Consider the following 72089-nt stretch of genomic DNA (forward strand, 5'->3'; position numbering starts at 1 on the left):
ACCGAGAGAATTCCCATTAGCAGGGCCTAGCCGACCCCAACAGTGGCGGGACCCCCCAACAGCACCCTCGGTTAGGCACCCCCCTGGCGTACATGGACCCCCTTCACTACCCTCAACTGGGCAATCCTTTGTGGCTAGCCTCTTTCCCGTCAGAAACTGGAGGGTTTCGATGGACCTCTTTGCGTCAGGCTCCCTACGTTGGTCAGCCTCTATGGGTTCCTTCCCTTTTTTGGCCTCAGCAGGCCCTCTCCTCTTCTCAGCCCTGGCCCCAACAAGCGCCTTCGGCCAAGGTTCTTTCTTGGCTGGTGCTCCCTTCACCGCTTGCTTCTTCGATGGCCCCTCATTGGAAGTCTTCTTCAGGGACTTAGCCACCTCCAGCAACATCTCTTTGGCATTCCCCTGCATCTCTGCAAAAGCACCGTGAGCATGTTAGTATGAGGTACAAAAGAAGAAAGCTGACGTGTAAAGTCGTTAGCAGGAGTTCCCCTGCCAAGGTGGGTGGGGCTAAGGCCAGCCCACACCAACGCTTCTTCTGACACCAAGGGCTCGGCACGGATCATCCCCAACACCCGAATTCGGGCAACCACGTAGGATTCCTCATCCCATAAATAGGGCGCTATCCACTCGGCTATGAGATCTAGCTCCCCCCAGTCCGACCTAAACGACCAACCCTCCGGACAGGACATGAAGAAGTATTTCTTCTTCTAATTATGAACAAATGATGGGTTGTCCACAACCCTTCCAAGACGGGCCTGGAAATAATACAAACCCTCTCCAGAAGGGTATCTCCTCAGAACAAAATGAACCGAAATATCTTCCCAGTCACACAGACACCTCAGAGTTGTGACATCACCAACACATTAACGATCATCATCATGGCATTGGGGGCAAGTTGACTGATAGAAATGTTATAACACCTCAACAGCTCAGAGACAAGGGGATAAAGGGGGAATCTAAGGCCAAACTGGAGTTAGTGCTCGTGCATGCACACCTCCCCCTCCTTGGGCTGCCAAGGCCTATCACCAGTATTGGGGACTCTAAGCCTATATCCCCTCAGAATATGGTACAACTAAACAAGAGCCTTCTTGTGCTCTATGCTAAGTTCACTACCCATGCCGCAACATGGATAACGCATTATGGTTATACCTCAGGTCGTGGCCTCAGCTATGTACTCAGGGCTCGACTCTTCAGCCTCATCGCCTTCCACCACTTTAGGTGATGCCAAGGCATTTGCTTCTATGCTGCCTCTCGGCCTCGTAGAACCAATACTCTCATTGGGAGAGTCACCGCCCCTCTGGTCACACTCGACACCTCTAGGAGCAGCCCTCTCCCTCTGTACTTAGACCTCGGGCCTCGAAGGCGAGCCCTCGGACTCACTACTAGAGCTCTCAGTGGAAGTGGTAGGATGAGGTGAGTTCACACCCGATAAGTCAAGGAGGTCATAGCATTCAGGATCAGAATTGGAGTAAGACATGGCTAAGGGGGCAGTCCTTTACCTAATAATCGAGGTCTCTATAAGTTAAGGGATTGGCTAAGAAGGTGGACAAGGTCTCTGAAAGCTCAAGATGAAGAAAGCAAATGGTGGTGACTGCCTCAACTAGTGCCCTATTTAAAGAAAAATGAACGGCTCAGATCACGTTGTTCCAACGACCATGGAGCAGTAGACCTGACAGTCTGACACGTGATGTCGACCTCGGGAATGCAAAACGGCGCCGAGCGAGTCACCTGGTTTGCCCATGGCTCTAGGCTAAAAGCAACTAAACCCGACTGACCCAATGCCCGTATCGCGTAAGGTCACGACCCGATGCCCGTTTTGCATACAGTCATGACCAATTGACGCCGAAACCCATAATGCATACAATCATGACCTAATGCCCATCTTGCATACGATCACCACCAATCAATGCCAAGACTCGCCCCACGTACGGCCATTCCAGTCAACACCTACATCCATCTCACACACAACTATAGTAGACCGATCCATCACCTGTCCCATACATGACAATGATCAGCCGATGCTGACGCCTATCTTACATACGGGTCCACCATGACGTCTATGAAGCACAAAACCGAGGGGCACAATCACCTCACAACTTCACAAGGCACGGTACCTAGCCCTTGGCCCTCCATCACACTCCCAGGAGATGGAGTCAACTACAAAGCAGTTGCCACCAAGACGATTACGGGAAGCCCTCAGCAGCCGATGCTAATGCCTCCGCGCTTTTGAATTAATGCTCTCTCCGCCGAAGCTGATGTTCTCACTAGACACGCCATCCAGCGCCAATAATGATGTTGCACTCTCTTCAACTAAAGCCGAGGTCTCCACTCATCCTTCCTCCATGGCCTTGAGAGTGGGGGGAAAATGATGTAGGTGCATGTGGTAGGGCCAGGATGGTGCCACATGGAATCGACCAGATACAATCTTCGCCATCCGCTGCTAACAAGCTCCAAGCGAGCTCAAGTATAAATAGGGGTGTTCCTTATTTGGTAAGAACATCTTGGCTTCTTGGCTTACTCTTGCTCTTAAGCTCTCCATCTCCCTGGTGACCTCGTCTGAGCACTCTCCTCAGGCCTCGTCTGACCCCCTTTGCATACTTGAGAAACTTGACCATCAGAGTCTCCACCCTTGGGATAACACCCAGGGCCTCTAACATGCTTTCTCCTCCTCATGTCGGACACAACAGCCCTCAAACATATCAGCCCTTGGTTACAGAAGCAAATTTACCTTGTTGCCCTTGGCCCATCCTTGGCAGCAAAAGATCCTAATTACTGTTGGCAAAATGTCATAATCCCCTTCCAAAAAAATCAAGTAACTTGAAACCACACTCTATCCCTGATTCAATCAATTCATAAAAGTAGTAATTGATCTCAAGAAGAAAATGAGAAAAATCAAATGAAAAGATTCTTCTTGAAAGTAACTATCAATATCCACTTAAGAAAAGTTCAAAACATAAGCTAGAAAGGGAAATAATTGGAAAGGAAGAAATTCTCTGTTTATGGAATTCCAAGTTTCTTAAGCATAATATTGCATCTAATTCCAAACTGTACCTGATTCCAGTTCGTGACATGTCTATCCAATTGTCAATTGGCATGTACCTTTATCCTAAACAAAGAATTATTACCAGCAAAAGAAATCCATTTTCTCATCTCTAAACACAACCATTTGATGTTTGAAAAATGGACACACTAGAAATTTTGCCCATTTTCATTTAATGGAACATCTCTATCTGAAAGTTGAGGGAAATTGTGGACCATTATCAAGAAAGTGAGGGGATATTTTGGATGATTTCTAACTGTGCAAATTATACAAGTGGTTATTTTCCTGAAGAGACAATTGATATGAATTATCTTAGGGATGGATAGAATGCTCTAAACAATTGGGACCAAAATAATAAGTACTAGTAGATAGGGTACTATGACATAAACAATGGTTCAATGTGGATGGGGCAATGGTGCAATGTGGAAGATCTCTCTCTCTCTCTCTCTCTCTCTTACATTTCTCGATCAAAGCTACAACCAGGTTAGGTCAATGTATACCCAAAAAATCTTTGAGAATTATTCTTTCTTTTTCATGATTGACATAGGGTAGATACGGATCAGGTAATTGCAAAATAAATTTTAAAAGAAATTATAGAAAATTGCAGAAATTGCAGAAATTTTGTAGAAAATGTAAAAAAAAATACAAAAAATTAAACTCTAGTTACACAAAAGCAAGATACAACTAGTTTTACAAGTTACATTTCATGAACAGATACCGATGCAAAATGAGTGCACTTGATAGAAGCTTATCCAGAATCAGTACCTCACTAATACAGGGACTCAATTGTGATATGTTTTGCTTTTTATTTTCCTTGTATCTTGTTGGGGGAGGCTGCAACTCGCGCCTCTCCAAGAGATGTATGAGCTTTCAATCTCAAATCCAATTGTGATATAATGAAATTATCATCATTTATTAAAAAAGGATGGGCCAACTATTAGAAGGATTTGACAGTGTTCATAATCAGACCAAAGATTAGATTCTATTAACACATGTACCTAGTAGATTAAACATGTGTTGAACACAGTGTTTTAAAATCGCAAGGTGCATAAAAGGTGTAGAGGCCAATTTGTGCCCGAGGTGCAAGGCAAGGCATGAAGGGAAGGAAGATCCATCATATGGATGGCCGAACCATGAAGGGTGGTTGGGCGAAATTTCAAAAATTTCTTTCTCCCTTCTGGGAATCCTATTCCCTAATTTAGAAAAACTACATTTTTCAAGGTTCGTTCTTGAAACAAACTAGACCAAATCTAAAACCAAAATTAAGGGAGGATTATACCTGATACATAATCCATGCAAGTAGCTCCCAATGTAGGTGTTCACGCCCAAAGAGGTCACCAAATCCCACCTCCACTAAAGATGACACAGCTTAGGGTGAGGCAAGATCAGCAAAGCAATTCTTCAACAAGAATTATAATCCTTCAGCAAGGATCATGCAAGGGATATGAGCACAACTTCAGATCTGCTTCTTCAAGCAAGAATTAGAATCAAGAAACTTTCTTGATCAGTCCAAGAATGGAGATCAAACTGGGTCAGGAGGCAAGAATAGAGAAGATCTGAATTTGCAAAAAGTGTTTAACAGAAGGATTTCTCCATCTATTTATAATCCTTCTTGGATCAGCTTCCTAATCATATCAGGAGAGGGTTCTTTGATCCAAATCTTTATTTGGATCTAAACTCCTAAGTGGATAAGACATATCTTATCCTCTTGCTGATCTAGAAGCAAATTTGAACTCAAATTTGCACATCTCTTATTAATCTCATTAAGCTAGTTCAAATTGGGCTTTAGGCTCATTAAGTTATCAGGCTTACTTTCCCTTTAATTTGTTGGCTAGCACGGCTCTCTTTGTATAGCGTGGGACCCTAGCATTGATCTCCACAAAAGCCATATGGGTTCAACCTAGCCTTTGTTACAAGGCTTGGCCGAATTCACTGCTGAAGACAGTGAACCCCTGAGCTCATCAGTATGGGTTTACCTTATGAAGGCCCAAGGACTATGGACTTAAGTGAGATTAGCCCATCAGGTAAAAGCCGTAGATGGTCTTACACTTAACCTCTCAATCTATAATGATCAAACACTGCCCAACAAGAGAGGACCTCTCCCTCGGCTGCAAGGTAAAGTGTTGCACTCTCTGCTTACATGGATCTCAGGAATTAAAACATTTTGCAAACATTTTGTGAAACCATAATATATATATATGTATATCTCTATATAAATATATTTTGCAAAACAAATCTTAACAAGTTTGAAATCAACTGTCGGCAGTTTAGGTTTCCATTAGAGAGAGTGCATTCCCCGATCATTTACTTTGTCTGACAAAGGGGCTGATTCTATCACTATGATCACCCACTCAGGTGAATTCTCAAACTGCCCCAACATACCCAGGTTTTGACCCCTTCTAAGGATCTCACTAATTGGCATATCAAACACAACCCAATCCAACACCAAGTGCAGTACCATAATCGAGTCTAGGGGTCAGGTGTAACTTTCCAGTTTTGCCCATTTGTCTTCAAGGTCCAGGGCATAACTAGAAAATGGTCATGTTCAGAGTTTTAAACAAACCAACACTACACGTGCTTCAGGTTTCGCCCTAGTAGCTGAGAAAAGCCACCCCAACCGACTTGGCAACACATTAGTTTCAGCCTTAGCAAGATAAACCTCTCCAGGTCTGTCCAATCACTGTGAAGATTCTAAACTAACACGAGTATCATAAGTGTCTAGTTTAAGGGTATTACACAGAAACACACTATAGATAACATAAATCAATTATGTACTTTATTCATTTACAATAAATGTCAATAATGTACATCATTTTTATTAGAGTTAAGGGCATACACTGTTTAATAGCTTCCACTTACACTTAGGTCCAATTTCGTACAAGCTGGAGTCTTATACTTTCCACATGTTTCTCAAACACTTTTTGTGTGAGTGGCTTAGTCAATGAGTCTGCCACATTCTCCACTGATGCTACCTTCTAAATCTGGATGTCCCCTCTACCAACAATCTCCCACAGTACGTGGTACTTCCTCTCGAAGTGCTTCAACTTCGAGTGGGCTCGTGGCTCCTTAGCCTGAGCAATAGCTCCAATGTTGTCACACAACAATGGAATGGGTGATGTGCTGGACGGAACAACTCCTAATAACTGAATGAACTTTTTCATCCAAACGGATTCCTTGCAGCTTCACTTACGGCAATGTACTCGGCCTCAGTTATGGAATCTGTGGTGGACTCCTGTTTGCTGCTTTTCTAGCTAACTACATAGGACCCCACCATGAAGATATAACCAAATGTAGACTTTCTATCATCTGGGTTTGATTGGAAGTCCGCATCAGTATACCCTAGGATTTGTAGTGAACTACCACCGAATACTAGACAAAACTCTTTTCTCCTTCAAATGTAATTCAGTATGTTTTTCACAGTTGTCCAGTGCTCCTGTCCTATATTTGATTGATATCTACTTACCACACTCACTGTCTGAGCAATGTCAGGCCGAGTGCACAGCATGGCATACATGATGCTCCCTACAGTTGAGGCATAGGGAACCTCTCTTATGCCAATCTCCTCAGGAGTCTTGGGAGACATACCCTTGGAGAGAGTAACTCCGTGCCTGAAAGGAACATTTCCTTTCTTGGAATTCTCCATGCTATATCTCTTGACAATCTTGTTAATGTAAGTAGATTGGGATAATTCAATTATCCTCTTTAATCTATCTCTATAGAGTCAAAGTCCCAAGATGTAGGATGCTTCTCCAAGATCTTTCATGGAGAATTGCTGTGAAAGCCAATGAGTAGGATGTCATCTACATAAAGAACCAAGAACGTAATCTTATCTCCCATTGTCCTCATTTAAACACAGGGCTCATCCAGATTTTGCTCAAAGTCAAACTGTTTGATGGTAGAGTCAAACTGGATGTTCCAGCTCCTAGAAGCTTGCTGAAGTTCCATATATGGATCGATTAAGCTTACACACTATGTGTTCCTGACCTGCAACAATGAATCCTTGTGGTTGCTGCATGTAGATATCTTTAGTAAGATCTCCATTCAAGAACGTGGTTTTAACATCCATTTTCCAAATCACATAATCATAGTGTGTTGCTACATCTAGCAGGATCCAAATGGACTTGAGCATGGCCACTGGAAAAAATGTTTCCTCATAGTCGATTCTCTCTTTCTAAGTGTACCCTTTCACCACAAGACAAGCTTTATAGGTCTCAATCTTATCATCAGGGCCCTTCTTCATCTTATATATCCATTTGCAACCAATTGCTTTCATCTTATATATCCCGTAACCTTGTTGGTCTCCATCGAGTCCATCTCGGCTTTCATGGCATCTACCCATTTCAAGGAATCTATGTCCAACATAGCTTCCGTATAGGTTATGGGATCTTCCTCACTGTTCATGTTTTCCTTCAAGTAACTTTTTTTATCATAGTCATAACGAAGTGGAGGCCTAGATACCCGGGTAGACCTTCTAGGTTGGTTATTTTCTGGAGCCTTTGGACATCTCCCTCTACCCCTAGGCTCTCCTCATCAAGAACTATTTCCTGACAATGATTGTCCAGGATGTAGTCTTCTTCCAAGAAATAGGCATTTCGACTGCAAAACACCTTTTGCTCCTTTGGGTCATAGAATAAATAACTTATAGAGCTTTTGGGGTAACCTACAAATAGGCTACAACTGGTCTTGGATTCCAATTTGTCAACACTTATTCTTTTAACATGTGCTAGACAATCCCAAATCTTCAAATGTCGTACACTTGATTTCTTACCAGTCCATAACTCATATGGAGTCTTAGGAACGAATTTGGTTAGAACCCGGTTTAGCACGTATATTGCAGTCTCTAATGCATAACCCCAAAAGGATATAGGTAATTCCAAGTGGACGAGAAGTGAACGGACCATATCCAATAGAGTTCGATTTCTCCTCTCCGATACACTATTTAATTATGATATATCAGGAGGAGCTAGTTATGATACAATCCCATTTTCCCTTAAGTAGTCCCTGAATTCATCGAAGAGATATTCGCCCCATCTATCTGATCAAAGGACCTTAATTTGTCTCCCCAACTGTTTCTCGACCTCTTGTCTGAACTCCTTGAACTTTTCGAAGGATTCAGACTTATGTCTCATTAGGTACACGTAACCACACCGTGAAAAATCATCGATAAATGTTATAAAGTAAACATGCTGGTTATGTGTCCTAACATTCATGGGACCACATACATCAATATGTATCAAGTCTAGTGTGCCTGTAGATCTTTCAAGCTTTCCTGTAAATGGTTGTTTCGTCATCTTACCCTGAAGGCAAGGTTTACAGGTTGGAAGATCTTCTACAGTTAGAAAATCCAAAAGACCATCCTTTACCAACCTAGTTATACGATCTATGTTAATGTGGCCAAGTCGGAAATGCCATAGCCACGTGGGATTAACTGTATCATGAGTTCTTTTCTTAGGGATAACATCTGACGTAATTTCGGTTAAGTTTGTTTCCAGAAAAGGATGGAGAACATAGAGACCATTCTCAAGTTCTCCATAAGTGAGTAATTTGTTATTCCATTTAATAGTAATCACATTATTGAAAAAAAAAATAGAATAACCATCCATACACAATTTTGAAACAGAAATCAAATTTCTTCTCAAATTAGGTACATAAAGACAATCTTTAAGAGTAATTATTCCTTCTCTGAAATACAAATCTGCAGTTCCTATAGTTGTAGCTACAACTGTTGCAGAAGTCTCCAAGTAAAGAGTCACTTCTCCGTCACTCAGCCTTCTGCTTGTCTTGAACCCCTGCAATGTATTACATGCATGAGTAGAAGCCCCGGAGTCAATACACTAGGACGCAAAAGTATCCAACAAATTGGTTTCTATGAAAAAGGATTCAAAATTACTTTGCTTCTTGGTCTCCAAATACTGAGGACAATTCCTCTTCCAGTGGTTGGCCTACTTACAGAAGTGGCAGGCATCTGATGTCTTATCCTTCTTCTGCTTTTTAGGTTTGTCAACCTTCTTCTGAGGCTTCTTCTTTGCCTTCCTCTTTTTTTTGCTCGATTTGCCACCTTCAACAGGCATGGCAATCGGCCTGTCCCTCTTAATTAGTTCTTCAACCCTCTGCAACATATTGTTAAGTTCATGAAGGCTAACATTTAGCTTATTCATGTTGTAATTCTTGACAAACTAATTGAAAAAGGAGGCAAAGTGTTCAAGACGGCATTAATCTTGGTGTCATCATCAAGCTCAAAGTCGAGAGCTTCTAGTCCACAACCTAAATTGATTCATGTTATTTACATAGAAAAGGCTTTTAACCTATGTTCCATTTCCATTTCTTCATCTCTAAGATTTCCCTCCCATCTCAGTGACGAAGATAAGGTTATATATCTAGAAATGTAGGAAATCACATATGATGCATTGAGCCAAATGTTTCAATTACAAAGCCCCACCACTTTCTATGAAGGATCATATCCACTCATCTTATGAGCTTTCCCTTTGGCCACTATCAAACAAGGTTCATTACCACTTTAGGTTAAAACTTTCTATCCAGTAAGTGCGGACCCGTCATATTCGTGAACGCCAAGGTACCGTGAGAGCGTCTTCCATTTTAGGATAGGCCCCTCCCACATCGGTCTATGATGCCCCTATCATCTTATCAAGCAATCAAACAGACTCACCAGCAAATGGATAGCCCAATTTTATGCATCTCCTCAGTACTGATAAACCTATCCTCATGCCAATGACGGAAGGCCTTTAGAGAATTCATCATATGAATCTCTCTATCACATGCAGTTATATAAATCTGGAGGAAACAAGTTGTTACGTCCCTAGATCTGATTTAGGTCAAACCAAAGTGGCTCCCACCGGCTTTCTTAAAATCATATTCAAATGGGCCCAAAACGGCTAGGGTTCCGCACGGTTACTCTTAGAGAGGAAGTGTTAGACAGTGTATTCCCTTAGCTCCAATCAGCATGATGTACATTATGACATTTATTGTAAAAAGAGACTCATATGATGAACTCCCTAAAGGCCTTCCATCATTAACATGAAGATGGGTTCTTCAGTAATGAGGAAATGCACCATAAAATTGGGCTATCCATTTGCTACTAGATCTCTTGGATTGTTTCATAAGATGATAGGGGCATCATAGACCGATGTGGGAGGGGCCTATCCTAAAATGGAAGACTCTCTCACAGTACCTTGGCGTTCACAAATATGATGGGTAAGCACTCACTGGACAGAAATGTTTAACCTAAAATGGCAATGAACCTTGTTTGACGGAGGTCAAAGGGAAAGCTCAAGAGATAAATCGATGTGATCCTTCACAGAAGGTGCTAGGGTTAGGTAGCTGAAACAGTTGACTCCATGCACCCTATGTGGTTTCCCACATTTTCAGAGACAGTTCACAATCTCCGTCTCTGAGATAGGAGGGAAATCTCAAAGATAAATAAATGGAAATGGAACATAGATTAAAAGCCATATCTATATAGATAACATGAATCAAATCGAGTTGTGGACTAATATTTGCTTTGCCTTTATCAGAAATGGCAAACGGACAATTCGCCAAACTGTTGAACAACAATAAGCTTTAAGGCCCAAATTACGCTGACTGGTATCGTGACCTTATGTTGGTCCTGACGTCCGAGAAATTGGACAAGGTTGCTAAGAACCCTGCTCCAGATCATCCGGGTGATAGGGCTTCTGAGGCCCGCAGGAGGGAATATCAAGAATGGGAGGAAAAGAACTCTCTTGCCTGGTGCTATATCATAGCCTCCTTAGACAATTAGATACAACGACATTTTGATAAATCGAACTATCCAAAGATATCTTGGATAGTCTATGGACAATGTATGAGGAGCATAATCGTTCTACTCGTCAGATGTCCTAAAACAGTTTATGACCGTAGAAATGTCCAAGAACCATCTAGTTCATGACCATTGTCTTAAGATGATGGGGTACATCAATGAACTGGAGGCTCTTGGATCTGGACTAGATCATGTCACCAAAGTTGATGCCATCCTGAACTCTTTGCTTCCTTCCTCCAATCAGTTCATCATGAATTACAATATGAACAAGCTAATTGTTAGCCTCCAAGAACTCAGCAATATGTTGTAGAGAGCCAAGAAACTGATAAAGAAAGATGAGCCCATCGCCATGCTTGTTGAAGGTGGCAAATTGGGCAAGAAGAAGAGGAAGGCAAAGAAGAAACCTCAAAAGAAAACTAGCAAGACTAAAAAGCAGAGGAAGGACAAGGCATCAGACGCTTGTCACTTCTGCAAATAGGTCGGCCACTAGAAGAGGAACTGTCCTTACTACTTGGAGACCAAGAAACAAGGTAATTTCGAATCCTTTGTCATAGAAACCAATATGTTGGTGACTTCTACTTCCTGGTGTATTGACTCCGGGGCTTCAACTCATGCATGTAACACATTGCAGGGGTTTAGGACAAGCAGAAGACTGAGTGGCGGTGAAGTGATTCTTTACTCGGGAACTTCTGCAAATGTTGCAGCTACAGCTATAGGAAATGCAGAATTGTATTTCAGAGAAAGAACAATTACATTAAAAGATTGTCTTTATGTACCAAATTTGAGAAGAAAATTTGATTTTTATTTCAAATGCGGATGGATATTCTTTTCTCTTTAGTAATATGATTACTATCAAAACAAATAACAAATTCCACGCATAAAAAGAACTTAAGAATGGTCTCTATGTTCTCCATCCTTCTCTGGAAACAAATATAACCGAAACTTCGTCGAATAATAACCCCAAGAAAAGAACCTGTGATACAGTTAATCCCACGTGCCTATGGCATTACCGACTTGGCCACATTAATATAGATCATATCACAAGGTTGGTAAAGGATGGTCCTTTGGATTTTCTAACTGTAGAATATCTTCCAACCTATGAACCTTGCCTTCAGGGTAAGATGACGAAACGACTATTTAATGGTAAGCCTGAAAGATCAACGGGCACACTTGACCTTATACATACTGATGTATGTGGTCCCATGAATGTTAGGACACATAACCAGCATGTTTATTTCATAACATTTATCGATGGTCACTCTCGGTATGGTCACGTGTACTTAATGAGACACAAGACGAAATCCTTTAGTTCAGGCAAGAAGTCAAGAAACAGTTGGGGAGACACATTAAGGCCCTTTGATCACATCGAGGAGGCGAATATCTCTTTGTCGAATTCAAGGACTACTTAAAGGAAAAAGGGATAGTATCACAACTAGCTCCTCCTGCTACACCACAATTAAACGGTGTGTTAAAAATGAGGAACAAGACTTTATTGGATATGGTACGATCACTTCTCGTATGCTCAGAATTACCCACATCCTTTTGGGGTTACGCATTAGAGACTGTGATATACGTGCTGAATCGGGTTCCAACCAAATCCATTTCGAAGACTCCCTCTGAGCTTTGAACCAGTAAGAAACCAAGTGTAAGACACTTGAATATTTGGGGTTGTCTGGCACATGTTAAAAGAACAAGTGCTGACAAATTGGAATCTAAGACCAGTCGTTGTCTATTTGTAAGTAACCCAAAAGGTTCTGTAGGGTATTTATTCTATGACCTAGGAGAACAGAAGGCATTCTGTAGTCAAAATGCCCATTTCTTGGAGGAATATTACATCCTGAACAATCATCCTCAAGAAGTTGTTGTGATGAGGAGAGCTCAAGAGTAGTGGGAGATGTCCTACAAGCTCCAGTTAATCTTGAGGGTTATACCTGATGGGCTAATCTTGCATTTGCCCACAGTCCTTTGGGCCTTCATAAGATGGTTGGACCCAAGAACCTTTTAGTGTAAATGTTGGGCCCATTAAGAGCCCATAGTGATGGACTCAGGGGTTCGTTGTATTCCGCGGTGAATTCGGCCAGGCCTTGTAACAGAGGTTAAGCTGAATCCATGTGGCTGATGTGTAGATCAATTATAGAGTCCCATGTCATACAAAGGGAGCCAAGCTAGCTAGCATTAAAGTGGAAGTGAGCCTGAAAGCTTAATGGTCCTAAAAGCCCATTTCGAATAGGGTTTATTAGATTAATTAAATAGGAGCGGATCTGGGATTTGGATCAGCACATAAAATAAATGATTATCCTTATCCACTTAAAGAGTCCAAATCCAAATAAAGATTTGGATCAAAGGAACTCCTAATTTGATTATGAAGGTTGATCTTTATCTACAGATAAGATAAGGGATTATCCTTATCACTTAAAGAGTCCATATCCAAATAAAAGATTTGGATTAGGAAACTCCTAATGGGATTAGGAAATTTTCTCTTTAAGGCTATAAATAAAAGAGCAGGGTGAACCTCCAAACACACATTTGCTGAATACAGAGAAAAGACAACACAGTTAGACTGCTCTTGCCTTCTGCTCTTTTTCTTCCTGCTCTTGCCGCCCAACCCTATTCGATCTCTAGTTCTTGGATTCGATCAAGATTGGATCTTGATATTGTTTTTTGCAAGAAGAAACAATCTAGAAGTTGTGCTCATTGTCCTATTCGATTCTTGCTGAAAAACCACTAGTTCTTGGTGAAGAACTACCTGTTGATCCTGCCTCACCCTAAGCAGTGTCATGTTTTTAAAAGAGTTGTGTACTCAAATGATGGAGCCACGATCGGCCTCACAAAGAATAATACTCTCGGCAGATGTTAGTGCAACTCTCCTAAACCACTTTCCCCAAAAAATGAAAGACCTTAGTGCTCCCCTCATAAGTTGTGTCATCTCTAGAATCACCTTCGATCAGGCCTTATTGGATCTAGGGGTCAGTATAAATATGCTTCCATCCATTCATGACAGGTTCAGGATCGGCGAGTTAGAACTTGGCCCGGTAATTTTGCAACTCGCAAATTGGTCAGTCAAGACTCCTCTAAGTGTTATTGAGGACGTCATTGTCAGGGTTGAGGGTTGTCACTTCCCAGTGGATTTCATCATCCCAGACATGACCCTAACCAAGGAACTAAACCACATCCTAATAATCTTAAGATGTTCATTTCTTGCAACGGTCGATACAAATATCAACTGTAAATCAGGAGAAATGGACATTTCATTAGGGGAGCAGAAAGTCTAGTTAAACATTTTTAGTGCCTCTAAGTATCCAAACCAAGGGGAAGATGAGTGTAAGGTGGATATAGTGGATGATCTTTTAGATGTCCTACCTACCCCGTGGTTAGCCCAATTTGAACCCTATCTGTCGGAAGATGAAAGTGAGTCGGGGAGTATAGATGGGAATAGTGCGTGAATGTGTCCGGTTGAAGATGTTAAACTTAGCATTGGTTGGGAGGCAACCCAACATAGTTTTTAGTGTTTTTGCTCTTAGGATTTGTTTTTCTTTTCTTGATTCGAGACTAGGTGGCAAACCTTGAACCCCTCAGGAAAACCCTATTCATTGCTTCCTTTGGCCCAAATCATCTTTGCATCATTCTAGTCATGCCATTAGAGATGGCATTTAAGTTGGGGGTGAGGAAAGAGAGAGAAAAATTGAAAAAAAAATTGAAAAGTTAAGCCTTTAAATATGTAGAATTAAAATTTCACTGAAATTTTTAAAATTTTCCATTAAAAGAGATTCCCAAATAGAAAAAGTTAAGGAAACTGATAAAAGACTATTGAATTTTGTAGAAATTGGTAGCAAGTGATAGGAGTCAAAAATTGGTCTTGTTTGAATATTGTCGAAACCGTTTAGAAATTACTCCCAAGTTTGCCCCTATCAAGATAGGAAGAGAAAGATTGAGAAATTAGACAAAATTCTTCAAATTGTTAAGAGATAGTGGACTACCCTGAACAGTGTTGCAAAAAAAAATGAATAAAAGGTCAATGGACACTCTAGACTTAGTAACCGGGTCTCTTCACCTAAGTCAAGTGTCGAGATTCGCGTCAAATGAAAAAGAGAATGCCAAAAACACTTACCTAACACTTAGTTATCGGGTCTCTTCACCTAAGGGAAGTGTCGAGATTCCCGTAAAATGGTGAAAAGTAACAATAAAAATAAGTTTAGGGGTAGAAATCCGTTGTCAGAAATAATAAAAAGAATACTTGTTTTATTTTAATATCAATCTCATCTTATCAAGACAGTTTGTAAATGGAAGGGTAAATAAGATTTTTAAGCCATGTTTCGGTAATATTCAAAATAAGACAGTTTTACTCTAAAGCCCAATACCGATCTATACAGAGTTTGAGAATGCTGGAATCAGGATGCTTGATAAATTCTGTTAGGGATGACCATGTAATGGGAAAGATCTATATACTCAGTGTAATTTTAAGGCTGCATTGTTAAGGGACTAGCAATGGTTAAGTTGGGGGGTGTGATAACCCTGCATTTTGATACCTTAAGGGCATCAATTCAGGGGTATTTTTAGCCTTAGATTAGTCAAAGTGTACCCTTTTCCCAGTTAAAATCAATTATGTGACCTCTGAGGGACTTTGTGCAATTTATGTAGAAAACTAGGAAGTTTTTTAGGCTGAAGTACAGTTTTTGGGGAGTTGGTGTGAAGACCAGCTGAGAGAGGGGATGTTTTTGTAAAGAACTAAGAATAGGAGGGCGCCTCCAATCTGCTAAACCCAGTTGGCGCCCATCCTATTGTATTACCATTCCCCTCTCCTTAGCAAACCCTAGGGAGCCTTTTTAACCTAACCTTTTCACTCTTAGCAAACCCTAGCCACCCCTAAGTGTTCAATCTCCACCCTCCACCTCTTTTAATCTCAACCACTCATTTTAGAGCTCTCTTTTATAGCTTTTAAACCCTAGGGCGCCACCTATTCTTTTAATCTTAACCCTTCAACCCTAGATGTTGTAATCTACACCCTCCATTTCTAGGTGCCTAAATCTCAGCCCTACAGAATATTGGGCGCCCTCTCCTTTTATTTTCAGCCATAGGATCACCCCAAAACCATCTTAGCCATCCATTAGAAATCCTAGGGCATCCCTAACTTTGCTAAATCCTAGCTGCCGCCCCCCATCTTTCTCCCTATTTCCAGTTATGTCCACCATTCTCTATAAAAAGGGTCCCAGGGGCCCTGTAGAAGGGGTTGGTCAATTCACCCAGTTAACAAGGCTAAGGTTTCTTGAGGAGTTCAAGAGTTGTAGAAGGGGAGGATGCCCAAATCTTGTCAGGAGGGGCTCCTGCACGTTGTTCAACCATTCTACAACTACCGCCACTGGAACTGATCAACCATTCTTTTAGATTTAATTCTTGTTCGTTTCTTTGTTTTGCAGATTTGAATTCGTTCGGTTCAAGGCTAAGGTGTCTCGAGGGGTTCGAGGGTTGTAGAAAGGACAGACGCCCGGTTCTTGTCAGGAGGGGTTTCTGCAAGCCGTCTGGCCGATCTGCAGCTACCGCCATGGGATTCGGATTGTGGATCATTTTTTTATTTATTTCTTTTATTTCCTTTGTTGATTCCCATACTTTATTAAATTATGATTTTTATTTATTGTCTTGTTTAAATTCAAAACATTTAATTTCAGCAATAATAGATTCTATTTTCTTATTTTCTACAATTCTCGATTGTATTCTCTTGTCTGGATCTAAGTACATATTAATTTTTCCCTCGCTTTCCTGTGGATACGACCCGTTCTCATCCCTTTACTATGTTAGTAATTGTTTGAGAATCAAAAAAGTTTTATAAATAATTAAGCTGGTGTTCCAAAGTGTTTAACGACGTGCTTCCAGACACACCACTTGTCCATAAGGACCTCTAGCTCCTCAATAGCCTTTGAAAAGCTGGCCTCGACCATCCTTTTACGGAAGCGCACGTCTTTTAGTGAACAACCACAAATGGGTTGTGATGCTTTAAGGCCAGCCTTCCAGTATGTGTGAGCCATAAGGATAACCTATTTTTCGATCTGACCCATCTAGAAGCCCATAGTGGAAAAGCACCCATAGGTCTTCAGCCATCGAGCAAAGTCTGACCACGAGAGTTCATTAATAGGTCGGTTCATTATATGGTCCATCATTGTCGCAATTGTGTTTAGAGTTGGCCCTATGACCACTGGGTGAAAGTCTGTAGATGGTAACCATTCACCCTGAATGACGATTGGAGCAAACTTTTCCACCACACAGGAGATGGAGTACTTATCACCTCTGCGATGACCCTGAACCTAGACAGGGTCTACCGCTTCATAGCCTAGGGGGTCGACTTCATTCTTCTGGTAGTACTCTACGAGCTCTTCCCGGATCATTGTGAGCTCCCCCTCATATGATAATTCCTCAACTAGGGATGTTGTTCCCGATTATGCCGCCTCACCCTTGCATTGAATCCCCAAGTCAGTAGGGGCTCCAAACTCCATAGTGACAATAGTACGGGCCTCCTCAGGTCGAGCCTCTGGCATCAATGATGCATGCAACATCTCAACGACGAACGACTATGATTCAGACCGAGCTGGTTTAGGGGCCTTTGCATGAACTTCTTCGCGCACAATGGCAGCCGGGGTAGTGCCATCCGTGCATACGCTTTTAGCAGCCATTTGACCTTGAATGGGGGGTTGCACTGACTATAATTCTTCCACTAGTTGCCTGACAACCGGCATGACCAGCACAGTAGATATAGCTGCTCCACAAGGAATCAGCGATATGGCAAATCACAAAAGGTCAATGTGCTAGACCAACCACATACTCATATTATAGAAAAAAAAACGATTTACACATACCCCTCTACCCTCACCCTTGGAAGGGGCTTCTAGGACCTCTGCACCCGACAAATCATCATGGGTCTCCGCAAGCTTTAAAACAAAGATGAGTACAAGTTAGACATAAACAATACTTTTAACCATAATGAGGCAATAGAGGCAGAAAGGATATGCTCCTTATCGAATCTCCCTCCTTTAGCCCTCTCTTCTAGGGGTGGGGAGCCATCTTCTTTATGCTCCCACTTGAGAAGTGGACATAAGTGATCTTACTAGGGGGCACCACGATCACTAATTTTGTCGATGCCACATTCGTCGCATCCTTGTCTATAGGAGTTCAAGAATGAGGCTCTTGCCTGGCCTTGGTTCGGCATTCCCGAACCTATGGTGAAGCCACAGCTGATATGACAGACCGTGATACAACCGATGGCTGAGCTAGGCAAAACACTCTCACTGACCTTGGCCTCTTCGTCACGGGAGGATGATTGCTCTCCCCCTCCTCTAGAATTGGGTGTTTCCCCACACGCTTCCTACTCACTTTCTTTGAGGAATGCACTAAAGGAGCAACTGACATTTAACCATGGTTGGCAACATGACCTTCAGGAGGAGATAAGACATGGTGGGGGTGAGAGCCTGACCTCATTAGCATCTGAAAACCTCCAAGAAGTGCACAAAGGTATGCAAAGTGGAGGGATTTGCATCCTTGAACCCTAGAATACCCTGCAACAAGGAACCTCGAGGCCCCAGGAAAGGCAAGTTCATGATGACGGACCTAGAATACATCTTCCCCCAATGACCGTAAAAATTGGGCATTCATATCATCATAGCCAAATTGGCGCAGCACACGGTCTGGATGGTAACTAGCGAGCTGAGCCTCGCTTGTGCGATCAAGATAAGCAACGACGCCAGGCCATGTAATCAATCGCAGTATACTTGCAATAGAACTCTCGATCCCCACAACACATTGTTGGGACCAAAACGGTACGCACCCCATAATCAGGGAGTCCTGGGAGCAGAAACCAGGAGGCAACATAGAGAATGAAAGCGGCAAGATGGCACTGATTGTCTGTGCCGTGCACCATCATGTTTCCCCTGTTGCGAGACTCAAACCATTAATCCAGCCATTAGTCTAGTGGCAATTTTTCCCTGGCAGAAGATTTGTCCACCTGGACCTTGAATGCAGCAACCTTTGCGACGAGCTCATCACAAAGCCCTCTTAAATCAAATGGGATTGAATCAACGTGTTGGAGATGTTGAGCCGACACAAACCCCCCAATAGGCAACGCCAATAATGCAACCACGTCCTCCACAGTAACGGTAAATTCCCCGAACACACCCGCAAACGTGTGAGTATGATAACACCAATGATTTAAGAGGGGATTTACATACTTCACCCCTTCTCTACTAGAGAGATTTTTGTAACAATCCACAAATCAGAGAAGACCAGCACACAAAGACACATCAATTCTGTGTCGTTGATGGCATCGAAAATACCCTCCACACCCCTTGGCACAGGCATAGGGGGCCAAAAACCCCATTCCCCGTTGGCCACTATGGTTGTTTCCCTTTCCAGTAACAACTCGGCAGTATCCACTTCCCTGGCAAAGTCAACAAATGGACACTCAGGATTCTTTTGGTGAGGATCCATGACAAACAGACAATGATTAAGATAGGAAACAAGAATGAAAATACTAAGAGGGATGCAGAGCAAGCAAAGAAGATAAAGAGAATAATCGAGAAACAAATAGCGAGAAGATGAAGTAGAGATATGATACTGACCGCTATTGTTTTAAAAGCATCACTCACGCATCGGGAATGATAAACGATGCCGGAGAAGATGAACGGGCACGAATACAAGACGTCAGTCGATGCTTAACGAAAAAGTAATCTCAAGAAATTTACAAACATACCCTTCAAAAGGTGGGATGAAACGACACATAAATTTAAATAAAGCGCCATATCGGCAACCACCAATTTAAATATCGGGTATGGGAACCATGCCACACACGCGAACAGACCCGCATTCATTATGGAATGACAGACAAGGAATTGCTAATAACAGCTGCCACGTTGCCATCACCCAATGATTTCTTGACCTCCATCAGTAGCTGAGTTCGATACGCCATCGAGTCGTGTATCATCAGCCAATACCTTACATCGAGCGCAAGCTTTTGTCCTGACACATAGGGGGCTTTACCCATACTGAAACATCAACATCAGTGTCTTTCGCTAATTCCCTTTCTGTCAATGGGCAGGGGGCTGAAACTCGCAAACCTGATGCAAAACTTCCCATTGACAAAAAAGAAATCATCAAAAGATAGGGGGGATAAACCACAGAAGATAGGGAACCTCATTGAAGAACAAACATTTAACGCATGCCCAAAACCACTAACATGCAAAGATGCACAATCAATCGAGTAGTTGACCGTTAACAGGCAGGGGGCTGACAAAAAAACTGAAATTAAGTTTATACCATCCACACAAATTTGCAAAATAAGGCAAATCCCCAAACCTAATGCATGCAAATATCCATTAATCCATCGTAAGACCTAAAAACAAATGCGAAAGCAAAGTGCTTATCGATAAGCTTCCACTTACCAATAAGTAGGGGGGCTAATGTAGGTACATAGTGCTCGCACAGTCCCTCAGAGAACAGTAAACACCAGATTGATACCACATGGACACTTGCGATTAGCCAACAGCTCGTCTTTCCAATGCGATGAACCTATAGTACATCACAGGTCTGTGATGAACCAATGGTTCACCACATGCTTGCGATGAACCTACACTTAATGTAAGCCCAAAACGAACTCAGTATGAACCTGCGATGAGGCTTTACATGTACTCGGCCCCGCGATGAACCTTAAACTGCCATGGGATCCCGGCTCGTTAAGAACTGGACTCGAGTATTAGCTGCGCGTGTAATGTCGAAGTGACGAATGTGACAAGGTGCCACGTAGGTCTAATAAAACATTGCCCACCAGGCAATGACGTCACTAGCGCCATGTCAGTTAAGTAAGGTGCAAAAGGGTAGTAGAACACATGGGCTATGAGGATCTCCGAGTGAAAAGAAAGCCAATCCTCAAGAAAATTGATGAGAGTAGAAGTTATCATATTTTTATCCCCAATTATTATGTCTTTCATACCAAATTAGCATCTCATTGGACTCATATTTCTGTTCAGGGCATGAAAGAAGGCATCAGGAGCAAAGAAAAACAAATCGGATGATTTTTCACAGTTTTGACATCGTTCAGTAATCTGGGTCTAACTCGCATATCCGAACTCCGAATGGGTTGATTCAAGATCCATTGGAAAGATAAGAGAAAAAGCCACAACTTTCATGTTTTGGGATTTCGCATATTCGGCCGACATCGAAGTCAAATTCGGGCCCAAAGCCGGGGCAAATTCGTAGGAAGGCCCAATCCGCAGCTGAATCCCAACTTGCAGAAAAGCCTGGCTGAAGCCCAATTCGCAGAGGAGGTCTAATACGAATCCAAGAACAAGAAACTGAGAAGAGTCCTTCCAGATCTAAATTCTTGATGTAATCTTAGAAAGATAAAGGGATTGAGTTCATTAGATAAAAAGATAATATTAGAATTAGGATAGGACTTTCTACTCTTGTAAAATTCAACTTCAAGAGGAAGTAGGAGACCACCCCCTCCCCTTTAAGCTATATAAGGAGGGGGCGGACCAGCTTTAGGCATCACACAATCACTCAATCTTGGGGGATTGAATCAAGAAGCAAGGAACAATCAGTCAAGAAAGGAGCAGGGATTCAAGAAATTGCAAGAAGAAGGTAGCGGCAAGAGGAGGAGATCTCAGCACCATGGGCGATTCCAATAGTTCTTTCTTTCCCTTTGTTTGCTTTAATTCTTCTATCATGAACTGATTTGTTTCTTGCTAGGGCTGAGGAAAGCCTAATCATGTTAATGAATATATTTTGATCTTTATGATTTATCCAAGATTGTGATTTTCATATAGTCTATGAATTATTGCGCTTAATGCAATTAAGAGCTTGGCCACCTCTTAATTGATTTGAATTATGTGAATGAATCGAGAGAGGATTTCACATAATCGACTGAATAATTCATAGTGTGAATTGAATGGTATATAGAGATATATATACATGATTCATCTGATTTTCATGATTTTCTTGGACTTAGTGCACTTCCATCTTGAGAGTTCTACTCGAGAGATCGAAGGGCTACCTGATGGGCGTAGGTTTAGTATATCTCGAGAGAGAATATTAAATAAATTTGGGAAGTCCTCAGCTTATGGGAATGACAAATAATCTTGGTTAATCAAACCCTTCAATATTCATTGCATTGGTTAGGTGGACCAAAAGCCCTAGCGATTCCATCCATTGCAGATTCGATTAGTGATCACCTTCGCTTTTATTTTCTTATGCTAATTTTTATTTTCAATAGTTCTTGCTCAAATCTGAATTTCGGTTGTCCAGATAATTAGGGAAGATTGTGGTTCTAATACTTATTTTGTTAAATCCCCGTGGGAACGATATTTTATACTACTTGATAACTAGTACACTTGCTAGAGTTATATATTCATAGCTATCAAAGATCCTCATAGGGATACGTGGTGAAACCCCAACAATGCCCTTAATGGTTGGTGGCGAATTCAATATTCACTTTCCTAGTAGAAGACAAACGCCTTTAGTTCCTTCTTTTCAGGATCTCGGGAACTTCCCCATAAATAGAGATCCTTTCCATAACAAGATTCATTCGTTCAATCACTGATTACCCTTATCATTGGTTTTCCCATTTGACTGTCTCATTACTCCCTTTTTACCCTAACCTCCCAATTGATTCTCAATTCTCGGCCTTTCTCTGTCTTTCAAAGAGACCACCTCCCTAGCCTAGCCACCACCTTACCTACACCTCTTTGCCTCACTAGTTGTCGAAGTTTCTTACAGCACCTTTCGCCTTTCTTGATGGACATTGTTTTCATTTTTAAGGTTTCCGTTCCTTAATAAATTTCCTTGGTTAAAGACTTAAACCTCCCTTAATATTTCTTCTAAATATTGAAACTTTCCCTCCTTTTTTAAATTGGACTAAGATCTCCCTTATTGAATGACATCATTGGACAAAAACATCCCCTCCTTAAGAATTCCTTCTAGATCTGCCAATTTATTTTAAAACCGAATTTGACCTTCATTGTCACCCCTTTATTTGTTGTTCTAGATAGGTTTTTGAAGGGATGAGAGATCCATCATATGGATGGCCAAACTCTGTAGGAAGGTAGGGCGAAATTTCAAAAATTTCCTCTCTCCCATCTAGGAATCACACTCCCTGTTTTAGAAAAACTGCATTTTTCAATGATCAATCTTGAACCAAGAACCGAACTAGATCTGAACCAAAACTGTAGGAGAGGAATATACCTGATACGAAGATGCAATATCTCCCAATGAAAGTGTTCACGCTCAAAGAAGGACTCCAAAGACTGCTTCCATTGAATATGACACAGTGAACGGTGGAGCAGAAATAGCAGCGTCCATCCAACGAACCGAATTCTTCAGCAAGAATTCGATGGAGGCAATGAGCACAACTTCTGATCTGCCTTTTTCCAAAGACTGATATCAAGATGCCTCTTGATCGTTCCTACAAAGAAAGGAGATCGAACTAGCAGTATGGCAGCAACTGGAGGAAACGTAGGGAAAAGATGGCGCAGTCACACTGTTGCTGTCTTCTCTCTGGGTGCTCTGAGATCTGATTTCTGAGAAGCTTGGGATGCTAAGGATGAACTGAATGGTTTGCCCCCTCCTCCTTTTATAGCCTTAAAGAGAGCTCCTAATCTCATTAGGAGTTTTCTAATCCAAATCTGTATTTGGATAAGGAGTTCTCTTTAAGAGATAAGGATAAACCCTTATCCTATCTGCAGATTAGATCAACTCTCTCCTAATCTCATTAGGAGGTTTCCAGATCTGAATTCAGATCCGAAATCTCTGAGTGGATAGGGTAAGACCCTATCCTATCTACTGATTTAATCTTAGATCCACCCCCTTATTTAACTAGTCAAACTAGGCCAGTTTGAAATGGGCTTTAGGCCCAATAAGTCTAAGTGCTCAAACTGCTTTTGACTTACTGCCCAGTTGGGCTTCTTTGTATGGCGTGGGACCCAAACATTGATGTACACATCAGCCACATGGGTTCAGCCCTGCCTCTGTTACGAGGTCTGGCCAAATTCACTGAAAAGACAGTGAACCCCCTGAAGCCCATCACATGGACTCCTAATGGGCCCAACACTTACACTAAGTGGTCCCTGGGCCAAGCCACCTTATAAAAACCCAGGGACTGTGGGCAGATGCATGATTAGCCCATTAGGTATTACCCTTAATGGTCTTACACTTAACCTCTCAGCCCATAATGATCATACACTGCTCGACAAGAGAGGACCTCTCCCTCGGCTACAAGGAACAATGCTGCACTCTCTACTCACATGTCCGACAAAGGGGCTGATCCCGTCACTATGATCACCCACTCAGATGAATTCTCGGACTGTCCTAACATACCCAGGTTTTGACCCCCGCTAAGGATCTCACTGATTGGCATATCAAAGACAGTCCAATTCGACACCTAGTGCAGTATTATAATCGAGCCTAGGGGTCAAGTGTAACTTTCCAGTTTTGCCCACTAATCACTAAGGTCCAGGGCAATACTGGAAATCTGGTCCGGTTCCGGGTTACAAGTAAACCTACACTGCATGTACCTCAGGTCTCACCCTGGCAGCTGAGACAGACCACCCCAACACTTGGTGGCACATCAGTGTCAGCCTTAACAGGATAAATCTCCCCAGACTTATCCAACGGCTGCGAACATTCTAAACTAATACGAGTCTCATAAGTGTCCAGTTTAAGGGTATTACACAAAAACACACCACAATAACATGAATCAAATACGTACTTTATTCATTTACAATAAATGTCATAAGTACATCAATCTGATTGGAGCTAAGGGCATACAATGTCTAACAGTTTTTGCTACCAAGCAAAGAAATGTTATAAAAAACTCTTATACTGGCATGGTATTCTCACTAGGAATCATGAAACTAAAGATCTCTAAATCATATGAAAGACATAAGAAACCCAATGAAGATAAACAAGAGCACATCGATCTCCAAGTTTCCATTTGAATGTTTCTGGGAAGAGAATGCAATAGATTGCTAAAAATAAAATGATTTTAATCTGTCGTGTTCTCATTTGAATATGACACTTGACCATCAAAACACCATTAGAGATCACTTATAGATGTCGAACTCAAACAAAAGAGGTAGCAATGGGATGGAAAGATATGAGAGATTTGTTTCTTAGTAAAGTGAGTTTGAGCAAAAAACAAGAAGACTATGCTTTAAGTTTGATCCACAAAGCCATGACGATACAAATTCAAACCAAAAAGTGGATATACCCTTTCTTCCCTTCACTATTCTTTCTTTTGGGCCAGAGAGCTGTTGGAGGCTTAAACCTCCTATGGTTTTGTACTAGCACCTTTGATTTCAATTCACAGTTATAGATGGATGAGAGAGAGAGAGAGAGAGAGAGAGAACAAGGGAGAAAAATTTAAACAATTATACAATTTCCTCTCCAACAAGCCTACTATTCATCAAATGTATACCGAATTTGACAATGAGTCTTTAGATTCTACTTCCCTTTGTTTGCCATGACATCATTCTTTATATAAGTCATATATTACTTTGGGTTATATTCCTGTGGTTTTCTTTGTAAATTTAAAGAATATTGAAGGGTATAAAGGTCTTTTCATCAATTATGTCAAGTCTGTATTATACAGGTAGGAATGGCAATGGGGCAGGGCGGGGTCGGGTTTTGCCTGCCCTGTACCTGACCCCGAATTCAAATTTCCCGCCCCGAACCTCAACGGGCTAAAAATCCTAACCCCGGTGATTCTTACTTCTATACTTATTAATTATTTTTTTTAAACCTATCTAGAACTATTTTATATTATGTAATATAATATAATATAGTATATATTATGTTATACAATATAGTCGGGGTGGGGTCAGGGTTGGGGTTGGGGTGGGGTGGATAAATACCGTCCCTACCCTGTCCCCGACCCTAGAGTTTCAAGTTTTCCCCTAAACCCGCCCAAACCGTGACTAGTGGTCAAAAAACCCGCCCCCAAACCCAAATTAGTGGTCAAATTGCCATCTCTAGCGTACAGGGAGGTTTAAGTCCTAGAAGAAACTAAAGGAGGATATAAGTATTTATCTTAAAACTTAGGGGAGGTTTAACTATTTTACCTAATTTTCTTGCATTTCTTACCTAAAGATAGATCATTTCCCCACATAAGATGCTTCTTTTGACTCCTCTTTGATCAAGTCATCAAGGCATATTTTGCTCTTCAAACTTTACAATCATCGACTTTTTTTTGAAAAACCAGCTACCTAACTAATATACAGTGCTCTAAAAAAACCTAATATGCGGTGGAAATGTGGAATGCCAAAATAAAAAGAAAAAGAAAACCAACATGCTGTTCTCCTTAACCGTGTAAACCACTTGCCCAAGGTCAATGGTTAGTAACCGCTGGGCCAGACCAAACCCACTTGGTTGACCATACTTGCCCACCAATCGGACGTCCCACATTGATTCCACACTGCAACATCCTTTCATGAAAAGATGATGCATTTATTCCATCTTTACTAGTTGACCAACAATAGTTATCAAAACAAAGTTGACCAACAATTAATCAAGAGAGGCAATTCAATTATACCTACCTATCACAGTTTTATAATCCGGAGGATCTGAACCGTTCAATCCATTTGGTGGGGCCAAACCGACGAGTGAAGTTGATGTACGTCTCTTGAGTCCAAGTCATCGCCATCCCTGGTGGCCCTCGGAGGAGACCGCCGGCTTGAGGTGGCGTGTGAATGGTATAAGAGTCTGTTAGAATATTAAAGATTGATCAATAGTTAATTATTTGGTAGATTTTAATAAAACAAGTGTGTTTTGTCTGTGTTCTTATTTCTTAAGACTTGTGAGAGGTTAGAACGTAACCATGGTTAGATTTGGTGAAGAGGAAAGGGTTTGACCAGCTCCCCCTCCACCTCCTGGTCCTCCTCTGAGGAGCCCTCCGTGAGCAAATGCGAATTCCTTCTGTCAGTGGGGTTGGATTCTTTATTTTCATTTTTTAAATTTATTTTTGGTGGGTGTGGACTTCCTTCTGCTGCAGCACTCTCGCTGTCCAAGACCTATACTCTTTCTTCTTCGTCTTCATCATCATCATCATCATCATCATCATCTCTCTTTCTCTCTCTTATTGAAATGAAGCAGAACTAGAGACCAGAATAGCTGTATTTTCTTACTAGGTTCTTAGTTCTTTTACCGATCCACCTCTGTTGTGCTTTCCTGGTGAGACTTTTCCGTCTTTATGTGCTTATTATTTTCTTTTCCATTCACTTTTATTTCTGCATATCTTCAATTTTTTACTTAATCTATTTCGTGGATGTATGCATGTGGGTACGTGTTTACATGTATGGTACTGTGCTTGTGCTTTGGTTTTCAGTGACTGATCTTAAGTTCTGAGGGTGGTTTTGTTTATTTTTGGTCTCTTTGTTGTTACCCGTTTCGGTTTCCCTTGTTTCTCTAAATAGTTTTTAGTTTGGAAGGTATGCTGTTTCTGTCATGGTTAATTGGGTTTCGGTTCATATCTTCCCTTCATTCTTATTGTTCCTACTATTATTTATTTCTTTTCTTCATCGATTCGAATGGGTAGGGATTTGAGGGAGTCTATGAAGTTATTAAATTATAATATGTGCTGTTTTTAGTTTGCAGTTTGATTTTGATGGACTGGAGATACAATAGTGACCAAAATAGAAATTGTGGAGCTTTCTGGTGGAACACGGGATCAAATTTCTGGAGCTGGGCAGGGTATTATTGACACCCAGAACTTATATTTGCATGGTTTTTTAATTCACCAATTGAGGAAAGCTTGGCTTTCATTTGTTATCTTTTTTGGGTAGAATTCATTTCCTGTCAATAACTCAGTCTAAGTGCTAGGAAGTCCTTTTGGTTTTAGTTACTGTTATTGATATATAATTTTATGTTTCTTTTGTATGGGAAGCTAGACGAAGAAGTGAGCTACTATTTTTTGTCATCGATACCATGGGAGGGCTTTGTTCGAGAAGATCAACTGTTGATAATGCCTCCAGTGGAAGTTTCCCAAATGTCAATGGTCATGGTGATCATAAGTCTGGTGTTTATCAATCTCCTGGATTGTCATCAAATATGGGTACTGATTTGACTCCCCCTCCGGGGAGGGAAAACATGGATAAGCAATTAAGGGAACCTTTTTCATTTCCTGACATGAAGACTGCATATGGAAGCAATGAAGAAGTATATGATGGGATTCCACGCTTCTCTAGAACTTTGTCACATAAATCTATATCAACAAAATCTAAGCAGATGGCAGTCACAAAGGTAGGGACAACCAAGAAAGGCCTTTTGCGTTTTCTTCCTTCTCTTTTCCTTTATTGTTTTTTCCTTTTCTTTTTCTCATACTTCTCATATTTTAAGTCAGAGTAGTACTGAGATTTGTGGTATATTTGTTCTACGGCCAGGTCATTTGTAATTCATTAGCTTGTTTCTCAATTTTCGGTAATGCTGAACATGGATTTGCTAAATTATCTACTTCTGTATATATTGAAGCTTTCCAAGATAATACTATTTATTCAATTTGACAAAATAACGATGCTAGTGAAGATCTGAAATTAATATTAGTTTCTTAAAAATTGGAGTTTGCAAAGAGCAGAGAATTGTGTTCAAATCAATAACACCAAGGTTGGTGGTCTTTATTTGGGAACTGATTGAGATTGATCCAGGTTGAAAAGACTTTTGAAGTCATTGGTAGGAGCATCTGCACTTTTCTATCCTGGATTGCAGGGTTGTGTGAAACCCTAGAACTAGCACTCTGTTTGATTGGAGTTAAGTGCTTTAGGTCTTGTTTGACTTTTGTTTGACAACAGAGTACTGTTTATTGGAGTTTTTTTGATCAAGGGAACAAATTGGAACTGAATTGGAGCAGAACATAGAATCCGTAGTTGGTCCAGCAGGGTTTGTAAATCCTCTGTTGAATGCTGTGACCACAATTTAGTTGGATGAGACCAACTATCTGGCTTGGTCAAAGTCAGTTTGAATACATGTTTGTAGTAGAGGAAAATTTGATTATCTTAGAAGCAGTAAGAAAAAGTCACAAGAGACTAATCCTAATGAAGTTATGAGAAATGGATGTAGGAAAATTACACAGTTATTGGGTGGCTGGTGAATTCTATGCAACCAACATCGGTGATCAGTTAGCATTACTTATGGATGGGTTCAGCTCAGGAGATATGGGACAATGCAGTTGAAACAAATTCCTAGAAGTTGAATGTGGATAGTGCATACAAACTAAAGACTGATGTGAATAGTGTAAGATAGGGGAGAAGCTTTTAGTCATGTATTACTCTATGCTGAAGTTTCTATTACAGGAAATTAATCTGATGGTGATTGTTGTGTGGGAAAGCATAAATAATGTCGAGACTTACAAGAAGCTGGTAGAAAGGAATAGGGTCTTTAAGTTCTTAATTGGGTTCACCCTTGAGTATGACATCACTAGACAAAACATATTGGTGAAGGATGAGGTAACATTATCTCAGGTATGTGCTTGTTAGTAGTGAAGAAAGTAGGAGGCAAGTACAATTTTAGGGAGCACCTATTGACCATTTTTTGCATGCTGGGGTAAAGTCAAAGACTACTAATAAGGACATTGTATGCGAGTATTGGAAACTACATCCACACCTCGTACCAGTAAGGTTTAGAAATAATAATAACAATAGATAATTGGGAATGGGAAGAGTGGAAATACCAATGTGGCTACTGTTCCAAAAGGAGATAAGCGGTCTAGTGATGAGAAATCATCTATGGAGTAGCTTATATAGTGAAAGTAGAGTTTGAGAAATATGGCTGACTCATAAAACATTTGGAGACCATTGTTGCAGCATTCAACTCTTTAGGCAATGCTTCTTCATTTGCTTTTGCCCACTTAGGTATTTGTGCTTCTATCAATCATGCAACTATTTCCAATAATCATAGGATTCCTTGGATTATTGATTTTGGTGCTTTTATCACATGACCAGAATTTCTAACCTTTTTTTTTACCAACTCTTCTCTAGTTGTGACAAAATATCCCTTGCTGTGGCTCTCTTGTTCCCACCTCTAGCAAGGGAAACATTAGAACCTTAGATTCCCTTACTCTATCCTTTGTTTTTCATGCCACCAAACTTCAATAACCTTCTCTCTATTGGTAGTTTGACTAAATCTTTGAACTGTTGTATAGCCTTCTTTTTCTCATATAGTGTTTTTTAGGACCTAAAGTCTCGGAAGGTGATTGGAAGTAGCTATGATGTGAATGAGATATACTTGTTTGATATGCTTGAGAAAATTCATGTACAATCTTGAAGAGTTGCGTTGGATTCTATTTCATCAAAGTCCATTAATCATGCCATGTTATGTCATTTTCTTTTGGGTCATCTTCCTTTTTCTTTTTTGAGTCTTTTGCTCCCATAATTGTTTAAAGGGATAAACGAATAAGTTTGTCAAGTCTTCATTGTGAGTCTTGTGAACTCTCAAGCTTTATTTGGCACTACAACTCGAGCTTTCTTTGGCACTTCCAGCTCACCCGTGTAGCCATTTGATATCACACTCCTCTTTCGACCTAGATTAACTCCCAACCTGCCAACAACAACTTTTGCTTTTGAAAATAGTGCATGTTACACAAATCTTTTCAAGGTTGAAAGAGGGTCTGGTCCAACAAACAAATTCAAAAATGTCTACAACAAAAAGGGAAAGAAAAGGAAAAGTGAGGACAAAATTCAAGGTTCTGATCAAGGACATAGTCAAGGTTTGGAAGAAAAGAAACCTGATGAGGCTATTCTAGTCACCAAGGGAGAAAAAGGAGATTACGTGGAGATCAAGAGTTTAGCTGCTAGAGATGTCAAAGTAGGCAAGAGTTCTGGTTTGTTCTTTTGGGGAGGTGAGGAGTTTGCTTCTTTCCTATTCTTTCCCAGTTAAGGAAGTCTGGTGTTCTCCCATTCCCTCTAAAATTAGCGCCTTCTGCTGGGAAGTGTTTCATGAAAGCATTAATACCTCTGATTTACTTCAAAGGAAGAGACCAAACTGGTGTTTGTCCCCCGACTGGCATGTTCTTTGCAAGTTGAATGGTGAGACTGTGATTTATCTTCTTATCTCTTGCCCGTTTATTAGCTTTCTTTGGGATTGGTTTACTTCTCTCTTTGGATGCAGGTGGTCTTCTCCTGATAGGTTGGAGGGTTTGTTTAGCCCTACCAGCATTAGCTGTACAAAAAAGAGAGGTAAGACATTGTGGAGATGCACTAGAGCAGCACTAATTTGGACTGTGTGGGAGGAATGAAATGCAAGAATATTTGAAGAGAAGGAATGAAGCAAGAAAGCTTTGGTTGAAACTATAACATTGAGGGTAGCTCATTGGGCAAAAGGTTTGAAGCTGTTTTCGGATTTCAAGATTGAAGATTTCTTCAGAGCTTGGGGTACCATCGTTGCATCCTCAACTACAAGACAAGGATTTGTTGAGGTTTGGTCTCCTCCAATAAATGATTGGAAGAAACTGAATTTTCATGGGAGCTGTTTGGGTAACCCAGGGCCCTCAGGTTTTGGGGGAGTCATTAGGGATGAAGAGGGGAACATAATTGCTTTATACTCTGGCCTTGTGGAGCAGACTGATGTGGCAAGATTGGAGTTTTTGGCTGCAGTTTTTGGGGTTGAGAAAGCAAAAGAACTGGGTATTAGAAGGCTGATTATTGAGGGAGATTCTAAAACTGTGATTAAGTGGTTGGTTAAAGGGGAGGGGGTGGCATGGCATTTGAGGAATGAATTCAGAAAACTCAAATGGCTGTCACAGGACATGTTAATCCAAGTGAAATGGGTGAGGAGAACTGCTAATAGCTTGGCAGATAGCTTAGCCAAGCAAGGGGTACATAGAACACATGCTTTGGGCTCAAATGTAGTACTGATTTGGGACAGTTTTTATAGTTGGTTCCTTTCACAACTTGTTGTAATCATGTTTCTCACATAATGAATTTTTTTCTGTGTTGCTGATAAAAAAAAAAGGTGAGGAGTTTGCTAAACATGCATTTGAAGCTTTCGAAAAGGAGTAAGGAGGAGGAGGGGCTAAAGAAGCTCATAATAGGGGAAGGAGGAAAGGCATGGAATGAGGAAGGAGACGGTTGAGATTTTACCATTACACCAAATAATGGCTCCTATCACTATAATAATGAGAATCTTAGGAATTACAAAAAATCCCTTTTACACTCTTTTACTTTCTTTTTACACTACCATCACTTTCTCTACATTCCCCCTCAAGTGGAGCACATATTTAATCGTGCTCAACTTGCAAAGAATATCAACTAGTTTTGCCTTTATAATTCCTTTTGTTAAAAAATCTGCTAGCTGGTTGTTTAAAGAGACAAAAGGTAGACAAATCTATTGTGCTTCAATATTCTTCTTGATGAAATGACTATTGTTTAACTAGGTCTCAAACAAACGGTCACTCATTCCATTCGATGAAAAGAAAGCTGTGTTAGATGTGGGGAATGAAACAGTGGGGTTCATTATTGTAGAAACAAAGGAGGGAACGATAGTGGTAAAAAACTGGTGTCCCTCTTGCAACTCGAAGACCTTTGGTGATGGCTGCTTTCATCTGAAGTTATTGGGATTGCCATTTAACCTGTGGTAGAAACTTAGCTTTGAGAAGGTAGCTTTTGCCATGGGAGGTGTTCTCATCTCCTTAAAGAAGATGGACTTAAGAGTAGTAAGTTTGAGGATAGTTGGTGGTGTCAAGCTTTGAAGCGGTTCCACGTTCTCTCGACATCTTGGCTAAAGGTGTTTGGAACAAGATCTAAGTTGTGTCGGAAGTGGAAGCGATGCTCTGGAGTGGGAATTCAAAGGTTGAAGAAGGTGATGGCATGGTTGGGTGGGTGACACGTGGAGGAGAAAGAAAAAGGGATCGTGGACATGCATGTAAACGAGTGGAGAGTGCGGTGGCATCGGAAAAGTTGTTACCAAATGCTATGGTGGTTCATATTCCAAAGAAAGAAATTTTTTTAAATAATGGCGCCTGTAGTGCGGGGTTTCTCTTATGGGGAAGCATTAAAAAAGGGAATAAGGTCGATGGGTGAGCGGAGCTCACATGAAAATGATGTGCAGAAATTGAAGGCTTGCAATAAACTAGCTGGGCAAGCCAAGGGCTGTTTTAGTAGACCGGGTTGTGATGAGGAGGGTGAAGCGGCATGAGGACCACTTAATAATCATGTGTCTTATTTGTGGGTTGTTAATAGACAACAAAAACTGTCTATCATCATCTCCAGCTTCAGAATTGGCTAAAGGTCAGAAAGGGACGGATGGTCATTTTAAATCAATTTATAGAAGGCCAATGTTAAGGAGATGGATTTTAGAGGGTTTGACTTGGCCAGCCTTGGAATGTACCTTAATTAGAGAGTTGAAGAGAAAATTTGAGATGGATGAAGTGAAGGAAGCAATCTTTTCTATGGCTTTTTACCAAGATTGTTGGTAGTGGTTAAAGGGAGATTTAATGAAAGTCTTTGAGGAATTTTTTCATAGGGGGATTATTAGTAGGGGTGTTAATGCTACTTCCAATGCCTTGTTCCCTAAGAAATCCAAAGCTTGCCACCCCAAGGATTTTAGACCAATTAGGCCTAGTGACGAGTCAATACAAAATCCTAGCCAAGGTTCTCTCCCTCATAAAAAAGTCCTCCCCTCAATTATTTCTCAGTTTCAAGGGGCTTTTATTCAAGAGTGACAAATTTCAGGTCAACTACTCATTGCTAATGAATGTGTAGAGGAGTTTAAGAAATTTGTGAGGAAGGATTTCATTTATATGTTGGATTTGGAGGGAGGTTACGATCTTGTGGACTGCGGGTTCTTGATTGAAGCTTTGAGTAAATGTGGCTTTGGTGCAAGATGGTGTGAATGGATTAGAGGTTGCTTGCAATCTTGCCATTTTTCAGTCTTGGTAAATGGGATGATTAAAGATTTTTTTGGTGCTTTTAGAGGTGTGAGACAAGGGGATCCACTATCACCATTCTTTTTTGATGAATCACTATCACTATTCTTGTTCACTATCAAGGTAGAGGTGTTTAGTAGACTGATCTTGAGAGCTGATGAGATGGGCTCATTAAGGGGTTGGAGAGTGGGAAGAGATAGTGTAGTGGTCTCCCATCTTTAATTTGCGAATGACATCATTATTTTTTGTGAGGACGAGGGTGAGGCAGGGGCTAGGAATTTGAGGATGTTAGTGAGTTTGTTTGAGAAGATAATGAATTTAAAGGTTAATCTTAATGAAAGTGTAGGGGCTGGGGTCAATTTGGCGCAAAAAGACATTGATTTATGGGCTAGGGAATTAAGGTGTATCCAAGTGATTGGCTTATGAAATATTTAGGTCTCCCTCTAGGTGCAAAACCTAGATCATTGGCTTTCTGGAACCTGGTAGTAGAGAGATTTGAAAAGAAGTTGGTAGTGTGGAAGAGAAATTATGTTTCACTAGGAGGTAGGATAACTTTAATCAAATCTACCCATAGTTGTCAAGGCGACGCCTAGGTGACAAGGAGCCCTTGGAGGCTCACCTCGCCTAGTCGCCAAGCAGTTTTGTGCACTGGGTAATAAAATACTTTTATATTTTTAATTTTTGACATTATAATTATAAAATAGACATTATTAAACTAGAATATTCATTTTATGTGTTTATATACTAATTTCTTTTTATTATTTTCTTATTTTGTTAGGGTTTAATCAACACAAACATTGCTAACTGCTGTATTGAACCCATGGTTCAAAGTATCAATACACCTCTGCCACCTCTGTGTATTGGCAGAGGTGCATCGGTACTTATAACGATACTCCCCCTATTTTTTTATTTCTTTGGTTTTCAATTTCATTTTTAAATGTATATTATTTAAAAAATGGGTCCCCAAAAATACCTGTAAACAGGTATTGAGACCCCAAAGATACAATACAATACACCCGATACGGGGCGTATTGTATCAAAATTTTGATCCTTGATTGAACCCTCAAAAATTTCAAAACCTGAACCAATAAGCAAGGGAAGAACTTAAAATTTTGTCTAATCAACACATTTTCTTCTTCCACATCTTCTTCTTCTTCCACCTTTTCTTTTCTTCTTTCCTATAACAAAAGTAGGGGTTCAGCCCCTATATTTTTTGAATTTTCTTTCCTTTGTTCTTTTTCTTCTCATAAAATGTTGATTTTCTAGACTTAAACATGAAATTTATACTTCCCTTATGAAAATTATGAATAATTATTAAGGAAAGATGGTTATGGAACCTAGGGAACTACCCTAGGACGTATGGTTTTACATAAAAAAAAATCCATCGCCTAGGCGACAAGGCGCCCCCTGTCGCCTAGCCTTGCCTTGGTGCCTTGAAAACTATGAATCTACCTTAGCTTATCTTCCTGTTTGCCACCTCTCGGTGTTTAGCATGTCTCAATCTGTTGTTAAAAAATTAAAGAAAATAACGAGACTTTCTATGGAAACCGGGTGAGGCAAAGAAGGACTATTTGATTAGGTGGGAAGTAGTGAGTAGAAGCAAGGAGTGTGGAGGACTGGGCTTAGGAAGGCTGAAAGAAAAGAATGTGGCTCTTTTAGGGAAATGACTTTGGAGATTCTCGAGTTAAACGGATAGACTGTGGCACAAAGTGATTGTTAGCATTCATGGGCTCTTAGAGAATGGTTGGGATGCTGGAATTTCTAGCCGGGCTTCTTGTTCTTCACCTTGGAAAGCGACCTGGAAGTGTCTTCCACTTAATCATATCAAGCTTGATCTTAACTCAGGTAACAAAATTAAATTTTGGGAAGGCTTGTGGGTGGGTGAAGCTCCTTTAAAGGATTCTTTTCCTTCTCTGTTTTCCCTCTCTTCTTTTATGGGCAAACCAATCTCTGAGTTTTTGTTCCCTTCTTCTGTTTTTTGGGTTTGGGTGGAGCCTATGTTTTCACAGAAATGTGAGGGATTCAGAGTTGGGTCTTGTCTCAAACCTCCTACATATTCTTGATGGGGTTTTCCTTGATACTAGCAAAGTGGATAGTAAACTATGGACCTTACATCCTTTTGGGGTTTTCACTTGTGCTTCTTTCTTCATGTCTTTGTCTTCTTCTTGCTAGCCAATTGTGCCCTTTCTATTAAACGAAGTTTGGTGTTGCCCGATCCCCCCTCCCAAAGTGAGTGCTTTTTGTTGGGAGGTTTTCCATGGTGCAATTAATACCTGCAATGAGCTTCAGAGGAAGAGACCTAGCTGGTGCTTTTCCCCAAATTGGTGTTATCTGTGTGATTCTAATGATGAATCTTCTCATCACATTTTCATTTCCTGTTCCTTTTCTTGCTGTATATGGGATTGGTTTTTATCCTTCTTTGGGTGTAGGTGGAACACCCGAGACAGTTTAGACAGGTTGTTTGACACTTCTACTTTTAGTTGGCCAAAAGAAGGGGAAGGCTATTGTGGAGATGTACGAGGGCAGCAGTGGTTTGGACATTATGGGAAGAAAGAAATAAGCGAATCTTTGAGGAGAAGAAAAGAAGGAAGCTCTAATAGAAGGGATCATGGAAAAAGTGGCTCTCTGAGTTAAGTCATTGAGTTTATTTTCAGAGTTTACTTTTGATGACATAGTAAAGAAGTAGGGAACAATTGCAGCTTTATCCTCAGCTAAGAAGAAATCTTTAAGGAATTGGGACCCCCCCGAGTTAGACTTCCTTAAGCTAAACTTTGATGGGAGCAATTTTGGGAATCCGGGTCCGTCTGGAATTGGACGGGTTTTAAGAAATGAAAATGGAGATATTGTGGGTTTGTATTCAGGCCCTATTGGATTGAGTGATTTCGTAACAGTGGAGCTAGCTGCAGTGATTTTTGGAACACAAAAGGCTATGGAGTTGGGGGTGAGAAAGCTGGTAGTTGAAGGAGATTTCAAAGTAGTGATAAGCTGGCTGAGACAGAATGAAAAGATCCTTGGTATTTCAGAAATGAAATTAAAAAGTTTAGAAGATTTTCAAGGGATATGCATTTTGGATTGAGTGATTTCGTAACAGTGGAGCTAGCTGCAGTGATTTTTGGAACACAAAAGGCTATGGAGTTGGGGGTGAGAAAGCTGGTAGTTGAAGGAGATTTCAAAGTAGTGATAAGTTGGCTAATGGTCTAGTAGACCAGTTAGCAAAACAAGGGGTTAACAGGGCACATTGTTTCTGGGATCAGTTGTAAGACTAAAGATTTAAAGGCTCTTAGTTCTCTTTTTGATAGTCTTGTTTTTCAGGGGGACAGCCGAAGCTACCCATGATTTGTACATGCTCTAATTTGTTTATGTAATAAATTTTGCTTCTGTTACTGATAAAAGAAGTCTATGTTTAACTAGATCATGTGGAATGTTAATTGCTGCCTTGTTATCTAATCTTGTAGGCTGATAAACTAGAACACCAAAATCTCCAAGAATCTTTTTATTTTGATGAATAAAATCTCCAAGAATCTTGTTGATGCCCAAAAGCTCAGAGATGCCATGAGCCATTGCCTTATATTCTTCTTATGCACTGAATCTGGCTACCAATGTCTTTCTTTTTTGCTTTTCCAAGTAACTGGATTCCCCCCTGCAACAACCAAGCCTGCCTAGTCTGCATCTGTGTAGGTTACCATATCTAAATGGCCTTGATTAGTGAATTAGCCCCTTGCCTGGTCTGGACTTGATGTACACTAAAATTCTTTCAACAGCTTCAAGATGTGAGACTCGAAGTGAAATATATCTAGTCTTGTTAGAGACATCTGAAACTTCCAACATCATCAAGCAATTCACCATCCAAACCATAGTTTTCAAGGTGTCTAGGCGATTCTAGGTGACACTGGGGCGCCTAGTCTCCTAGTCGCCTAGGCAATAAAAATTTTATAATATAAAAAACTAACTTTTGGCTAGTTACATAGTTTTATATACCATTCAGCATGTATATTAATTGAAAAAATAGCAATTCTCTTTATTAAGAACATTAAATTTCCTCTAAAAATGTGGCAAATTATCACATCTAAAAGATAAAAATCTATTACATACTATTAATTTCATTATTTTCAAAAATAGTACTACTATAATAAGTATTTAACTGAGCAATTTCATATCAATTAGCAGCTAAAGAAGATTATTAACTTCTTATATAAATATTTAAGATGGAAAGTAAAATAGATAAAACAAGGATGGAGTTTCTTTTTTATTTAATTAGAGAAAGAGAATAGAAGAAAAAAAAAACTTCTTTGTAATTCTATTATTTCTTTCCTCTTTCTTTCTTTCTTTCTTTCTTTTACTCTCCTCAAAACCCTTTGATCTTTTAAATTTCAATGGTAAAACATTAAAACAAGGTATAATATATATATATATATATCTATATATATGTAATAAAATCTTTTAACGCATACATTAATAAGACACAGCAATATAACTGATATTATAAAAGGCGCTCACCTTGTCATTTTTGCGCCTAAGCGACGCCTTGACAACTATGATCCAAACCACTTAATTTGTGGTTTTGAAAATTAGATCAATAGGTGTATTAGAGGCTTGGCTCCTAATTTTCCTGTTTCATGTTGTAGCTCTAATATATATTTCTGTTAAGATAGATATCCCCTTAGACTGTGCCGCTTCAATCCCAAGAAAGTACTTCAGATTTCCCAGATCTTTAATCTCAAATTCTTCAGCTAGGAACTTCTTGCATTTGTAGACTTCTTCTTACGAACCTATAAGAACTATGTCATCCACATAAACAATCAATTCTGTAGTGTCTTGTCCTTCTTTCTTTACAAAAAAAGGTATACTCTTCACAGATCACCTAAAAAAGGAAAAAAATGGATTGATTTCATGTATATGTTCTTTGGATTCTCTTAATAGTTTCCTGCTGTCTTAACAGGTTTCAGAGGTGAGCTCACTTTTGGGTAGAGCTGGTACTGCTGGGCTTGGGAAGGCAGTGGAGGTCTTGGACACACTTGGAAGTAGCATGACAAATTTGAATAATAGTGGATTTGTGTCTGGGGTGACAACAAAAGGCAACAAAATTTCAATTTTAGCATTTGAGGTTGCAAACACAATTGTTAAGGGAGCCAATCTTATGCAGTCCCTTTCAGAGGAAAATATAAAGCATCTGAAAGAAGTGGTACTTCCTTCAGAAGGTGTGCAACATTTAGTATCAAAAGACATGGATCAACTACTGAGGATTGCTGCTGCTGACAAGAGGTGGTGTACAGAAATGTTAAATTTTGACTATATATTTTTTGAAGATAAATAAAGAAGAAAATTTATTAAACTAAAGAAAAAGGATTACAAAAAGGTGACAAGGCATCACCCAACCCCAAACAACCAAACCACCCCTAAAAGCTAACAAAACAACCAACCACAAACCACACCCAACAAGACTCTCACAGCCAGACAGCCAGCCACAAACAAAGCCCAAAAGAAGACACCTGAAGCCTCTGACTTACCCCCCCCCATCTCAACTTTCCTTTGAACAAATCTGAACAGTCCCCCTAATACATGAAACAAAACCCATTCACTTCCTCTTCCCAGATACAGAAAACAAAATCCATTCACTTTAGTCTTTCATCAATTGAAAAACTAACCCCTTTTTTTCTCTTCACGACTCTTTTTGTCTTCTTCACCCCTTCTCAATTCCAACCCCAAAGGGGATGGAGAAATTTTTACTATATTTCATATTAATGTTAATTTGTTTAACTGAAAATTTGTCTGCAATGTGTACCTTTATTTATTGAAGAGTGACCTTGTTGGTTTGTTATACAATGTATGCACTATGCAGGGAAGAGTTAAAGGTTTTCTCTGGAGAAGTTGTCCGTTTTGGAAATCGCTGTAAAGATCCTCAATGGCACAATCTAGATCGTTACTTTGAGAAGTATAGTTAATTTATGTTATTTTCACTAGCTATTCTGCTTTAGTAAATTTTAAATGTGTTTCTGACATGGCATTGTTTTGATTCCTTTTGTGATATTTTAGGCTGGGAACAGAACTTATCCCTCAAAGACAATTGAAAAAAGAAGCACCAGGAGTGGTGCAGCAGTTAATGACCTTGGTTCAATACACAGCTGTGAGTATTTCATCTATCAGTGGGATAAGAAGCAACAAGCATTTTTTTTTATTCTGACTTGTTTATGCTAATCAATGGGAAACTTATCTGCAATTCAAAGTTAATTTTTTTATCAATAATATTTCTTTTTGATCAATAAATTCAAAGTTAATTTGGAAGCATGAGTTTTGAGCCCGTTGCTTACACTATGCTGAAATAAATCAATCTTTTAATTTTCTGTTAGTTTATGTAGAAACTCTGGATCAATGTAATCAGACTTGAACAGAACAGGAACTGATTTGGTTCAAATGGTTTAACTGTTACATTTAACTATTGAACTCATAAAACTAAAAAGTGAAAAAATAAAAAAGTTGAAGAAATAGCTAAGGGTTTGTTGAGCACTTAAAGCAATTATTTGGGATGTCAGATCATGGATTGGATCTTGATAGCTAATGAACGTGTATAGGAATTGAAAAACTTATGTTCAAACTTTATTAATTAATGGCAAGAGAAGAGAGCTTCACTCATGCTGGAGGAGAAGAGAGCTTTGTTCAGGCTGCTTGGTGGAGAAGAAAGTTTCAAGTGGAGGCTAAGAAATTTGTGCTGGAGGAAATGAGAAAAAGAAAAGGTGCAGTTGTGAAAGTCATTGAAGTTTCGAAGGCAACAGTGCTGCTGAAAGGGAAATCAGTCCTTTGGTTCAAAGGGTTCCTCAAAGGAACCATTCACTCATGGAGACAGATTTACCAGAGGGTTTCAAACAAGAAAACACCAGTTATTCTGATGAAGTGAAAGAAAATAAAAAAAAGAGTATGTGTAACTCTAATTGAATCTTTTGGAGTAGGCAAAAGACGAATGGTATGCTTTCCATAAGGAAAAAATTGCTCCGGTTGGAAGCTAGTTGCTGATGCTCTACAACAGTTCTTGGAAAAAACAGGAGACCTCAGACAGGTGAAGGAAAACGTTACAATCAGAGAAATTGTGCAAGAGAAAATGTTGGGGGAGGAAAAAGCAGAGAAAGAAACTCTTGTAAAAGATGCTGAAGCAGAGATGAAGTTGACTGAACAAAAGATAAAAGAGCTTGACGATCCTGTAGATTTGCTGTAGTTCTTGTCTGTGATTCCAAGCCTTTCTCTGGAAAGTATTAGAGAAGCTTGGAATAAAAAAATTGTTGTTACCACAAATAAGAGAGATTCAGATTGGAACTTGATCCCGATAGAACAGTGAAGGCATTGACCATTAAAGAAATGATTATACAAGACCGTATGAGGAGGGTAAAGCTATCCTGGATATAGGGGACGAGAAAATGGAGTTTACTACAGTGGAGGTGAGTGAAGGACGGGTGACGATTGGACGCTGGTGTCCCTTGTTGAATAGTACCTCAGCAAAGGAGGGAGCTACTATAATCAAGTTATTGAGGTTGCCGTTTCACCTCTGGACAGAAATCACATTAACCGGAATAGAAAAAATTTTAGGTGAAGCATTGTAACCTGTTAATCTAAGCAAACTTCATGCTGCTAAACTCCAATTAGTTGGAGTAAAGCCAAAATTGATTTCAAGAACCTTGCAACTGCTCACAGAAGGTTATAAGTACTACGTCTGGGTAGCTTTGGTAGCCAAAGCAACGTTATGGAGAGGTAGGAGAAAGGAGGAAGACAAGGATGATGTGGAGGGGTGGGTGATGTGTGACAGTGAGATAAAAGAGGATTGGCACCACGTGGCTAAAGGAGTAGGAGCTCTTGGGTGGTCAAAAAAAGGAAGGAGGGAGACTCCAAGCTGATCATTTCTTGGGCCAGGAGTAAGCAGTTCGTTCCATGGATCTATAGGCATGAGTTTAGGGAAATAGAGAGCATCACACAGGAGCTGAACATACCTTTCAACTGGGCTAGACGGACAGCAAATGGGATGGCCAATACTCTAGCAAAACAAGTGTATATAGGCAACAGTTGTTGTAGGCACTATTGTAATATCCAGATTCATATTTTAATATAATTTTCAATTTTCTTGCTGATAAAAAAAAGTTGAGAATGGTTCTGTATTTTCTTTTAAAGCTATTTTACATCAAAATAAGCTCAAGAAAATAAATATTGAAGGGTATGATGCATATTAATACATGTAAATAAAGTTTATTTCACCAAGTCAACATTTCTAAGAACCAGGCAAGTTCCCAGTTCTGGTGGTCTGACCATCAGGTCTGGTCTTAGTCTGACACCATTGCTCTGGATAATCTATGGCTGTAATGTGATAATTGGCTTTTATATGTGATGAATTAAAGCTTGTGGAATTCCAATGGTGTTTTCTCATTTCCTTCTGCATTAACTTTTCTGATTTGATGCCCTTTTAATCCTTATCTTTACCAGTATATTCAACCCAGTTGTAGAAGGTTCTAGCTCAATCATGATTATCTTTTTCTACCGGTTAGTAAAGTTCAAACTGGTTGGGATGATCCCACCCTGTATTGTACCCAATTCATGACTTTATTGCCTCTGCCTTTTTGGAATATTACTGCAAGGTAGTATGGGCAAAGTACTAGGTAGATCCATTTTCAAATTTGAGTTTGTGTAGAGATCTTAGTTTGTACTTTTTCCCTTTTTGATGTGAAAATGTCTAATCTTACATGGCCTGGTGTTAAATTTCAGAATTCATTTGTTGGATTTTTCTTTTGTTTTTTTTCTGTTTCTTTGGTCTCAGGAATTATACCATGAGTTACATGCCTTGGACAGATTTCAACAAGATTATAGACGTAAGCTTCAGGAAGAAGATAATTCAAGTATTGCTCAAAGAGGTAAATTTCTATTGCGTCTCTAATATGTGAATTGGAATGCTGCAGAGTGACTTCAGTAGTGAAGTAAATATATAAATTTATAACAATGTTGGTGGAAGTTGTGATGCATCATTCTTCTGGGTCACTAATTATTGTGTTTTTCTAAATACTTTTGAAAGTAGATTCTTTTTGGATAACGATTGTAATTACTTAAAAACAATGGAACTTCTTTTCTTGTGGGAAGTGTTCCCAGTTTAAAGTTAACAAATAAGATGTTTTACTTGTTACAAACAGTGAGGGGGAAAAATAGGAGGGGAAAAGGATTGACAAATTTTCTGAATGAGAAAGTGAAATGGTTTGAAGTTTCTTAGAACTACTTAATTATCTGGAATGTTGAGCATCTCTTAAATTTGATATCTCTTTCTTCTTTAATGATGTTTCTGTCTGTAACTGAAAATTTACCCCTTTGATATGTAGGAGACAGCCTAGCTATCTTAAGAACAGAATTGAAAAGCCAAAAGAAGCATGTAAGAAGTTTAAAGAAAAAATCACTCTGGTCCAAGATTTTAGAAGAGGTACCTATATTCTTTTTTTTTTTTTGATAAATAGTAGAGGTACCTATTATTCTTGTTCCCAATTTTCAAAAACATTTGATTAGAACACATTTATCATCAATTGCTTTTGTATATATTATAGACCAAGGAACTAACTAATGAAGTTTTTTTTTTTTTCTTTTTTCTTTAGAGCCTAACTAATGAAGTTTCTTGGGCTAGTCATTTCCGAGAAAATAATGTTCCTAAACAATCTAATCCCATGTTATGCAGGTGATGGAGAAACTTGTTGATATTGTTCACCTCTTACATCTTGAGATTCATGAAGCCTTTGGTAGTGCGGGTCTGTATTTGGGACTAAACTAAGTTCCCGCTTGTATTCCTAAATGCATGCTAACTTTATCCATTGTTTTTCTTATTGTCAATAAAAGCTTATTAAAAGAGAAATGGGAAAATGGATACAATCTAATAAGCAACCCAAAAGTCAAAAACACCTACTACTCACCCCCATCAGACATCATGATGTCACTATCAATTAAGTCGATAAAACAAAAAGTTGATCCTAATAAATACCCTATATATCAAAGCCCCTACCAAATTTCTCAGCCGATATACATCTGGGCAAAATAAGAAAAAAAGTTTCAAAAAACCCCTGACCACCCTGTAAATAGCTCCGGAAATATGCCCTAAACAATGGTCCGTTCTTTCATTTGACCATCAGCACCTCATCCTTGATCCTCCAGGACCTTCACAGCACCCCTTTCATTTCCATTTTCTATTCCTTCACTTGCTTAAGATTTCCTTTATTGGCTCGCTTGATTAACTAGATGCTGGATTCTCTGCCAATATGGAGCTAATATTTTGCTATCTCTCCTGTTCCAACTCCATAAACACTTTTCTTTCATTCTCCTCACTTTCTAGGAAGAACAACCCCATTCCCCTAGCAACCTCTATTTCTTTGTCCACATCCCTCCCCCAATTCCAATGCCTTACCATCTTCATTTGTTTCGCAATCTCTAACTACATAGTCAACATCAGGACATGTACTATGGTTCCTAGATTACCAACCTCAAAGCTGAGCTCCTAGACTGTCAAAACATGCAAAAGATTTTTTGGTGCTAAATTATACTCTTTACCGCCAACCCCAAACTCACGTTTTAACATGCTTTCTACTACCAAAGTTTCACTTCCAAGGCTCCAACACTATCATTCAAAGTGGAGACACTACAAGAGACATTTGGTCCTCTGCAGCTATAGCACATATAGTATTACCCTTCAAAATCTTCCTCTTGTAGATTCTCTTTAATTTTTTATAAGTGCCAACCCCATAAAGTCCTCTTCAATGAGAAAAGATCTTAGTGATATGAACCAATCTTGGGTTCTACCCCTTCAAATGCTTTTCACATCTAAGATTCCTTTTCCAAACTAATTGAGCCTTTAGAATCAGAAACCTGTAGCATAGAATTATCACTCTCAGCAGCAGCCCCTTGAATGTTGGAATTGATAAGGCCCCATGATCTACATTCCTTCTACCACCCAACTCAACCCCTAGTCTACTGGCAGGAAGCTCATAGAAGGTCTCCAAGTTGGATTTTCCATCTCTGCCATGGGCCCAACATTGTCCCGACCAGTGAACATTGGTATCATGAACACCTACCAAACCCTCATTTAAGGCAGCCTAATGCATTGAAAGACCCGATCTGCCACCACCCAAGCCACCATTTGAGCCGACCACCTTACTGTCTTTAGAGGGAATAACTCTTTCAATCTTTTTACTGTAACGTGAAACTCCACTGTATACTGTATACAACACCATCATTTGATGGGAACCCACCTCCACCGCCAGCAGCTTGATGATTCTTGCCTGATAAACTAGATTCACCCTGTTCAGCAATCTTACCTCCCTCCAAAGACTGAGAAACCATCTTGTTTTTCTCAGAGCTATCTTTGATCCTTGTCCCCCTAGGAGATCCCACCCAACTCCTGAGCACCACCATTCTCCTTCAATAATGGAACTGCCCGCTGCGATACACCCCTTGCCAAACTATTATCACAACGTTAACCTTGGAAAGCCCCTTGTCAATTTTGTTCATTGTTAGAACAACTGAAGTTTAAAATAAATTCTCAAGCAATACCATAATAACATTTATTTGATGCTAGCATACGTATAAGGACTGTTACTAGCATCTGAAAGAAAAAAATAGCAAGAAAAGGTCTACGAGATGTTTTTAGTAGTTAAATGGATCAACTCTCTCTTTTGCACCTCCCCCACCCCACAAAAAAAAAAAAGAACAAGAAAAAGAAAAAAAAAAGAAAAACAAACACTCTGAATGTGTATGCATGTTGCTATAGCTGTTAAGGGGAGTTTGAGCCTGAGCCTAATGAGTTATGTGTGTTGATACATCTTTTTACGTACTTTATGTATTATTCATGTTTGAAGATGCCAACTAACTAGCTTGATTTATCAAGAAAAACAGATGCCAACTAGCTTGCTAGTAAAGCATCCTGCTGGTTGTAGCTGAGACTGGGAACAAATCCTGCCTTCACCATGGTTGGGGTGCTGTGGAGTTTGGATGATGCACTACATCCTGTTGTGTGGCCCGTTTTAAGGAAAAAAAATCTATTGTCTATGTTTCATAATAGGGTTTTACTATTGAAAGACAAAGGACCCAGAGGTTTTGAGGAGAGAGAAAGAGGGCCCCACGCCTTTTTTTTTCTCTTTTTATTTTTTTATAATCACTCATTCTTTCTCCCTCATTAAAAATAGCAAGGGTTCTGTTCCATAGATTTTGTGTTTTTTCTCTTTTTTTATCATTCTGTTAACTATTTTGTTAGTAAAAATTATAGCAATTTTTAGTTTATAATTTTTGACTTGTAGACGTTTCATTAGGTGCTTAACTTTTGTGATATTATGTTTGAAATGTTGAAATTAATAGACTTACAATATTATTATCCTTTTGGTGTGATGATTTACCGTGCTTTATTATAAAGTTCATTGTAATTTAGTAAAAAAAATTGCTATTTTTCAAATTTTGTGTTTTCTGGTTGCTAATTGCTATATAGAATTGGGAAACTAACATATAATTTAGGTTTTTTATTTGTCAAATTCTACAGCCTGTGTGAAACTTAGGTGTGTGCTAGGCAATTTGGCACTCCGGTAGCACCTAGAATTGCCTATATGTTGTGATAACTATGATTTGTGCATGTGCATATGTACATACATCTGATCATGTATGTATTTTTGTATGTCAAATTGGTCCCATATTGTTAGCTTTCCCATCCATTGCCATGGTTTAATGTTAATTTTCAGAGTTTTATATTTATAGCATTCACTTTGTGTATTACATTATCATCATTCATTTCCATGGTTGTCCCCACTGCATGGTTTATCATGAGTTTACTTTACTTGCTGATTTTAAGCTAATATTCTTGGTCTACTTGCAGATGGTGATAAACCAGTAAAGGGATCCAATAATAACCAGCGATTGGGGTCTGCTGGTCTTGCATTGCATTATGCAAACATTATAACTCAAATTGATACTCTTGTATGTTCATGATCCCTTTTCATGTCTGATGTTGCATTATGCATCTTGTTTTCATATTTCATATTGGTTCTGCTATCTTGGGTAATAATACAGTTGTAAATTTATATGGATAGAGTTCTTCAATAACAAGTGAGGCCAAGTTCCCTCCTTTTTCTTTATTTTCTCCCTTGAGAATACAATTATCCTCCAATCTCTCCAAATCTTGAAAGTGCTGCATGCCCTTACAGAATGAACCCATTTGGCATGATTGCTTGTTTAGGTCCTGTCCCTGCTTGTGCATTCTTTTTATGTCTATATTTATGAGCTGATCTATTGATAAATTACATGTATGCCCTTGGGTTATATGAGTGAACAATATTTTCTAATGAACTTAGTCATTTTTCTGAAAAATGATGTGACTGATCAAATAGTGATGTGAATATAGTTCACTGGATTTTATTTTATTGAAGAAGACAAATAATAATAATAATTAAATTTATTTAAATTAAAAATAATATTATTTATTATTTAATTAATAATAAATATTTAATAGTAATATTAATATATTATTATTAAACAATAAATATTATTTTGACTATTATTGTTAAATAATTTTTATTATTTATTGAAACAAAACAATAATAATATTATTTATTATTAAATAGATGATGGCAATGAGGGCATTAATGTCACTTCATCACCTTTGAAATGTGTCTGATTATGGTAAGACACGAGACTAGGTCTTACCATTTCAGACATCTTTTCTCTTATTAGACAATAGAAGTAGACGTGAGTGGCCCTTACCTCTGATAAGCAAGTTTTTCAGAGGTTAGACATCTGAAAAGTGTTATCAAATGCAACCTCACTTGGAATCTAGATTTTAAGAAGAGGTTTGAAGGATCTAAGCAAGTTGATTCTCTTCTGCGTCTTTTGGGTGGGGTCTTCTTCAATGCCTCCATGTTTCCATGTCTAACTCTAGAGTTTGTATGCTGACTCCTTCAGGTTTGTTTTCTTGTGCTTCTTTCTGGATTTTTTTGGCATACCAAAATGCTCCCATTACCATTTTTCCCTATTAGATCTATCTGGTTTCACTAAAAATTAGGGCTTTTTGTTGGGAGATATTCTATTTGAAGATCAATACTTGTGAGTTACTACAAAGAAAAAATTCTAATTGGTCTCTCTAATCACATATGCTTTCAGTGTGATGCAAGTATGGAAAATGCAATCTATTTGCTAATCTCCTGTCCAATTACTTGGCATTAGGACTGATTTCTAGCTCCTTTTGGTAGCAGGTAATCCCCACCTTGTGATGTGAGTACTGATTTTTCAACCCAACCAAGAAAAGGGGAATGATCATGTGGAGATATAGAAGAGCTTCTATTCTTTCGACTATCTAGGAAGAAAGAAATGCAAGGATATTTGAATAGAAGAAGCTATCTAAGGAAGCAATCATAGAAATGATCTCTGTAAGAGTGATCTACTGGATCAAAACTTTGGATATATTTGTGTCATTCTTGAAGGGTGACATTCTCCTAGGATGGAAGGTTGTGGCTCACTCCACTTGCACAAGGACTATCACATGAAGAGAGTGGATTCCACCATATTTGGATATGATTTGGCTAAACTTTAATGGATGTAGCATGAGGAACCCAGGTATCTCAGGTATTGATTGTGTCTGCAGAGATGGTTTTGGGCTGTAGTAGCACTGTTTTCAGGACCTATTGGAATGGAGTACTCTACAACAGCTGAGTTGTAGGCTGTTTTATCTGAACTAAGGATGGGAAGAATGAATATAAAAATGATAGTTGTAGAAGGAGATTCAAAAGTAATAACTGGCTGGATACAAGACAAAAGCCATGGAACATTGCAGCATAGACACATTATGAGAGAAAACAAACAAATAATAGGGAAAGGGTTATTTCAAGCACGTGGCTTCATAGATCCGAAAATTGCATGGGTAACTCACTTGCCAAGCAAGGGCAAACAGAGTTCAAATGTATTGGGGGTAGAAAATGAAGGATATTTGGAAGAAGCAATGTAATGTAAAGAAATAACGGTTAGGTGGTGAAAGGCCAGCCTATTTCCTAATCAATAAAGACATTGTTAACACATTAAAAGAATGTCACTTTATTTTAGGTCTGTATCAAGTCCACCCCTCCCAATACCCTTGGAGCGTGAGTGTCTGACACAAAACAGCATTGCTGTTCTGAAAATTATTAAGTATTAACTCATATAGAAGGTTGAACAGAATCAAGTCATGGATTTGATAATAAATTGTAAGATTATTTGTTTTAAAGAGATCAGTCAAGTCTATATGTTTTTTTCTTTTGATAATTTCTGTCAAGTCTATATGTCTAAACATAAAAAATGATGTTTTACCAATTGCACAAAATATAATCAAGTTCAGCTTCAATATTGGTTAGCGAACACATAGTATTCTTTAACCCACACATTGATCAGTGATTTGAATGCAGTGAGGAAACAATTAGTTGTGTTGCCTCAAAAGACAACTTGGGGTTGGTGGCTAGTTGGTGCCTAGGTGCTCACTAGTTGTCCAGAAAATAATATATCCTAAACTTAAGGAATTGATACACAATATTATATATGAATCAATGCAGAATGCAGAATGCAGATATGCAATAAAAGAGTATAGAACATTTAATTTACAATTGCTTTTGAAAATATAACAAGGCTGGATGGGTTGAGAATTGAGATAGGGAGTGGTAATCTTTGTTTTTCAAAGGAGGACAGCAACTTTGACTGTTAGGTATGGACCAAAATATTTGTGAGAACCTTTAGGGGGGGGGGGGGGGGTTCTATCCAGTGAACTCACCAATTGAACCACCATCAGTTGGTTGTTGTAACATTTGGAAGTGTCCATGCAACATAGCTTTGAAGTTTCTTGCTTGACATTGAGAAGCCTCTTTTGCTGGGAGAAAGTATTCTCTTTGACAGAAACATATTCATATGCTTCTAGGTAATTGGACTAGTTAAAATAAAATTATTAAATGGAGAAAAAAGAAGATACAAGAAAGATGACCAGAAGTCCCAGAAAGATGAAAAAGAAACCCCCAACCCAAGAAACAACCCAACACCAATCCTCAACAACCATAATCCTAAAAACAAGAGGCAACAAACAGTCAAACATCAAACCCCAACAAACGGAACAAAACAAACAATGAAAAAACAAAAAAAAATTTCAACAGATCACCTCCCAAAGACAATCCTCCCTTAACTACTTTGCACCGTTGACAGGTTGAAGATGATCTACTTTGCTTTTCCTGTTGGTTTTCTTTACTTTCTTCACCTTCTTGACAGGACCAACCCCAAACACTTTTGAAACTTGAACATTTCTATATAATTTCCAATTTCTAAAATATCTTACTGCACTAGTAGTCTTCTCGAAATCCTTCTAAATATTGTAGCTAGTATTGATCCTCTCTAATTCTAACACTGCATTCCTAAAAGTCAGGATCTGCAACTTCCACTCCACCCTCTAAATCAACTTCCCTCAGAGTCAAATGGATTCAGTCTATCCATATCAACATCATTTGTTAATTTTGAATCAGCAGAATCCAAATTCAAAGTAACTTTCTCCCTAACCAATGGAGGTTTACCAAACTTTTTTTTTTTCTACTACTTAAAAAAGTTTTGATTGCAAATTCCTTCCCTCCAAGGAAAAACAAACTAGAGATTTGCTCACCTACACTTCAGTATTTACCTGTCTCCACAACACTTGACCTTCCATTTTCATGCATCTTGTCAATAGTAATCTCTTCCTCATCTGAATCATCACTCTCAACTAATTCATCTTCCATCTCAACAGCTTCTTGCAAAGACTCAGTTCTGTACTTCATCTTCTGTAGACTTTGGAGCACATACACTTGCTATCTTCTTCCTCTACTCAACCCTTCCCTACTTCATAACTAACAACTTACTCAGATAACCAACTCCCTTGTCTAAGTGAATTGTCACAAAGACTAACCCTTTCTTCTACATCCATAAAATTATTAACTTCCATCCCCCTCCACCTTTTGATCCCCTTTACGGATTCCCTCCCTCTCTGATGCACTCCTCCCTTTTCACTTAAAACCTCCTCCGCTTTAGGACATCCCGATTTCAAACCCCCTCTTGTAACTCCCTTCCCTTCTGGTACTTCTTGAGATCCACCACTTAAACTAGCCCCCTTCATATATATCGCTTCCTTCTCTTCTCCCTCTAAATGGATCATCCACTTTGATTTTTTTTTTTGGTTCCACTACAATACCTCCTGCTTTTCCCCTCTTGAAAATTAATACAAACCTCCTGAATGTGGCAGCACCCGTCTTTGTATTCCTTCTAGAGGTTTAAAAGTGAGCCAGTATCTACTTTTCTAACCCTTTCTAATTTTGCTTTTGGTTGGAACTTAGGTTTTCTGAGTTGAGCATTATTTCTGATTTGCTTAAAATCCTCAACGAGGTGGTTATTGATCCCTCTAGGGGGGATAGCAGGTTTTGGGTCTCCCTCGGGTGTTTTCTCTTGCTCTTCCATTTTCAAAGAGTTAGCTCAATGCCCACCTGTTTTTGGACACCCCTTTTCAGTCTTGGAAGTTTGGGGTAGACCAATCCCTCCCAGAATAGGTGATTTTTGTTGGGAAGCTTTCCTAGAAAAGTGTAACACGTGATTTACTTCAAAGGAAAAGGCGTTATTGGTGTTTATCCCCACACTGGTGCATCCTATGTAAGGACAATGGTGAGAACTGCTATCACTTATTGATTTCCTCCCCTTTTGTTTCAGAGATCTGGTGTTGGTTTTTCTCTCTTTTTGGTTGCAGGTGGACCTCCCCTCCAAATGTGCAGAGCTTGTTAACTCTACTTCAGTTAGGGGGTTAAAGAGGAGAGGTAAAATCATGTGGAAATGCGTAAGAGCAGCTATCTGTTGGACACAAGTTGGGAGGAAAGGAATCAAAGAACCTTCCATGAAAAAGAAAGAAATAAGGATGTCATCATTGAATCAATTTCTATTGGGGTGGCTCATTAGGTTAAGACTATGAAGCTATTTGAAGACTACTCAACAGGAGATATTGTCAGGAATTGGAAAGAAGTGGCATGGTCAGCTCCATTGATAACTGCCCCTAATCCAGTTTGGTCTCCTCCAGCTATGGGGTTCACTAAATTGAACTTTGATGGTAGCAGCGAAGGAAATGCAGGCCCTTCAAGTATAGGAGTGTTCAGGGATGAAGAAGGTTGAATTATTGCCATGTATTCTGGTCCTATTGAATGGGGGGATTCTCTAAGAGCTGAAATTTTGGCAGTCTTGAAAAGGGTAAAAAGAGTCCAGCAGCTGAATATCAGAAAGCTGATGGTGGAAGGTGATTTTAGGCTGGCTATTAGTTGGCTGCAGGAGGAAGTGTTCAGTTTGTGGAAATACTTAAATGAGAAAAAGAAAGTTAAACAGTTATCTCAAAACATGGAAATCAAGTTTCAGTGGACTAAGGAGTGCCAATTCTTTGACAGACTCACTGGCCAAACAAGGGGTGGGAAGAGTTTATCTTTTTTGGGCAATGTTGTAATTTGAAGTTTACTCTTAGGGAGGGTTAAGAGATTTTACCCCTCCTTCCTCTTGTATCTTATTCTCATACTCTTATTCTTAATAAAACTTTCTGTTAATTATCAAAAAGAAATATCTTTACCTCTTTTGCAAGCTGTACCTCTTCTGGATAGACAAATTCCTAAAGATCAATGGAGCAATAGACCTTCTTGTCCTTACTAGCTTGATCTGGAATCGATTCTAAACAATTATCCCTTAATACAACCCAGATCCAATCCTCCACTAGATTGTGCTTCAGCTGATAAACTTGATCAGTACAAAGTCTCCGCTTCACTCTCTTCTCTGATTCCAGATTTTCCAAAACCAAAACAGAACTCTCCTCGACAACCCCCTTGAATTTTGAAAATCATATTGACATACCTCTCCTAATGTTCTTTCAATAATCCCGTTTTCAAACCTTCAACTCCACCTTTCAGTTTTTTCCTTTAACGTCTCCTCTGTTAACCCCACTTTGATCTCTCTCCTGTTTCAAGTTTATTGTGATCTTTGTTTTCACTTGCTTTCGCCTGCTTATCTGCAACAAATTGGACTCCTAGGATTTCCTCATCCTCAGTCTCTAGTGTTATTTCATCTCTTCTCCAGTGAACAAACTTGTGTCAACTCTTACTCTAATTTCATCACCTCCTTAAGATGAGCTAGCAGGTTCTCTCCCTTCTCAGTTGCAGCCTCACTTACAGAAATCTCTACCATTTCAGATCTACCCTTTCTCTTAAGGTTATGTTTGGTTTGAAGGAAAAAGTAAGGAAAGGAAAGGAAAGGTGGGGAAATCTTTACAAAGGGTTTCCCTACCTTTTCCTTCAAACCAAACATAGCCTAAAATCTCACCTCCAATGACTTTGAATGGGTCAAGTATTGGCTTAGAACAGATCAATTGACCTGACCCACTCACCCACTTGCAATTCCAACCTAAACCAGGTTGAACCCTCATTTTTATACTCTCTGGTTCATGACCCTTCAACTTACCTGACTTAAAATCACACCTTGTGTCTCTCAACTAAGGCTCCCACCTGATTGCCCAAGTTATTTTTTTCTTTCCAGAAATACTCTCTTCAACCTCTCATCTTTTTCCTTTTTGACTCACCATCAAGTGACATTTCTCTATCCTTCAACCAACAACAATCATCAACAACTACTCATGAACCAGCCATTTTAGTGGAATGTTTCCTTCCACCACTATTCTTAAATCAAGCCATTCTCCAGCAAAGTTCAATGCCAGAGACAATGGAATCATACTCACCTTCAACCAAGATTCTTGCTGCGACTTTTTTCAAGCTTGAGTACTAGAGTCTATTTTCCTGAATCTTCAATACACATCTCCTACAGCGTGGAACGATTGCATGCACCATGCATGGATAGGAATCTCAAAAATATTTACCCAAACGAGACTTCCAACTATCACTCCAACATCTCTTATTGCTCCAACAAGAGGATTCCATCTGCCCAATCCATGATCTGGCAATCTTACTCTATTTGATTCCCTCCAAAGCCTCATCTGCCTCCTCTTTGCTACTTAGCAAGAAGGTAAAAAAAAACGAGCATTAAGTTTTTTTACCCGGACTTCTCCATTTCTTTGTCATTCGGAACAAACCCACTTTGCAACCTCATCCACATCAACAAAACGACCAATTAAGCAAGCCTCCAGTGATTTTAATTGATCCAAAAGTTTCCCCATTTACAAATACCTGCTTCATCGTTCATGATCATGCACCTTTAGGATCCAAAAGTTTTTCCACTTTGATAGTTGACCCGTTATTAGCTAATTGATATTACTTTGTTGATGGTAACCTTTGTAGTTGTATCGGTAATCTTTAGTTTTTGATTAAAAGTAAAAATACTCTCTTTTGATGTTATGATTTAGTATGATCCCAAGGTTTCTGTGGACTTTATGGAATGAAGTATATGCTTTATGTGCTTTGTGTAAAATTAAGTGGTAGGTTCTTTCTGAGAAGAATTTCAATATGGTATTGTGATTAGGTATCCCGATCAAGTTCTGTGCCTCCAAATACGAGGGATTCATTATACCAGGGACTGCCACCTAGTATAAAGTCAGCTTTGCGATCCAAGTTATTGTCATTTCAGCTCAAAGAAGAGGTATTGGTTTGTTGGGGATTTGATCTACTATTGTGGCAACAAATAAGTTATTTGGGTTGTTAAATGACCTTCCATTTAGTATATCTGAGACCGTATTCATTACTTATCACTCTCTTTCTTACCCCATTTGCAGCTGACTGTTCCACAAATAAAAGCTGAGATGGAGAAAACTTTACAGTGGCTTGTTCCGATTGCTACTAATACAACCAAGTAAATTTCCAATTATTGGAAACAGCTCTCTTTTGTTAGCTTCTTTTATGTGATGTTCTCATTTAGTTACCATAATTTTATTTGATTTTAAATTTCTAATCATTCTACATTATTGTCGTTGCTGCAACAGAGCCCATCATGGTTTTGGATGGGTTGGTGAATGGGCAAATACAGGGTGAGTCAAGTCTGTGTGTGTGTGTGTGTCTGCGTTCGTTAATATTTCATTCTTCAGCTCTGAGATGAACCTCTGAGAACAGGATTCTGCAGATCAATCAAATATACCAATGCAAGGGGTTATTGCGTGCATGTTTTCAGGTCTGAGGTGAACAGGAAGCCTACTGGTCAGTCTGACTTGTTAAGGATAGAGACACTCCATCATGCAGATAAAGAGAAGACGGATGCCTACATACTTGAATTAGTAGTGTGGCTTAACCATCTCATCAGCCAATCAAGGTCTGGCATCAATGGTGGCCTTAGGTCTCCCATTAAATCCCCAATTCGTTCACCTACACAGAAGACAGTTCTATCCATGCACAAGCCCAGTTCCCCATCATCCATGCTAACTGTTGAAGACCAGGAGATGCTGCGGGATGTCAATAAAAGGAAACTGACCCCCGGGATAAGCAAAAGTCAGGAATTTGACAGGGTAAAAACCAGGCTGAGGCACAATAAGCTGACCAAGAGCAACAGCCACTCACCAACAAGTGGAAATAAAACGGAATTCGTCCCTGTCAGGAGGCCGTCTGTTGCTGTTCCTGTTATTGATTTCGACATAGACAGAATTAAAGCCTTGGATGTCATTGATAGAGTTGACACACTTAAAAGTTTATAATAGCCGCTGATACACGTGGATCAGCAGGGTCTACCTGCTGAGTAATGTCTGAGTCCTTCAATGCCATAGGTATGGAGTGTAAGATAATTAGGAAATCATGGTTTATTAAAATCAATCACTTTGTATGTGATGATAAGAGTTGAATCATGGGTGAGTTGTGTTGTAGAAGGGGTGTTGATTGCTATTATCGTCCCAAAATGGAATGAGTTGCAAATGGTTGGCTCAATCATCAGAGACTTTATGTACAGAATATGTGATCTTCCTAATAATTCAAGTCCATTTTGTTTGTTCTTTATACTGTAAACCCATCTTCCTTTTTCCTATTTGTCACTGAATCACTTGTCTTGAGCATTAAAATGTACATCACGAAAGAAGCCCATATGACTTGCAGCAGAGAACAAGGATCAGCTTGTCTAATATTGACAATAATTATGTTGCACACTTGCACAGTTCACAGTTTCCATTTTCGTTTTCAGCAAATGATATATTGATATGTGGTATAATATGATCAATCGCTGAAGTTAACCGTCTTATTTAAACTAGAATTGGGACTTCCCCTCAAAATAAATAGATAGTACTTAGCCCAAATAAATCATTGATCTTAGGCAATGTTTGACTAACAAGTGATTTAGCAAACAAGTACTACATAACAAATAAATACTTATTAGTGTTTGGGAGGTCTTTTCTTAAACCACTTATACTTATTTTAAGTATTTATTTGTGGTGTTAGTATTTCGAGAGCTGCTTATTTCACAAGTATTTGTATTTGCAAAAATGATAATTATAGCCTTAACTTAATATAGCTATTAGACCTGTTAACGAGCCGGGCTTTGGGCTCAACTTTACATTGTTTAGTCTCGGACTTCATGCCAGACCCATTCAAATTTTGGCAAAAGGCAAGTTTGAGTGTACCCCATGAACAGGTCAAATAGCCATATTGGATAAATACGAAAACAAAAAAATAAACAGACATTTTTCCCATAGTTGAACATATTTCCACATTCACTATAGCAGAGGTGTGAGGAAGAGAGGAGGCAAGGAGAGAGGGAGGAAAGAAAGAAAAAATAAGAAAGAGGTGATGGTGATTAGGGAAAAACTCAATTATGATGGTGGAAGAAGAAGGAGAGAGAGAGAGAGAGGTTTTGTGGAAGGGTGCTAGGGGTGCAAATGGATCGGACCCAAAGTCCAATCCTATAATCTCAGATTCAGATAGCCCCATTTTGGATCTTCAGATCAGATAATAGGACCAGATCAGAAATTGGATCAAATTCGGATCACCCCCTATCCGGTCTGATATATATGTTATTTATTTGTTTATATAAATATATAACACATATACATGTTATTTATTTATTTATAAATATATTGTTTATATTGTATTTTTTTAAAATTTGTTATATTATTTATTTTTTTATAAAAAAAATATATATGATGAAAATGGTTGAAAAGATACTTAGAGTTTTTGTTTTCTTTATTTAAATTGCTATATTTTATTTTTCTTTTAATAATTAATTTTTTTAAATAAAATTGGATCGGATTAGATCCGAAAATCCAACTTCCTCATTGGATTTTGATTTAGATCCATGTTTATTAGATCCAATTGGATCTTCGGATCTGCAATTAACAATGTTGGGTCAAATTTGGATATATCTTGATTCGAATCCGACCTGGCCCGTTTGCATCCCTAAAGGGTGCTTGACCATCGCCATTCCATTGGTTCGGGTCTTCCATTGGAGGAAAAGGAAATGAGTAGTGATATTCCTTTGAAGATGGGGGAATTCCTTAGAAAATGAACAAAGCATTGAGGATAGTCTTGTCTCAAAAAAAGAAAAGAAATAAGTACTTATTGTTGAATAAGCACTTTAAAAAATGACATCTAGTTTTGGCTTACTTTTAAAATAAACACTTGTTGTGGGCTTATTTTCTAAATACAAATAAGTATTTATTCCTCATTGTGTGCTCTCAGCACTTAAAAATACTTTTTCGAATAAAAACTTATTTTAAGTGTTCCCAAATAAGGGCTAAGCAAGAGAACATGTATAAAACAAAATCAATGAAAGCATGGGAACTGATTTCATAAGATTTCTAATTAATCATATTTTATAAAATGACATGCACTAGGCAAGGCATAAGAAACTCACATCCTATGAACCCTTTTGTCCATCATTTACATGGACCCTCCAATACAAATACACTACGTTATTGATGGTGTTGGGATTAATGACCTTACCTAAGACGGGGTGAAAGAATGGTAGGATCCATTGTATGGACGCCAAAAAGGTTGCGGAATGGGTGGGCGAGTTTCAAAAATTTCCTACCTTTCTTCCAACTGGGAATCGTATTCTCTGATTTTAGAATCAAGATTCAAGGATCCTACTCGAACCAAATCATACCAGATCTGAACCAAGATCAAAGGGAAGGGTTATACCTGATACGGAGAGTCAAGATCCCCCAACGTCGGTGTTCACGCCCAAAGAAAGATCCAAGATCTGCTCTGGCTAAAAATGACACAGTGACGATGGGGCAGAACCAACAGTGTACGTCCTATGTACAAAACTCTTAACAAGAATCCGTTCGAGGCTTAGAGCACCGAAGAAAAGACTGATTTCAAAAACCAGCTTCTTGATCGCCCCTTCAGAGGAGTTCGAACCAAGCAGTAAGGCGGCGGCGGCTAGAGGAGAACCCTAAAGTTGAAAGTGGCGTGAATGTTGATTTAACTCTAGGGAAGGTGAGATCCTATCTAAGATTGCAAAAGTTGTTACTACAAAACCCTAGGTCGAATTCTTGTAATTCAAGATTAGGGTTTCCTCCTTTCGTAGTGATTAAGAAACCTCCTAATCCTATTAGGAGTTATCCCAATCCAAATCTGTATTTGGATAGGGGATAATCTTAATCCTATCTGCAGATTAAGTCAGCCCACTCCTGATCTTATCAGGAGGTTACCAGATTCAAATCACATTTGAATTTGGGCTCCAAGAGTGGATAGGGTTAAAACCCTAATCCTTTAGCTAACCCTAATCCCAGATATGCCCCCTTAAGTGGGTGATCAAATTAGCCCAGGTCGAAATGGGCTTTTAGGCCCAATAAGTAATCAATGCTCAATAAGTTTCCAAACTACTGTCCAGTTGGTATTCTTTGTTTGGCGTGGGACCTAAGCATTGATCTACACATCAGCCACATAGGTTCGGCCCAACCTTTGTTACAAGGCCTAGCCAAATTCACTGGAAAGCCTAGTGAACCCCTTGAGCCCATCACATGGACTCTATGGGCCCAACACTTACACTAAGTGGTCTTTGGGCCAAGCCATCTTATAAAAACCCAGGGACTGCGGGCAGATGCAAGATTAGCCCATCAGGTATTACCCTAAATGGCCTTACACTTAACCTCTCAGCCCATAATGATCAAACACTGCCCGACAAGAGAGGACCTCTCCCTCGGCTGCAAGGAACAGTGTTGCACTCTCTACTCACATGGATCCCAGGAATTAAAACCATTTGCAAACAATTTGAAACCATACATATCTATATATCATATATATAAATTTTGCAAAACAAAATTCCAACGATTGAAATCAACTGTCGGCAGTTTGGTTTTCATCAAAGAGAGTGCATCCCCGATCATTACCTTTGTCCGACAAAGGGGCTGATCCTGTCGCTATGATCACCCACTGAGATGAATTCTCAAACTGTCCCAACATACCCAGATTTTGACCCCCACTAAGGATCTCACTGATTGGCATATCAAAGACAACCCAATCCGACACCTAGTGTAGTATCATAATCGAGTCTAGGGGTCAGGTGTAACTTTCTAGTTTTGCCCATCAATCTCCAAGGTCCAGGCAATACTGAAAATCTAGTCCTGTTCAAGAATTCAAGTAATCCTACACTGCGTGTGCCTTGGGTCTCACCTTGACGGCTGAGACAAGCCACCCCAACACTTGGCAGCACACCAATGTTATCCTTGGCAGGATAAATCTCCCCAAACTTATCCAACGGCTGTGAATGCTCTAAACTAACATGAGTCTCATTAAGTGTTCAGTTTAAGGGTCTTACACAGAAATATACCACACAACATGAATCAAACATGTACTTTATTTATTTACACTAAATGTCAAAAGTACATCAAAACAGATTGGAGCTAAGGGCATACAAAACTGTCTAACAACTCCCACTTGCACTTAGGTCGAATCTGGTACAAGTCGGAGTCCCATATTTTCCATGTGTTTCTCAAACACCTTATCTGTGAGTGGCTTAGTTAATGGGTCTCCCACATTATCCGCTGATGCTACCTTTTGAATCAGGACGTCTCCTCTACCAACGATCTCCCGCAGTACATGGTACTTCCTCTCGATGTGCTTTGACTTCGAGTGGGCCCGAGGCTCCTTAGCCTGGGTGATCGCTCCATTGTTGTCACACAACAACGGGATGGGTGATGTGCTGGACGGAACCACTCTTAATTCGTGAACGAACTTCTTCATCCACACGGCTTCCTTGGTAGCTTCACTTGCGGCAATGTACTCGGCTTCGGTTGTGGAGTCTGCCGTTGACCCCTGTTTGCTGCTTTTCCAGCAAACAGCACACGATCCTATCGTGAAAACGTACCCAGACGTAGACTTTCTATCATTTGGATCTGACTGGAAATTGGCATCAGTATACCCCATAATTTGTAGTGAACTACCATCGAATACCAGACAAAACTCTTTTGTCCTTCGAAGGTATTTGAGTATGTTTTCACAGCAGTCCAATGCTCCTGCCCTGGGTTGGCCTGGAATCTACTTACCACACTCACTGCTTGAGCAATGTCAGGGCGAGTGCATAGCATGGCATACATGATGCTCCCTACTGCTGAGGCATAGGGAACGTCTTTCATGCCCTCAATCTCCTCAGAAGTCTTGCTAGACATCTTCTTGGAGAGAGTGACTCCGTGCCTGAAAGGAACGTTTCCTTTCTTGGAGTTCTCCATGTTGTACCTTTTGACAATTTTGTCAATATAAGCAGCCTGGGATAATCCAATTATCCGCTTCGATCTATCTCTATAGAGTCGAAGACCCAGTATATAGGAGGCTTCTCCAAGATCTTTCATGGAGAATTGTTGCGAAAGCCACACCTTGACCAAAGTCAACATTCCTACATCATTCCCAATGAGTAGGATATCGTCCACATACAACACCAAGAAGGTGACCTTATCCCCACTGGACTTCCTGTATACACAAGGCTCATCCGGATTCTACTCAAAGTCAAACGATTTGACGACAGAGTCAAAACGGATGTTCCAACTCCTAGAAGCTTGCTTAAGTCCATATATGGATCTATTAAGTTTACATACCATGTGTTCCTAACCAGCAGCAATGAAGCCTTGCGGCTGCTGCATGTAGATATCTTCACTATGATCTCCATTCAGGAACGCGGTTTTGACATCCATTTGCCAAATCTCGTAGTCATGGTATGCTGCTACAGCTAGTAGGATCCTAATGAATTTAAGCATGGCCATGGGCGAAAAGGTTTCCTCATAGTCGATGCCTTCTTTCTGAGTATACCCTTTCGCCACCAAACGAGCTTTGTAGGTCTCAATCTTGTCATCGGGGTCCTTCTTCCTCTTATAGATCCATTTGCAACCAATTGCTTTTACCTCGGAGGGCGGATCTACTAGAGTTCAGACTCCATTGGCCTCCATTGAGTCCATCTCGGCTCTCATGGCCTCCACCCACTTCTGGGAATCTATGTCCAACATAGCTTCCTCGTATGTCACGGGATCCTCCTCACTAGTCAAGGCTTCCACCAGGTAACTATCCTGGTCATAACCATAACGGACCAGTGGCCTGGATACCCAGGTGGATCTTCTAGGTTGGTCACTACCTAGAACTTGTGGGACATTTCCCACTGCTTCTGAGCTCTCCTCATCAAGAACAATTTCCTGACGATGGGTGTCCAGGATGTAATCATTCTCTAAGAATTGGACATTTCGATTGTAGAACACTTTCTGCTCACTTGGGTCATAGAAAAGATAACCCATCGAATCCTTTGGGTAGCTTATAAATAGGTAATGGCTGGTCTTGGATTCCAACTTGTCCGCCCTCATTCTTTTAACGTGTGCAGGACAACCCCAAATCTTCAAGTGTCTGACACTTGGTTTCTTTCCGGTCCAGAGTTCGTATGGAGTTTCCGGAATCGATTTGGTTGGAACCCGATTCAGCATGTAAATAGTAGTCTCTAATGTATGTCCCCAAAATGATGTGGGTAATTCCGAGTGTATGAGAAGTGACCGGACCATGTCTAACAAGGTCATATTCCTCCTCTCTGAAACACCGTTAAGTTGTTGTATAGCAGGAGGAGCCAATTGTGATACTATTCCGTTGGCCTTCAAGTAGTCCCTAAATTTGTCAGAGAGATACTCGCCACCTCGATCCGACCGAAGGGCCTTAATTTCTCTCCCTAATTGTTTTTCAACTTCTTGTCTGAACTCTTTGATTCTTTCAAAGAATTCAGACTTATGTCTCATTAGGTACACGTAACCATACCGGGAATAATCATCTATAAATGTAATGAAGTACACGTGTTGGTTACGAGTCCTAATACTCAGGGGACCACATACATCAGTATGTATAAGGTCAAGTGTGCTTGTACATCTTTCAGGCTTACCGTTAAATGGCTGTTTTGTCATCTTGCCTCGGAGGCAAGGCTTACAAGTGGGAAGATCTTCTACGGTTAGAAAATCCAAAGGACCATCCTTTACCAGCCTTGTGATTCGGTCAATACCGATATGGTGAAGTCGGTAATGCCACAGGCACGTGGGACTAACTGTATCACGAGTTCTTTTCTTGGAGTTATCGACCGACGTAGTTTTGGTTAAGTTAGTTTCTAGAGAAGGACGTAGAACATAGAGACCGTTCTCCAATTCCCTGCATGCGATGAATTTATTGTTCCGTTTAACAGTAATCATATTACTAAAATAAGTACGGTCCTACGGGGTTCAGGGATGGGGGTGTATTCCTTGAGATGGCCATGCGGAGATTGGTACGGTAGATAAGCTACCTGCAGGATATCGGGCTGCTCGGTAGTGAGCTAATGAGTAGCGAACTTCTCGAGCTCGTGCTTTGGTCTGTCCTTGCGAACGCCGAAGTGTCCTTGGGCCGAGGTGATCCCAGTTCGGGGTACTAGCATACCCAAGCTCGCTTTATACTGAGCTGGTTTGTGCCAAATTGTCAATTGCATCGAGTCACGTACACACGTTGTCTGTCTGTGAGGTCGGGCCAAATCACCCTTCATTAATTGCCCCCCACTCCTCGAACTAGGGGTACTGACCTAGTGCGGGGAGTTCATGATGTGACAAGTGGATTTCGTTCGAAGTTTAGGCTGATGTGGGATGGGCCACGTGCGATTCACGCGCAGACGTCAGGTGAACTTATAGGCTCTACGGACGCCAAAAAATGTGCTAAATTGATTTTGGTCACGATGGTCGTGCAGCCGATTTTCTTAGGAGCTGTCAGATTGCTTTAATCTTGACCGTTGCTTTCTCGGCACAGTGGCTATAAATAGTGTCACCCGGGACCCATTTTCCTTTGCCACAAATCCATCAGCTCTTGTCTTGAGGTCGCGCTTGCTTCTTTAGCTTGGGTTTTTCCAGTTAGTCGTTCCTTCCTAGTCAGGTCGTCCACCTTTGGTGAGTCTCCCTTCGTTTCTTCTTTTCTTTCGGTTTTATCTCTATGTCGCCTTCTAGTTCCGATGGCCCTCTCGAGGAGGCCGAGGTGGGTGCCTTGGCCCTAGTCGGTGGCCAGGATGGGGCCATTGTGAGTTCGGGGGCAGCTCGTGGCCCTTCTAAAGCACAGGCTTCTCGAGAGGCCCGAGAGGCCTCGAGTGGTTAGACCTCCACCTCCGACCGAGGTCAGGAGCCAGACAACTTCAGTCCTTCAACCATGACCTCGGACCAACTTCAAGCCCTAGTTCACCAGTACCACCTCCCGAGGGAGTTCTCCTATAGCCTTCCTTGCGGTAACTTCCCTTGGGAGCACGATCATAATGAGATCGTGGTTTTTGAAGAGCAGCTTGCGGCTGGTCTTCGTCTTCCGTTACATCCTTTGATCACCGAGGTCCTAAAGTCCTTTAATATAACCATAGATCAATTGCACCCGAACTCTATCCGTAATGTGGTAGGGACCATTTCGCTCTTTTACGAGTATTGTCTTCCCCTTGACCTCGACACCTTTTCCACTATCCTGTCTATCAAGAAAAACTCCTCTTGCGTTCTTCCCGAGCATAGGAGAACCTACTACCTATCTCCTCGCCCGGGGTACAAGCTATTGCACAAACTTCCTAAGAAGATTCCAGCCTGGAAATGGTGTTACTTTGTAGTTCGTAACCCCGAGGGGTGGCCCTTTTCGACCCAATGGAGGCCGGCAGTCCAGGTACCCGGTGTTAGGTTGGGCCTGAAGACGAGAGAGACGCTTAAGTCTTGGGCGAAGCTCAGCTTCCTTTGCTCGGACTACCTTGCTCAAGACAAGCTTGTGCAGGCCGGCTTGAGTTCTGGTAGGTCGTATTGGGTTTTACTTTCTTGAGATCCTGATCTGTTCGTGACTAATCTTACCTTTCATTTTTGGCAGCTACCATGTCGGTCAACGCTGAAAGCCTTCTGAGGAGCTCCTAGAAGGGGAGAAAGAGGGGCGCGAAGAGACCGCGTCCGGAGGCCGAACAATCTCCCGAGGTTGTTATCGTGGAACCGTCCTCTGTACCTTAGGAGGAGGCCCAGTTTGCTGCCCCTGAGACCTCGGCTGAGGTCCAACGCAAGGAAGGTCGGCTCAAAGAGCCGGGGAGTTCGTCCATACCTGTGGATGGACTAGAAGGTTATCTTCCGGCTGTGAAGGACAGCATCATGGACCATGTCAAGGCCATGCGGAAAAGTCGGGAAGCTGTCTTCGAGGAAGAAGTCTCGAAGTGGGTCGAGCTGGCTCCGGGCGCTCTCCTAGGACTAGTTGCCAGTCACTGTATGGTGGTGAGCCTTTTACCTTTCCTCTCCCCCTTTCTCTTCTTTTTTTTTTTGACCTCGGCTTTCTGGTTTGCAGGTTAACTCCGCGGGTCGCGTGTTGGCTTGCCAAGTGGCAATCCGTATGAAGGAAGCTATAGATGCCAGAATGCAGATGCAGAGTCTCCACCGCGACTTGAACCATGCTCGGGGCGAGGCACTCAGTGCAGAGTCTCCACTGAGCGAGGAGAAAGTGTGTCTAGAGCGGGAGATCATGGACTTCGAAGCTTCTATCCCACAGGAGAGGGTCAAAGCTATGGAGAGCTTCAAAGAGTCCGCAGAATTCGAGGCTCTGCAGGTTGAATATGGATCGGACTCCTACAGCGCTGGGTTCAAGCTGTGTTGTTATTGAGGTCGATGCAGAGCCCGACTCTTCGGGGGAGGATGGCGATATTGAGGTCGAGGCGGTGGGCCATTTTGAGTGATGGCTTCTTTCTTTTTTCTCTTTCTGAACCGTGAATGTACTATCCCGAGCCTTTGAGCTCGGGTAAAAATTCTTGTATCCGAACTCCCTTTAATGAAATGTAGTTTCTTGAGTATTTCTGCGTGCAAAAAATACTTCTAAGTGTGAGTGGACTCCGAGTTGGGCAATTTACCATATAGGTTGTTTGAGCTGTCGAGCTATCGAGTCAGCAATGAGTAAGGATAACCGAAAGAGAAGTTATGTCACTTCGGGCTGTGCGGGTTACCCCAGACTATCGGGCTACCGAGCTGAGTAGGAGCAATAGGGGTGGAATAGACACCATAAGGTTCATACCCGAGCTGTCCTTTCCTTAGGTTAGAGATAACTAAGCTTTTCGTAGCGCCCATGTCCTTGTCAGTTCAGCATTTTGTGGTCCTTAGGCTTTGGAGAGGGACCCGTAGTCCGCTCCTGGATTTCACCCAGGCCGAAGTGGCAACTGGGGTCTTCTTGTGGCCCTTAGGCTTAGGGAGGGACCCATAGTTCACTCCTGAATTTCACCCAGGCCGAAGTGGCAACTGGGGTCTTCTTGTGGCCCTTAGGCTTAGGGAGGGACCTGTAGTCCGCTCCAGGATTTCACCCAAGCCGAAGTGGCGATTGGGGTCTTCTTGTGGCCCTTAGGCTTAGGGAGGGACCCGTAGTCTGCTCCTAGAGTTAGTTGCTCCTTGGAGACCTGTAAGGAACTAAATGCCAGAGGACCTGGGGTACTAACCCGACGGGGTTGCTCCAATGGTGAAGTTAGTAGACCCATATTAGACTGCGGGCTTAGAAATCACAATCTGAGAGTTAAAGCCTGCTTACTTGTTTTCGGGGTTGATGCTTTGATTCGTAATCAGAGATAATACCGCCTTTGGTTGCTGATGTTCCATGCGCGGGGCACTTTCTTTTCATCTAGGGTTTTGAGCTCATACATGCCTTCTCCTAGTATCCGCTTCACTCGGTAGGGACCTTCCCTGTTCGGTCCAAGCTTACCTATACCGGGCTCGGGCACCATAACTTTCTGGAGAACTAGGTCTCCAACGCGGAAGTATCGCTTTTTGACTCGGGCATTATAATATCGGGCTACTTTTTGCTAGTAGGCTGCGGTCCGGATGGGTACCTCAATTTCTGCTGGGATTACTGCTTCCGTGCCATAGGTGAGGTTGAAGGGGGTTTCTCTTGTGGCAGTCTTGGATGTAGTTCGGTAGGCCCATAGTACGCTGGGCAATTCTTCTATCCATAGCCCCTTAGCTTGGGATAAGCAAGCCTTCAGTCCGTGAAGTACGGCTCTGTTCGTGACTTCTGTCTGCCTGTTTGCCTGGGGGTGTGCTACCGAAGTGAAATTCTATTGTATCCCTATTTCCGCACACCAGTTCTGGAACTTGATATCTTCAAACTGCTTACCATTGTCGGAAATGAGCACTCGGGGCAATCCGAAGTGGCATACTATGTTCTTCCAAAAGAAGTTCTGCACGGTTCGAGCTATGATTGTTGCTAGGAGTTCTGCTTCTACCCACTTTGTGAAGTAATCTACTGCTACTACTAAAAATTTTCTCTGTCCTGTTGCTGGCGGGAATGGTCCAAGGATGTCGATTCTCCACTGTGCAGAGGGCCATGGGCTGGTGAAGTACTTCAGGTCGGCAGCCGGTTGGTGATGGATGTTGGCATACCTTTGACATTTGTCACATTTCTTGGCGAGCTCGAGTGCGTCTGCCTTCATCATGGGCCAGTAGTAACCTTGCCATAGTGCATTTTGCACGAGAGCCCTGCCCCCCAAGTGTCCGCCGCATACGCCTTCATGGGTGTCATGGAGAACGAGCTCAACTTCTGACAGTCACAAACAACGCAAGTAGGGGAGCATGTAGGATCTTCGATACAATCGTCCGTCTATCATGACATACTTGGCCGCTTGTCATTCTATCCTCCTAGCTGCGTTGTGATCTGCAGGTCGGGTCCCGTGAAGTAGGTAGCTCGCGAGCGGGTCGATCCAACTTGGTTCAGTTTGTGTAACAGAAGTGACCTCTTCCGCCCCCCTGAAAATGCTGGGTCGAGGTAGTTTCTCTATGTGTACGGCCATCATGGTGTTGTTGATCATGCTGGCTAACCGGGACAGTGCATCGGCCTCAGCATTCTCAGACCTTGGAATCTTCCTGATAAAATAAGATCGGAAGCCTTGTAGGATTTCTTTGGCTTTGGCAAAATAGGCAGTCATGGCAGGATTGCGGGCTTCGTAGTCTCCGGTGACCTGATTGACCATGAGCTGGGAGTCATTGCAGATGACTACGTGCTTTGCTTGTACTTCTTTCACTAGTGCGAGTCCGACTAGTAGTGCCTCGTACTCAGCTTCGTTGTTGGACATCGCGAACTCAAACCGAAGTGCATATTCTACTTTCACCCCGCTTGGCTCGTGTACTATGGCGCCGGCTCCGCTTCCTTGTTGGTTGGACGACTCGTCCACATGAAGGATCCAAGGTTCCTCATCCCAAGTTGGCCTTGCTTTGACCGGGATCGGTGCCGTACTGGTTGAGGCCTCTTCTTCGTGTCCGATCTCTATTAGTTCGGGGCTTGCAGTGTTGAAGGTACACTCTGCTATGAAGTCTGCCAAGGCTTGGGCCTTAATTGCCGTTCGAGGCTCGTATTGGAGGTCGTATTTGCTGAGTTCGATGGCCCATTTTGTAAGTCTGCCAGATACCTCGAGCTTGAGTAAGACTTGTCTCAAAGGCTTGTTTGTGAGGACTACGACAATGTGGGCTAGGAAATACGGGCGAAGCTTCCGAGCTACCGTGACCAGTGCGTACACCAGCTTCTCGATCTCTGGGTACTTGGTTTCTGCATCCTGCAAAACTTTACTCACGTAGTAGATAGGTCATTGGACCTGATTTACTTCTTTTATTATTACTGAGCTGACCACCTCATCACTCGCGGAGAGGTATAGCTTTAAAATATCACCTTCCTTGGGTTGGGTCAGAACCGGTATACTAACTAGGTACTTCTTTAGCTCGTCGAAGGCGAGCTGGCACTCTTTAGTCCATTCGAAGTCTTTACTTTTCTTTATTGCCGCCTTAAAAAAGGGGAGGCAGCGATCTGCCACTTGGACATGAAGCGGCTTAAGGCAGCCTTGCGGCCATTCAGCCTTTGAACCTCTTTCAACTTGCGAGGTGGCTTCATCTCTAGGATAGCCTTGACTTTTTCGGGGTTTGCCTCAATTCCACGTTGGTTAAATATGTAACCCAGGAATTTACCCGAGGTGACACCAAAGACACACTTACTAGAATTCAACTTCATATTATACTTGCGCAGGATTTCAAAAACACACTGCAAGTCACTTATTAAATAGTCTGAAAATCGGGTTTTGACGACCATGTCGTCTACATAACACAACCTTATCGCCGATCAACGGCTCAAAAAGTTTGTTGACAAGTCTTTGAGAGGTTGCCCCAGCGTTTTTTAGTCTGAAAGGCATAACCTTCTAACAGTACAAGCCTAGCTTGGTTATAAACGCTGTCTTTTCCTCATCGGAGGGGTCCATCTTGATCTGGTTGTAGCCCGAGTATGCATCCAAAAAACTCAGCAATTTGTGCCCTGGGGTCACATCCACTAGACGATCGATCTTGGGGAGAGGGAAACAATCCTTCGGGCAAGCTCGATTTAGGTCGGTGTAATCGACGCACATGCGCCATTTACCGTTGGCCTTTTTTACCAGAACGGGGTTCAACCCAGCTCGGGTAGTGGGCCTCCCTAATGAAATTGGCCGCGAGGAGTTTCCCGAACTCCTCATCAACTATCTTCCAGCGCTCCGGGGCTAGGTTGCGTTTTTTCTGTCTAACTACCATAACTAAAGGATCGGTGTTCAACTTATGAGTTATAACCTTAGCATCTATACCGAGAATTTCTGCCGCGGACCAGGCAAATATATCTAAATTTTCGAGTAGAAAACTTACTAGCCGAGAGCGAAGGGGCTCTTCGATCGTGGTTCCAATTTAGAGAGTTCTAGTTGGATCTTCCGCTGAGCTCGGTATGTGGATTGCTCCTTCGGTGGTCGTGGCTCGTTCCTCGAAGTATTTCGTAGGCCGCTCTAGTTCGAGGTCATCCGCTAGTTTGCCTTTTCCTTTGAGAGCAGCGACATAACACTTTCGGGACTCGAGTTGACTGCCCCGGGCCACCCCTACCCTGAAGTCTGTGGGTAACTTCATGGCCAGGTAGTAAGTTGACACTACTGCGCGAAGTGTGTGAGTGATGGGCCACCCCACAATGGCGCTATATGGAGAGGGCGTTGCGACTACTAGGAAGGCGTGCTCGAACCTCACGATGTTGGGTCATGCACCGATCTCCACAGCTAAGGAAACTCATCCGAGGGGTCTGACCTCTTCTCCACTGAAGCTCACTAAAGGAGTGCTAGTGGGCTGGAGGTCGCCTTCCTGGAGCCATAGCTTGTCGAAGGTGCTTTTGAACAAGATAACGGCCAAACTTCCCAAATCTACTAGGATGCGCCTGACTTCAAATTCATTGATATTCATTCTTATGACCAGTGCGTCGTTGTGGGGGTATTGAATCCCTCGCGCGTCGTCCTTGGTAAAGAATATAGGGTCCTCAACTCGTGGCCGATTTGGAGGGTTCTGCTCCTCATGTTCTAGCTCGCAAGCTGAAGTCTTTCCCGCTATCGTGGAACAGCCTGCAACAACTGACCTGCCGATGATCGTATTGATTACCCCGCGAACTGGTCTTTCTTCAGGCAGTTGTCTCTGTTCACTCGGCCTGTCGCTGGACTCGGAAGCGTCTTTCTTTTGCTCCCCTCACTGGTCGGTCTGGCCCTTATTACTTTTTTGTACAAAGTTTCTCAGGTACCTACGACGGATGAGCTCCTCAATCTTGTCGCGGAGGTTCTTACAGTTTTCAGTGTTGTGACTGTGGTCCTTATGAAAATGGCAATATACATTTTTATTTCTATGGGTCAGGTTGCTTCTCAACCTGGATGGCCACTTTACAAAGGAGGCATCCTTTATGGCCATGAGAATTTCCCCACGCTTCGCGTTGAGGGGTGTGAAGCTTGTTCTTTCAACCGGGGGAGCTCGGAGGTGGAAATCTGACTTGTTCCCCCTGACAGGGGACCTGCTTTTCTTTCTCTTTCCGACTCCGTTGTTCGAGCTGTGGTCTTACCTTTTCCTTTTCTCCGTCGGGGCTTCAGTCCGCTGGTTCATCTCTTTTTCAGTGCCGATGAACTGATCCGCGAGCTTCAGGAACTCTGTAATGTCCTTGGGTTAGTTCGCCACCACGTGCCATTTAAACTCTCTATGAGTAATGCCCTTTTTGGCTGCCGCAAGTCTCACGGCCAGGTCTAAGTCCGAGATCAACAGGCGGGTGTCGTTTAAGCGTTTGATGTAGCTTCTGATTGACTCTCCTTCCCTTTGGATTATGAAGGGATGAGAGATCCATCCTATGGACGCCCAAAAGATTGCGGAATAAGGGGCGAATTTCAAAAATTTTATCTCTCCCTTCAATTGGGAATCGTATTCCCTATTTAGAAAATCATATTTTCAAGGATCAATCTTGAACCATAAACTGAACCAGATCTGAACCAAAAGGAGTGGGAGAGGATTATACCTGATACGGAGAAATACTATCTCCCAATGGAGGTGTTCACGCCCAAGGAAGGATCCAAAATCTGCTCCCACTGAAGATGGCGCAGTGAAGGATGGAGCAGAATCAGCAATGTTCTTCAAAAGAACTTGATCCTTCGTAAGGATCAACTGGACGACTTGAGTACAGCTCCAACCAATCTTTTCACAAAAGATTGAAATCAAGATCCAATCTTAATTGCTCCCAAGAACTGGAGATCGAACTGAAGGAATGGCAATGGCAGGAAGGTGGCGGCAGGAGAGAATTCGAAGTATGCAGGAAATCCCTCAATCTCTCTTTCTTTAAGAGAAGAATGTTGTTGATGATGTTGTGTTCTTCAAGGCTGCCGCCCCCTTCCCCTTTTATAATCTTAAAGGGATCAGCTCCTAATCAGATTAGGAGTTGCTAATCCAAATCATATTTGGGTTAGAAGTCCCTTAGTGATAAGGGATAATCCTTATCTTATCTGCAAATCAGATCAGCTGTCTCCTAATCTAATTAGGAGGTTTCCAGATCTAAATCTTATTTAGATCTTGGACTCTCTGAGTGGATAGGGTCTAAGCCCAATCCTTTTAGCTGACCCACTTCAGAATTCGCCCCCTTTAAATGACTGATCAAATCAGCCCAGTTCGAAATGGGCTTAAGGCCCATTAAGGTTATGTACTCAAAAACCTTCCAAATTGCTGCCCAGTTGGGCTTCCTTGTATGGCGTGGGACCCAAGCATTGATCTACACATCAGCCACATGGGTTCAGCCTAGCCTTTGTTACAAGGCCTGGCCGAATGCACTGCTGAAGACAGTGTACCCCCTGAAACCCATCAAATGAGCTCTATGGGCCCAACACTTACACTAAGTGGTCCCTGGGCCAAGCCACCTTGTAACACCCAGGGACTGTGGGCAGATGCAAGATTAGCCCATCAGGCATTATCCTCAATGGTCTTACACTTAACCTCTCAGCCCATAATGATCATACACTGCCCGACAAGAGAGGACCTCTCCCTCGGCTGCAAGGAACAGTGTTGCACTCTCCACTTATATGGATCCCGGGAATTAAAACTTTCTTGCAAACAATTTAGAAACCATACATATATACTTTTATATCTTATATAAAATATATTTTGCAAAACAAATCTCAACGGTTGAAATCGGCTGCCGGCAGTCTTGGTTTCCATCAGTGAGAGTGCATCCCCGATCATTACCTTTGTCCAACAAAGGGGCTGATCCTGTCACTATGATCACCCACTCAGATGAATTCTCGGACTGTCCCAACATACCCAGGTTTTGACCCCCGCTAAGGATCTCACTGATTGGTACATCAAAGATAGCCCAATCCGACACCTAGTGCAGTATCATAATCGAGTCTAGGGGTCGGGTGTAACTTTCCAGTTTTGCCCATCAATCTCCAAGGTCCAGGGCAATACTGGAAATCTGGTCCAGTTCAAAGATTCAATTAATCCTACACTGTATGTGCCTAGGGTCTCACCCTGGTAGCTGAGACAGGCCACCCCAACCGACTTGGTGGCACCACGGTGTCAGCCTTGTCAGGATAGGTCTCCCCAGATCGACCCACTGGCTATAAACATTCTAAACTAACACGAGTAACATTAAGTGTCCAGTTTAAGGGTATTACACAGAAACATACCAAGG

General features: G+C 40.9%; 1 protein-coding gene across 5 annotated transcripts; it reads left to right on the forward strand.

Annotated features, from left to right (window-relative positions):
• The first annotated feature begins 26672 nt into the window (after window positions 1-26672).
• Window positions 26673-55667, forward strand: LOC104608266 (protein PSK SIMULATOR 1-like). Of its 5 annotated transcripts, none has more exons than XM_088896358.1 (14): window positions 26673-27029; window positions 27446-27548; window positions 27742-28097; window positions 38651-38973; window positions 39551-39643; window positions 39745-39835; window positions 42503-42596; window positions 43053-43150; window positions 43400-43469; window positions 46571-46671; window positions 54214-54330; window positions 54464-54540; window positions 54671-54715; window positions 54856-55667. In XM_088896358.1, exons 3-14 carry the CDS (start codon window positions 27783-27785, stop codon window positions 55370-55372), a joined length of 1941 nt encoding a protein of 646 aa, XP_088752484.1. In that variant the 5' UTR covers window positions 26673-27029; window positions 27446-27548; window positions 27742-27782; the 3' UTR covers window positions 55373-55667. The 5 variants fall into 5 exon arrangements, with proteins under 5 accessions (XP_088752484.1, XP_010272494.1, XP_010272496.1 ...); XM_010274192.3 differs by having other exon boundaries at window positions 27746-28097; XM_010274194.2 differs by having other exon boundaries at window positions 27453-27548.
• The last annotated feature ends 16422 nt before the right edge of the window (window positions 55668-72089 follow it).

This window comes from Nelumbo nucifera, chromosome 1 (assembly GCF_055504915.1).
Source record: "Nelumbo nucifera cultivar China Antique chromosome 1, China Antique-T2T, whole genome shotgun sequence".
Lineage (NCBI taxonomy): Eukaryota > Viridiplantae > Streptophyta > Magnoliopsida > Proteales > Nelumbonaceae > Nelumbo > Nelumbo nucifera.

What these genes read in the sequence shown, in the direction of transcription:
- LOC104608266 (XM_010274192.3), top strand. Translation starts at nt 27,463, where the DNA reads ATGGACTGGAGATACAATAGTGACCAAAATAGAAATTGTGGAGCTTTC. An exon ending in AATTTCTGGAGCTGGGCAGG is followed by an intron (nt 27,549 to 27,745) that starts GTATTATTGACA and finishes ATGGGAAGCTAG; the next exon opens with ACGAAGAAGTGAGCTACTAT. An exon ending in CATTTCAGCTCAAAGAAGAG is followed by an intron (nt 54,331 to 54,463) that starts GTATTGGTTTGT and finishes CCCCATTTGCAG; the next exon opens with CTGACTGTTCCACAAATAAA.